The sequence below is a fragment of the Phragmites australis genome, chromosome 7 (genome assembly GCF_958298935.1).
Source record: "Phragmites australis chromosome 7, lpPhrAust1.1, whole genome shotgun sequence".
Classification (NCBI taxonomy): Eukaryota; Viridiplantae; Streptophyta; class Magnoliopsida; order Poales; family Poaceae; genus Phragmites; species Phragmites australis.
In genome coordinates this window covers 4,570,559-4,641,996 of record NC_084927.1, presented here as the reverse complement: position 1 = coordinate 4,641,996, position 71,438 = coordinate 4,570,559, and the positions used below count along the sequence as shown (strand labels likewise).

At 47.8% G+C, this 71,438-nt stretch overlaps 3 protein-coding genes across 6 annotated transcripts in view; 1 reads left to right on the top strand and 2 right to left on the bottom strand.

The window, feature by feature from the left end:
* Nucleotides 1-2,174: 2,174 nt before the first annotated feature.
* LOC133923903 (uncharacterized) lies at nt 2,175-3,376 on the bottom strand. Its single transcript, XM_062369205.1, has one exon. It carries the CDS (start codon nt 3,274-3,276, stop codon nt 2,335-2,337), a length of 942 nt encoding a protein of 313 aa, XP_062225189.1. The 5' UTR covers nt 3,277-3,376; the 3' UTR covers nt 2,175-2,334.
* A 43,742-nt stretch (nt 3,377-47,118) lies between these two features.
* LOC133923416 (protein IQ-DOMAIN 21-like) lies at nt 47,119-58,402 on the bottom strand. Its single transcript, XM_062368726.1, has 4 exons — nt 58,151-58,402; nt 57,742-58,038; nt 47,954-48,445; nt 47,119-47,845 (listed from the first exon to the last, which is right to left on the bottom strand). The coding sequence occupies exons 1-4, from the start codon at nt 58,244-58,246 to the stop codon at nt 47,345-47,347; spliced, it is 1,386 nt and encodes a 461-aa protein (XP_062224710.1). The 5' UTR covers nt 58,247-58,402; the 3' UTR covers nt 47,119-47,344.
* An 8,999-nt stretch (nt 58,403-67,401) lies between these two features.
* LOC133923902 (uncharacterized) overlaps nt 67,402-71,438 on the top strand; it is a 4,388-nt gene continuing 351 nt past the window's right edge. The window contains exons 1-11 of one of the 4 annotated variants that reach the window (XM_062369203.1): nt 67,402-67,572; nt 68,074-68,637; nt 68,811-68,995; nt 69,106-69,273; nt 69,395-69,553; nt 69,660-69,817; nt 69,957-70,074; nt 70,168-70,257; nt 70,353-70,424; nt 70,522-70,716; nt 71,172-71,438. The exon at nt 71,172-71,438 is cut by the window's right edge and continues 351 nt beyond it. In XM_062369203.1, the coding sequence (XP_062225187.1) occupies nt 68,148-68,637; nt 68,811-68,995; nt 69,106-69,273; nt 69,395-69,553; nt 69,660-69,817; nt 69,957-70,074; nt 70,168-70,257; nt 70,353-70,424; nt 70,522-70,716; nt 71,172-71,246 (1,710 nt within the window). In that variant the 5' untranslated portion in view covers nt 67,402-67,572; nt 68,074-68,147 and the 3' untranslated portion in view covers nt 71,247-71,438. Of the gene's footprint in view, nt 67,573-68,073; nt 68,638-68,810; nt 68,996-69,105; nt 69,274-69,394; nt 69,554-69,659; nt 69,818-69,956; nt 70,075-70,167; nt 70,258-70,352; nt 70,425-70,521; nt 70,717-71,165 lie in introns of all 4 variants that reach the window. The other 3 variants (XM_062369202.1, XM_062369201.1, XM_062369204.1) reach the window with 3 other exon arrangements.

Below are 71,438 nucleotides of genomic sequence, written 5' to 3'. Positions count from 1 at the left end.
GATAATGATTACTATATATTATCATGTTTTTAAGTGAAATCATAATAGATTTTCTCGTAACACCTACCATTCGGATATCGGATCAGATACAGATGGATAGTTTTAAACAGTATCGAACACGAATATCGGTCATACCATATTTGATTTTTCAGTGTCGGAATCGGAAAATATCCATCCCGCTTTCACCCCTAATTCTGGAACCTTCCGCGAACATGTCATTGGTTACACCTAGGGTAACGGGGTAGCATCGTTGTTGTAGAACACTACTAGAGAAAATATTTGTATAGGCGGTTCGGAAACCCTGTGCGGGACATTTTTTAACCATTTGTGAAAAAAAAAATTGTACAAATCAAATTTATACAGACATATTTTGAACCATCTGTACAAAAGATTTATACAGACGACTCGTTACTGGAGCCATCTGTACTAGGAGAATATTACAGACTGCTCAAAATTTTGCGCCATCTGTGAACTTAGAATAGTATAGACGGCTCCCATTTCGAGCCATCTGTGAAAATAGCATGCAGTCTCGCACGTAAGAATGGAGCAGTGGTTTTGCACTTGCAAAATTCTGACCATGTATCCAATCAAATCAACTCACCTAAGAAAAAATCAGAGAGCATCGCGAGTTCAAAATAGAATTGTAAAGGAGACGTCAAGATCATCAAAAGACATCAGAGGTAGCTTAAAGTTTCATCCTCTTCCACATTTCTCAACCATTAAACATCACCTGGCTTACATCCTGAGTTGAATAACCCAAAAACTTAGTCGTATTCACATCCATTCAATTCGAAGCACCTATCCAAGAAACCACTACCATCTTCTACTTCCCAACACATCGTTCTCTCCGGAAACCAAGATGACCAAATGCTACTCCTGTGAAGAAACCAATAACAAGACAACCGAATCCAGGCGGCGGTAAAGGCCGTCAGTTGTCATCATTATCATCGACACTGGTCGTCATTGTCAACGTCATTTGGTTCTCATGTTAATCTAAAGAACTAGCAGGCATGAACATTAGGAATCTACAGGTAACATTAGACCAAGATTTCTATGCAAGAATCAAATCTACAACTATTCCGTGCTCAAATTTCAGAACGGCACAAAACCTCTTGTGCTCGAGGAGGCGGTAGTGGAAAAAGGAGGCTATGGGAGGCGAGCCACGAGGGACGAAAGGGATTGAGGTGGGAGGCGAGCCGCGAGGGACGAAGGATATATAGGGGCCGCGGGGCGGAGGCTGCAGCCAATGGGAAGCGGTCACACGGATCGTGGGTTGGCCACCATCGAATGCGTTCGAGCAGACGGTGGATGCGTGGGGTGGTAGGGATTGCGAATCTTCGATCCGAAAGCGGCGAGAGGTAGGGGAGCGTGCGTGGATTTTCGTTTGGGCGTTTTCGCTCGGGAGCACGTGCCAACTGGAAGTCACCGAATCAGTGAATTGTTATAAGTGTGGGACTGCTTGTCAGTGTCCAGTGGTTTGAGGACTGTGCTCTCGTCCCGTTATAAGTGTGGAATCATTTTCTCAGACGACATATGGAATCGTTTTCTCAGACAACACATGGAATCATTTTCTTGAACGGCTCATATTTGGAGCCATCTATATTAATTTTATAGACGGTTCTTGTTTATAGTCATATATAATATTCGTTTTATTATAGACGGCTCCAAATACGAGCCATCTGTATTAATATTACAGATGGCTCCAAATACAAGCTGTGTACTAAAAGCGTCCTAACAACTCTGAACGTGTCTCGTCATCATTACAAACTAGAACCATGTGAACAGGAATATCTCACTAAGTCATTTCTGTAGTAATGTAAACAGGCTCACACTTATGGTTATAAATTAGCAAATAAATCATCGTCATGCTGTAAACAAACTATCTTAATATCCAGAGTGATTATTTGGCAACACTGGAAAATAAACTTGCCATCTGAAAAGAAAACCAATGCATATGACTGAAAATACAGTCGGAGTATGATAGTAATACCGTCTGCTCACGGTATCTGACTAACTGAAGGATGAACCTTCCATGCAAAATTTCCAGGACCTTATAAGTATGGAATTTTGAACTTTATTGGTATAAGTATTGAATTTCGAACTATATTGTTATAGCTTATAGTCTTATACACTCTCAATAGGAAACACATAAATTTTTTTATGGACCCTTATGCTAAACGAACCTGGAAGCAATATTTGTGCATAAATCATAGCATAAAACATACATGCATTTATATTATTCGTCGCTAATCACAAACAAAACTATATATAATGCCAGAGAAAAGTATACATCACCACGTAGAAATTTATTAACGCCAACCACTACTTGAACAATCACACATTTGCTTCCACGGTCGGGATCTTGACGTAGTCATGAGCCATCACCTCCTTGCTCTCCATGGCTTGGTTGTAGTACACCATGGCCGCGGTGAAGTAGAACAGCTCCACCGCGCCGAACATCAGCGCGTACACGGAGAGCAGAACCAGCCCCATCTCCATGCTCTTCTTCGTGTACCCAAGAGCAACCACGTACAGAGGGGACACAGCCAGCGACAGCAGGTTGATCACGACCACCAGCACGCAGCCCTCCTTCTTCTTCACCCGCGTCATGAGACGCCATGCCTGCCGGAGCGCGCTCATGCCGCGGCGCTCCGTGTCAGCCACTGACACAGCCACGGTGACCATGAAAACAACGTTGAGGTAGAGGAAGGTGACGAAGAACGGGAAGATAAAGAGGAGCGCCATGTAGAGCGCCGCGGAGTGGCGCATCACGAGCTGGATGAGAGCGGTAAGGAGCGCCATGCATGCGAACTCAAGAACGCCCACCAAGGCGATGGTTATGAGGGGCCCCTTGAGGCGATGCCCCTTCATGATCACCTTGGAGAGGAGCTCAGGGAGTGAGTAGCGGTCGCCAGAGTAGGTGGTGGAGGCGGCGAAAAAAGTGACGATCTGCTTTGCGATGCCGAGTACGAAGGCGGTGATCTGGAAGGCAATGCTGATGATGACGAGCTCCCTAGCTTCCTTTATGATCTCCTCCATCAGCTTGGCATACTCGGGTGTCGAGGGGTCGATGTTCTTGATCTTGTTGATGTGGACGAGGATGTCGGCGGTGAGGGGTTGGATGTACAAGACGTTGGTGATTTGGATAAGCAAGGTGGGGACTGCGACCAGGATGAAGACGGGGACGAAGAGCTTCGTGTTCCGGGTGGGGAGGAGCAAGGCATCCTTCAAGAAGGACAGGCATGAGGCGGAGCTTGCTTTGGCTTTGGTAGCCATGGCAAGTTACTTTCTGTCAAGATTTACAAACTCGACGAGTTTAGCTATTAGCTGAAGTAGATGGGAAAAGTATGGAGGATCGGTTAAATACAGGGGGTTGTAGGTGGTGAAATGAACGAATCTGTGGTCTAACGAAGACTTGGAACACGGGGGGCAAGTGCATACAAATCTATAGTCAACTTAGAAAAAATGTGCCCACATTTTGTAATTTAGATATGTGATGTGTACATGTTTGGACTGGAATGTCACTGCAGATGAGTACCAATAATATCTTGATAGCTTTTTGTTAGATATAACCACAAACAGGGCCTTCAGCATCGACCTATCAGAATCGGTTCTGAACAGGCTGATTCTAATTCACGCTACAATAAAATTGGTCATCCGCATCGGGTCATCAGTACCAGTTAGGTCAGAACCGGCATTAATATGATTATCACTGTTGATTCGTAAAGAAATCAATATCAGTACTGCTTTTAAAAAATAACCGGCACTAATAAGTTATTATGAGCACCGATTTTTAATTTGAATTGGCATTGATGAGAGGATCGAACCCGAAATTTTCATTGAATCGGTTTCTGGCTGACCTCACGTCTGCTCACGGCTCGACTCTCTCCACCTTATCTCCTCCTCGCGTTCTCTCCTTCACCTCCTCTCTTTCTCTCTCTCCACCTTATCTCTTCCCTCGCCGTTGTCCTCCTCCTCCCCCACTAGCCTCTCTCTCTCCCTCATCTCCTCATTAGCCTCCTCCTCCCAGCCTCCCCCACCGGCCAGCAACTCCGACCCTTGCGAGATCCACGGCAGGATCCGATGGATCCGGCGGATCTAGCTATGGATCTAGCTAGGGTCGGAGATCCATGCACCAACAGCGGCGGGGAGCAAGAAGAGGCAGGTAGCGGTGAGCGGATATATGAGGCAGGGGCCGACTCAACGCTGTCGCAATCATTGCTGTCAACCATTATGCAGCGGAGCGGCGGTCTCCACCATGTCCGCTCGCTGTGTCCCTATGAAGGGTGTCTCACCGTAGCCCTGCGTGTCGCACTCGTTGTGGCCCGCGATTCTGTTGCGGCGACGACCTTCGTGCCCCATTGTTCTATGGCGGCGACCTTTGTGACCCACGTTTCTGTGGTGGCGGTGGCTTTCATGCCCCGCGGTTTCTGTGGCAGCGACCTTCGTGCCCCGCGATTTTTGTGGTGGTGGTCTTCGCGCCCCGTGTTTTCTTTGTGCAAGACAGATCAATGGTCTACCGGTGAGCTGAGGTGCTAGATCCGCGGCAGCAGCAGCGAAGCGAAGGCCCAGGATTCGCGATGGCGGTGTCCTCAGCGAGCAAATGCACATGATCAGCAGCGGCATGGCCCAGTGGCAATGATGAGCTTCATCATGTGGGGTCGGCAGCGGGCTCGGCTCAATGCATCGAGCCAGCTCGTTTGCCTAACCTTTTTCTTCTTTTTTTGTTTTCTGGAAAACCTCATCAGTGCCGATTGTTAAGCTGGCACTGGTAGTCTCCGACTATGAGTGCCCCTTATGGAGTGCCAGTTGCAAAACCGGCACTAATGAGGTTTTGAGACCAGCACTGTTGACCTGTTTTGGTGTAGTGTCAGTATCGGAATCGAACAGAACCACGAATGGATCCGTAAGGTCGGGCAAGTTTTGAACCATTGTGATATGAAACTTTCATAATCGGTACGTAATACGAACTGATTCTAATACATTGGAATTGGTTCATACCACAGACTGATTCCAATATGATAGAGTATCAGAATTGGTTCGTGGCACGAACCGATTCTGATCCTTCACAATGGGCGAACTGATTTTGATACTTAGCTATCCTAATCAATTGTTGTTTCCAACCGATTCGAATAGGTTTTCCTCCATTATTTCAGCCCGAGATGCCTTCTTCCTCCCCGAGCCAACACTTTTCCCAACTCATTTTTCTTGGTGGCGACAGCCAATTCTGAGAATTCGGTGATTTGAACCATCAAAATTACAAAATATCAAGTGCAACAACTTCCTTTGGGTGTTGCAAGGTTAGTCAACTATTCTAATCTTTATTTCATTGTTTAATTTGGGAGGTAGTGAATGTACATGATGTCACCTAGAGGGGGTGAATAGGTGTTTTCTAAAATTTAAAATTTCACAGCAGATTACAGAGTCTGGATACTCCGGGTCAATCCGAAGACTCTGGGTTGTACAGGATCCGGATACTCCGGGTGAACCCGGATAGTTCGGAAATAACAAGAAATTAAAAACTATGAATATTTAAGCGAATCTAGTTGAGTCTATAAGTTACCACATGTTCTAATTGATGTATGAGCTTCTGTTCAACAACCACTTGCGGTCACAAACACACAAACAAGTAGATTGGGGCAAATCGCCCAAAAGATTAGCTAGAACAAGAAAGTATGAAAGAAGGTAAAGAAGACAAGTATTTGTTTCTCGAAGTTCGAATCTAATGATCCTACGTCTCCGTTGAGATGCTCACAAAGAGCCGAATTTCTCAAAACCCTTATCCTCACCAAGTGACCACAAAGATCAAGATCGAGGCTTACTCAACCTTCCTCTTCCCTTACGGAGGCGAGGATGACCTTCACAAACTTCTCAGGGCACTCCACAAGCTTGGGTGCTCTCTGGGTGACTTCTAACCGTCTAGGAGCTCGAAGCTCCAAGAGTAATGAATGCGAGTCGACGGCTTGACGAAGAACTCAAGTGCTCAAAAGATGGATTTAAGCTCACTAGAACTCAATCTCACTTTCCAACCCACACTCTCAAATCCTTACTAGAATTAATGTATTGGTCATTGGATCTTACTAGTAATTTGCCTCAAGTGGAGCTTAGTGTGGTACCTCGACTCATCAAGACCAGTAGGACCAAAAGGCAAACCTAGAGAGCGTGATTACAATGTTATAAAAGTACTCATCGATGCGTAAGTTTTGCCTGACTTAGTTTACATATTTAACTTTTATAACATTCAAATGTTCCATAATCGATCCTTCTTTATGCAGGGCTTTTGACAAGTATCTTCGAGCTGATCCTGACTAAAACACGACAAACGGCCACAGACTGACACACAAGATCAGGTTCACGGTAAGTGCTACCAAACAGATGTACCTTCGAGCTTTTTTCCTTTCGATCTAAACGTAAATTTTCTTTTCCATAATGCCACCAACAACCACCAGACAACGCCTGCGGATTCTATGTTACGTGGAACATGCTCCTTATGCTCCAATCAATGGATATCAAATCCCCCGATGTAAGTTCAATACAAGATTATTCAATACTAATATTAGTAATTAGTTTAATTCCCTGATAACATGACATTATTTACACGTCAAATTATGCGGGATTTTTTAGCTTGTTTTCTCGATGATGGTGCACTCCCAGGGATTTGACAACGGATCATTGAGTTCATGATGTCTACAGTCATTAACCCATACGGAGAGTTACTATAGAAACCCTATAGATCTTATGTAATATAAGTTGATTGGAACTTTGTAACATTTGTGATTCAGTAATGAATTGATGGAAACTTTGTAACCTTTGTGATTCTGTGAGCAGGGGCGGACCCACAGGGTAGTCCTGGTAGGCCCAGGACTACCCTGATCCAGCCTAGTTCGATTTGTAATTAGTTAGCCCGGTTGTAAAAAAAATCGAAAAAGCCCACGACTAGTTTCGGTGATCGTCGCGACGACTCGCCTCCTCGCGCCGCTGCCGAGTCTCCTTGCCTCCTCATCCTCGATTATAGCGCAATCGCCGAACCCAAAAAAAAAAGGCGAAATCGCCGGAAGCGCACCTGCGCAAGGTAGAAGAAATCAAGAAAAAGGGTCTATCCATTGACCATCGGTCCAATTGGTTGCTCCCCTGGTATGGTAGGCTCTAGGCTGGTACTTCATCAAGGCATCAATCCATTATCCATCGATTCGTCTGGCAAGGCATCCGCAGCAGGCAGCACCTTGCAGTTGTAGACCATCAAGCATCAAAGCATCAATCCATTATCCATCAATCCATCCGGTAGCACCTTGCAGGCTTGCACCTGGTACGTCAGTACGTGAGTACATCCATCGACCATCGGTCCATCCGCAGCCCCACTTCCATCGTTTTCTATTTTCTCGTTACCTCATATGATCGAATCGCATTGTTTGGTTTTTCTTGCAGTAGCAGACTAGCAGGAGCAGCCGAGCAGGACCGTGTCCGCGTGTCCCTGGCATCGTCTGACGGGCCTACCGTGGCAGCGGCGGAGGCCAATTCACAGCTATTGTCACTTTTTCTGAATAATTGGTTTCAATCATAGTTGCTTTACAGAGATGAAGAGGCAGGGAGATATTGCTTCGTTTTTCTGGAAATATGAAGTGTATATTGGTGTCATTGTTCAAATTCGGCAAGAGCTTGACAATTGGTTTGATGAGGTAAATATGGAGTTGCTTATTTGCATGTCGGCCTTGAATCCCTTCAATTCTTTTGACATATTTATATTACGGTTTTATAAATTTGGGATTTATTGTTGAATTTACGATATTATACCAAATTACCGAATTTGCATTGTCTTTTATCAAATTTTATACTCTTTTACCGAATTTGTAGTCTTAAAAATTTGAATGCCTACCTTATGAAAAAATCCTGGGTCCGCCACTGTCTGTGAGGAAGTGAGTTCTTGTATAAATGTATTTATCGATATGGATTTGGATGTGTAGCTGTTGTTTGCAGAGAGAAGATGGCTACCAAATTATGGCTATGCTCCAGGATGCAGCTAGGAAACAATACAATCATGCAGGGTAAGTGACGGGTAACTTATTAACCCGTCACTTATGTCTTCTCCCCAACACATGGGTGAAAGACATAAGTGACTGTTGGATTGTGATCCGAATTCTTGTTAAGCCATACAAGGGATGCTTTTGACCTATGTTCTGGAACAGTCTGTATTAGACTCGAGTCGTATGTGTCCACCTCTATAAATATATCTTGTAAGATGCAAGGAGAGTTAAGACGCTCATTGTAATCCTCTGCATTACTTTTCCGTAAGGGTTTTTCACGTAAAAATCATGTTTCATATTCGATCCTATCGTACTTGATTTTTTACAGGTGGTACCAGAGCCAGATTGGATCTACACGAGAAACATAGAAAAAAAATAGATCAGTTTCTTTTTTTTTTCCACCACCTCAGGATTCTTCGTCGTGTCGAGTCGGCGAGTCGGCATCTCATCTCAGCCAACACCCAACGACCGAAGCCGCCTACCCCTCACGTGAAAGAAAAAAAATCAAATTTTGCTATGTACACCCAAGGAAAGGTACCAGGAGATTGGTTTCTACTTTGATTGCTACACGTACACGAAGTGTACCAGGATTTCTGTAGTTTATTGCTTCGCGGACACAGGGTTGTACCAGAGGGTTACAACCTATTTTGTTGCTGATTATTCTTTGCCATGACTTATTTGAAGTATGATATTCCGCTGCAAGACCGAGATATAAGGTTTTCTCTATGGCAAGTCAAGATGTGAGCTGTTCTTGCGCATACTGATCTAGATGATGCGCTTGATAATTTTGGAAACAAAGATCAAAAGGCTTGGTCTGATGAAGAAAAGAGAAAGGATTATAAGGCTTTGTCACAAATTCATCTTCAATTATCAAATAATATTTTGCAGGAGGTTTTGCAGGAGAACACCGCTACTGCTCTATGGTTAAAGCTGGAATTAATCTGCATGTCAAAGGATCTAACCAGCAAAATGCATCTAAAGATGAAGCTGTTCATGCACAAATTACAAGAGGGTGGCTCTGTGTTGAATCATCTTTCGGTCTTTAAGGAGATCATTGCTGACCTACAGTCTATGAAGGTAAAATATGATGATGATGACTTGAGTCTTATTCTTTTGTGCTCATTACCTAGTTCTTTTGCAAACTTCAGAGATACCATATTATACAGTCATGATACACTGACTTTGAAAGAAATCTATGAGGCCTTGCATGCCAAGGAAAAGATGAAACATATGTTATCTACTGATAGCTCGACTTTCAATGGAGAAGGTTTAATTGTGCCTGATAGGACAAAGGAAAAGAATTCGCATAATAGCCAAAGAGGTAGAATTTCGAACGGTTATAGGGGTCGTTCGAAGTCCAGAGGCAAGGAAAAATTCTGCAAGTATTGCAAGAAAGATAATCATGATATATCTGAATGTTACAAGTTGAAGAATAAAGAAAAGAGGAAAGATAAATCTAATGAAGAAGGTAAATTTTCTATTGCTACTTTCGATAATAGTTCTGATGGAGAGATTCTCATTGCTTTTGCTGGATGTGCTAGTAGTGGTGATGAATGGATTATTGACTCTGCTGCGTCTTTTCATATATGCATACATAGAGATTAGTTCACCACTTATAATTCTATTTAAGATGCTGGTTCTGTTAGGATGGGTGATGACAACCCACGTCCAATTGTTGGAATTGGATCAATTATGATAAAGATGCATGATGGCATTGTTAGAACCTTGACAGATGTGAGGCACGTTCCAGGTATGAAAAGGAATCTTATATCTTTGAGTACTCTTTATAATAAAGGGTATGATTGGTCAGGTAAAGATGGTATTTTGAAGGTGAAAAAAGGTTCCTATATTGTAATGAAATGTGATTTAAAGTCTGCCAATTTATATCATCTCTGAGGCACTACAATCACAGGTGATGCCGCTGTAAGTTCACATTCATTATCAGATTCTGATGCTACTAATCTATAGCATATGCGTCTTGGGCATATAAGTGAACTTGGTTTGGCAGAATTGAGAAAGAGAGGTCTTCTTGATGTACATAGCATCGGCAAGCTAAAATTTTGTGAGCATTGTATTTTTGTCAAGCATAAGAGGGTGAAATTTAACACTTCGGTTCATACAACAGAAGGTATTCTTGATTATGTGCATTCTGATTTATGGGGACCATCTCGTAGGCCTTCGCTGAGTGGTTCTCGTTATATGTTAACTATTATTGATGATTACTCTAGGAGAGTTTGGCTTTATTTCTTGAAGCATAAATTAGAAGCATTTAAAACATTTAAAGAGTGGAAGGTTATGGTTGAAAGGTAAACTGAAAAGAAGGTAAAGAAACTTCGCACTGATAATGGGATGAAATTTTATTTTGATGAATTTAATTCATATTGTAAGTCTGAAGGCATTGTAAGGCACTACAGTATTCCTGGTACTCCACAACAAAATAGTGTAGCTGAGCATATGAATAGAAATATCATCTAAAGGGCCTGTTGCATATTGTCTAATGCAGGTATGCATAGGCGTTTTTGGGCTGAAGCAGTTTCCATTGCTTGCTATCTTATTAATCAATCACCAAATATTACCATTGATAAGAAAACTCCAATTGAGATATGGTCTGGTTCTCCAGTTGATTATTCAGAATTGAGAGTTTTCGGTTGTCCTGCTTATGATCACGTTGATAATGGTAAATTAGAGTCTAGAGCTATTAAGTGCATCTTTCTTGGTTATAAATCTGGTGTTAAAGGTTATAAATTGTGGAATTTTACAACATAAAAGGTGGTGATTAGCAGGAATATTGTCTTTAATAAATCTGCTATGTTGCCTAATGCTCCTTTTCAGAGTCAGCAGAGTTCTAGCATGCAGGTGGAGCATTTTATTAATACAGAAAGTACACTAGATGCTGCTGTCCAAGATGCACCTATTGCTAAAAAAATATTTATTGATAATGATTCGTCTAGTGTTCCACCTTCTTCTCTCGTTGTGCAGCCTACACAATATTCTATTGCAGTTGACAGGTCTAGAAGACAAATTAATCCACCCAAGAGGTTAATTAAGGAGTGTAATATTGTTGCCTATGCTTTGAGTTGTGCAGAAGAAGTTGAAGGTAATGCAGAACTTTCTAATTATAATGAGGCTATTACTTCTTCTGATTGCAATAATTGGATGACTGCAATGCAAGATGAAATGGAGTCACTTGAAAGGAATGGTACTTGAGGTTTAGTCAAATTGCCAAAAGAGAAGAAGCATGTTCGTTGCAAGTGGATTTTCAAAAAAAATGAGGGTATTTCTCCTAATGAAGTAGCAATGTATAAAGCAAGGTTGGTTGCTAAAGGCTATAGCCAGATTATAGGTATTGATTATAATGATGTCTTCTCCCCTGTTGTGAAGCAGTTCTTTTCGCACTTCACTCAGTATTGTTGCTATGCGTGATTATGAACTTGAGTAATTAGATGTTAAAACTGCATTTTTATATAGGGAGTTAGATGAAGATATTTATATAGATCAACACGAAGGTTTTGTTATTCTTAGAAAAGAAGACCTTGTCTGTAAATTAAAGAAATCTCTTTATAGTTTGAAGCAATCCCCTAGATAGTGGTACAAGGGGTTTGACTCCTTTATGCTCTCTAATTGCTTTAAGCGTTTTGATTATGATAGTTGTATCTATTTGAAGACTGTTAATGGTTCAGCTATTTATTTGCTTCTCTATGTCGATGATATATTGATTGCTGCAAAGGATAAATTAGAAATAGCCAAATTGAAATCACAATTGAGTAGTGAATTTGAGATGAAGGATTTAGATGCAGCAAAGAAAATTCTTGGCATGGAGATCATTAGAGATAGGAAAGTTGGCAAGTTATATCTTAGTCAACAAGGCTATATTGAGAAGGTCCTTCATCGTTTTAATATGCATTATGCAAAACCATTGAGTACTCCGTTAGCTGCACATTTTAAATTATCTTCAGCATTATGTCCTGAGTCAAATTATGATGTTGAGTAAATGTCTAGAGTTCCATATTCAAGTGCAGTTAGTTCACTTATGTATGCCATGGTCTGTTCTCGTCCTGATTTATCTCATGCACTAAGTGTTGTTAGTAGATTAATGGCTAATCTTGGCAAAGAGTATTGGAAAGCTGTTAAGTGGATTTTTAGATATCTGCGTGGTACTTCTAATGCTTGTTTGCAGTTTGGAAAATCTGGAGATGGACTTGTTGGTTATGTTGACTCAGATTATACTGGTGATTTGGACAAGAGGAGATCTCTCATAGGTTATGTTTTCACCATTGATGGTTGTGCTGTTAGTTGGAAAGTATGTTTGCAGGCTACTATTGCTTTATCAACTACTGAAGCTGAATATATGGCTATTTCTGAAGTATGCAAAGAAACTGTTTGGCTGAGAGGTTTGTACACTGAGCTTTGTGGAGATAATTCTTGTATTAATATTTTATGTGATAGTCAGAGTGCTATTTACCTTACAAAGGATTAGATGTTTCATGAAAGAACATAGCACATTGAGGATTCGGGGTGACAGATGTGGGACCCATCACCTATGTCCGTTATAACCCATCACCATTAGTCTTTTTCATGTAGTGTTAATGTAAATAAGGGTAAGATAGTAATTGTTCGCTATCCTTTCACCATGTGAGAAGTGAGATTTGCCAGTGCTGCCTGTTTCGATGAACATCAATTCCTTCTCACAACGGCCAGCCTGTTCGCGGCAATTCCTTCTGCTTGCCATTGCATGCACTTTTCAGCCACTCTTCTTCTCTCCCTCCACCATTCCCCTTTCTTTATTTCAAAACGGCGAAGAAAAGTGGCTATTTAAGTTATTTCATGAGGATGGGGTGTGACAACAAATACTCTGAAATAAATACTTAGGTACTAAAATCCTCACATAGGCCGAAGGTAAACCAGGAGATACTGCTATAGAATCGGCCATATATACCAGCCCATTACAGCTTGTACCTAATGGGCTGGCAATGATGGAGCATTATTGTCGGTTCATAAGCTGCACGAGAAGAATCAGCTAATTTGGCTTATGAACCTGCAGCGAAAAGGGGCTTCACTGCTGACCATTGGCTCAAGCCGGCAGTGATACCTTACTGTAGCTTCACTGCTGACTGAGGGCATCAGCCGATAGTGATAGCTAGATATCACTGCTGACTGGTAGTATGAGTCAGCAGTGATGTTTACAGTATAAAACAATGATCCACTCCTTTCGCAAGCCTGAGCACAACAGAGATGAGCTTTGTTCTTGCTTGGTGGTGACTATTTTTGATCAACTAGTTCTTGAGGGTTTCAAAATTTTGAGGAATCCTCATGCCCTAGGTGTTTCAAGGTATGCAACTTCATCTCCAATCTATTTCTAATTGAATTTTGTTTGCTAAATTACTCTAGATTTTAAAATAATGGAGATGAACCTATGGTCATGATGTTTTAACACATAATTTTTTTTATGCCACTTTGCCAAATCTTTACCTTAGGAATTAAAAACACAAGGAATATGACTCATACTACGTGAGGCTGGCTAAGTGATTTAGGGGAGTGCCAAAAGAAAAAGATCTTAGTTGGGGTGGCTGTCCTATTCTAGGTTATTTGTTTTGCTGTAATGATATGATTTTTAATAAAAAGTTTGTAACATCGTTTTTTAAGAAAGTTCGTAACATTTTTATGCAGGCAAATTTCAAGGCATATATTAGCTAAGATTTTGGAGACCGCTTCAAAAGAAAAATGAGAGGGAGGACATCCGCATGGTCTGTCAAACTTTGAAGGTGATGATCATAGAGTTTTTCACAAGAATGGGTGGCAGTTTAGTTATAGACTATGTGATGGATAATGCATGTAGTCTTTTACAATATGATACAACTTTATTCCCTCTCAACACAAACTATTAGCTATGATGATGTAATAATGAACAAAAGCTATAAGCATCGCACAATGCCTAAAGCTGGAACCTTTGTCCAGAAAAAATGACGTAATAGATCAATCTATCTCTTGTGAACACAAGAAAGGATAAAAGATGATTAACATCGGCTGGTACTAATTAAATTACCCTCCTCTAATTTTGACAGAAGTACATCTCCACCCTTCCACTTAATCTTCCAATTGGTATGGGTCCACCATTTTATGGTACCGGCTTACAATTTAAGTCATCTTTTAATAGGTACCTTTCATTCTCGATCATTAGATTTGAACAAATGACTCCCAAGCATATGAACATACTTCTAACTTCAATATTTCGTCCGTGCTGATACTATTTATTATCACAGTGGCTCAAGTTTTAGCATACTGAACACCTTCAGGATCTATTTCATCTTCCCTCTTTTTCGATCAGAGCACATAAAGAATTCTAGCATCTTGTTCCCAGACGTGCTTAACATATTGACTTAGTCCCGGAATTTGATGTTTAAAATTATACATGGGGCAGTAGCTAACAAATGTTCATATTTCTTATGTATAGTTGGCTATGAAAAAGCTCATATCAGCTTAACATAAATAATTGTTTTATAAAGATGGAAAAAATCTGTTTTACTCCCCCAATAATCACGTTTGTTCGACTGATCAGTCTAAACAAAAATTTGACTCAACTTACTACCTTCAACTATTGAATACCCGACAATCTACCCGTAGCCCAGTTTTACATAGTTTTGGTTTATGTGTACATTTTTGTCCTAATCACAAGCGGTTTTTGCCACGTGTGCAGTCCGCGTCGTCCTATCTTCTTCCTCCCAGCGAGCAGCGATCTCGTCCGGCACTGCTCTAGGAAGGAAATTTGATGAGATCCAGTCTCACAGAAAAACCCTGTCTTCTGTATGTCGTGTGTCCTATTTTTCCTCTTAGTTGCACATGACAATCATTGGATCATAAAATTTTCCGGTGTGTCTCGGGATAACATCGCCAGGATCAAGGCATTCCGCCTGCCGCCCTGCCATGGCAGAAGAACAAGACAGGGCGGGCACGCCGGGTAGCTCTGCGGCTGCCCGGTGGGCCCTCTCAACGGCGCCCGCTGCCAGGGCGTTTATGGTGACAAGTGACCGGGCGTGCGCCACGTTTTCCACCTCCCCGGTCATTTCGCCCAGAGAAAATGATGACGCCTTTTCCAGTTATGGCGTCTTGGAACTTGTGCCCCTTCCTTCCTGTTCGGGGCATGTCGCAGCCGACGAACGCATAAAAGAGTCGGCGCACAGAAGAGAAGGAGGACTTCGAAGAAGAAAAAATGAAGAAGAGACCGTAAGCATCGAGCACAGAAGCACCAAGAACAGGACCGTAGTCCCTGCCCAAGAACAAGGAGCCTCAAGCTCTCAGTTAGACACAATATACTTGTAACCAGTTACATCCTTGAGGGATCTCTCTCAGGACAGTTATTGCATCCATACAGGAGTAGGGTATTACGCCCCCGAGCGGCCCGAACCTGTCTAAACTCCGGTGCATTTACTTCCCTTTGCACTAGGTTGATCATCCCCCATCACCGGCTGTTGCATTTACATCCGCTCTCATTCATTTCTCCGACGAACTTATTCAGGATCATCCCCCCGCCCGAATCTCTAAAAAGGGGTCTCTCGGGATCCCTGCGACAGGAGTTAATCCTTCGATAGCTGGCACGCCGGGTAGGGGAGAACATCCCTGAATCTGTTTGTTTGTTTTCTTCCACAGGAAAAAATGGCCGGTGGACACCGCCTCCAGCGTTCCGGCTCCACTTCCAGTGAGGAAATGCAGCCCCTCGCACAGGAGATCCTAGCCGCTGCTGTGTCCCAGTAGCAGCCGCAATCTGCACGTACGGCTTTCCCCTCCTAAGGGGACCAAGGTGCTGGGCCCAGCAGGGCCGCCGGCGCCGCCGTCGGTGCACCTTCCGACCCCCATCAGGTGGTCGAAACTCCGGCCGCCAGGTCCGCCTCTGGACAGCGCCGGGTGCCACTTCGGCGTAGGCTCGCTATCAGCGAGGCCGGCCCGGGGAGCGCGCTGCTTGTGGCGCATGCTCTCCTCAGGCATCCGCCTGTCCAGGCGACGCCGAACACTCCGGAGGTTCGCTGGATCCAAGAAGTCGCTGCCCTGGTCGGCACTGCTCGCCGCCAGGTACTGGTCGGCAATTCTCGCGCCACCACCCAGCGTGGCCCCACCCGAACCGGCCCATCAACGGGCAACGTTCGCGTAGGCCGGGGGGCCTCCAGGCAGAGCACCACCCCCCTGGCCACGTCCGAAGCCCAGGACCTCCGCTTGCGTCTCAACGAGCGGAGGGGCCACGAAGATGCGCGCGTCACTCTCGAGCTCCAGCGGGAGACCCGGCAGGAGGCCGAGGCTGAGGACCAAGCTTCCTCTTTTCTGGCCCATGATCGCTAGGAATCCCCGGCTCGCCGGCATTCACCGCCAAGGAATGCCACCCGTGCCATGGGGTACGGCACCGGCTGCCGTGCCTTCTCTAGCGAACTCCGACGGGTCAAATGGCCCTCCAAGTTCCGCCCTGAGCTGCCGGAGAAGTACGACGGGTCCATCGACCCCGTCGAGTTCCTCCAAATATATACTACGGCCGTCCAAGTGGCCGGGGGCAATGAAAAGGTGATGGCAAATTATTTCCATGTTGCCTTGAGGGGCTCTGCCCGTTTTTGGCTCATGAACTTACCCCCAGGATCTATTAGCTCCTGGGATGACCTCTGCCACCAGTTTGTGGCTAACTTTTAGGGCACGTTCACGCACCCCGGCTTGGAGTGTGACCTCCACGCCGTCAAGCAACAAGAGCGGGAGACGCTGCGACGCTTCATCCAGCGTTTCAGCCAGGTCCGCAATACCATCCCGCGGATAGCCCCCCACGCTGTCATCGTCGCCTTCCAGCAGGGCGTCCGCGACGAGCGGATGCTCGAAAACCTAGGTACGCACGAAATTGAAACCACTGCGGAACTCTTCGCACTGGCCGACAAGTGCGCCAAGGCGACGGAGGCCCGGGCGTGGCATGCTCCGCGCCCCACCGCCGACCAGCCAAGTTCTTCCCGTTCCGACAGGCAGGAAAAGAAGAAGAGAAGAAAGCGCGAAGCCGCTCCTGTGCTCGGCAACCCCGAGCGAAGAGGCCGCCAGGCCCCTGAAGTGGTCGAACGCTCCGATCACATTCAGCATAGCCGACCACCCCACCAGTACTGCAGCCGGGGGGCGACTACCCCTGGTGGTGTCCCCCACCATCTGCAATGTCAAGGTCGGCAGAGTGCTGATTGATGGGGGTGCAGGCCTCAACCTCCTCTCCAAGGAGGCTTTTGAAAAGCTGCAGGTGTCCTCCAGGCGCCTAAAGCCGTTGCTTCCGTTCTGCGGAGTGACGCCCGGGCACTCCCTGCCCCTCAGGCAGGTCGAGCTGCCCGTAACCTTCGGGAGTCGGGACAACTTCCGCACGGAGAACGTCCTCTTCGACGTCGCGGAGCTCCCCCTCCCCTACAACGCCATCCTCGGGCGTCCGGCGCTCGCCAAATTCATGATGGCCGCGTATTATGCGTATCTCACGGTTAAGATGCCGGGCCCAGCAGGCCCCATCTCTGTGACTGCCGACTCCGGTGGCGCCGTCTCCTGCGCCGAGCAGTCGTACATGGCTTTGGTCTCAACTCAGGCCGAGGTCGAGGGCTGCACAGGGGGCCCGGGACCCTCTTCATCCAAACCCTGACTCGCCGCCGACGCCTCTGTTCCTACAAAGGAGGTCGTGGTGGGTGAAGACGCTTCCCAGGTCGTCCGAATCGGCGGTGACCTAGGCGGTAAATAGGAAAGCGCGCTCGTCACCTTCCTCCAGGCTAACGCTGACATGTTTGCATGGCAACCGTCCGACATACCCGGGATCCCTAGGGAGGTGATTGAGCACCACTTGGCTGTGCGCCCGGACGCACGCCCGGTGAAGCAGAAGGTCCGGCGGCAGGCGCCTGAGCGCCAGGAATTCATCCGGGAGCAGGTCAGCAAGCTCCTTGATGCCGGATTTATCCGAGAGGTCCTCCACCCCGACTGGCTGGCAAATCCAGTTATCGTCCCGAAGGCCAACGGCAAGCTCCGCATGTGTGTGGATTACACCGACCTAAATAAGGCTTGCCCTAAAGATCCTTTTTCCTTGCCCCGCATAGATCAAATTGTAGATGCAACTGCGGGATGTGATCTTTTATATTTTTTAGACGCAAACTCTGGGTATCACCAGATCCGCATGGCCATAGAGGACGAAGAAAAAACTGCTTTTTCCACCCCAGTGGGGACTTATTGTTATATGTCTATGCCTTTTGGTTTGCGCAATGCTGGGTTTTCTTTCCAACGCGCCATTCGCATTACCCTTGACTCGCAGGTTGGCCACAACGTTGAGGCCTACATCGACGATCTCGTGGTCAAGTCCCGGGACCGCGCCACCCTGCTCGACGACCTTACCGAGACTTTCAACAGTCTCCACACTACCCGCCTAAAGCTCAACCCCGAGAAGTGTGTCTTCGGAGTACCCGCGGGCAAGCTCCTTGGTTTCTTGGTTTCCAGCCGAGGAATCGAGGCCAACCCAGAGAAGATCCGGGCCATCGAGCAGATGCGACCCCCGGCTCGACTCAAGGAGGTCCAGCGTCTCGCCGGCTGCATGGCGGCCCTCGGGCGCTTCATCTCCAAACTTGGAGAGTGGGGGCTCCCCCTCTTCAAGCTCCTGAAGAAAATCGGTCGTTTCGACTGGACGTCGGAGGCCGAGCAGGCCTTCCGCGATCTGAAAAAATACCTCACCTCACCGCCCATGCTGGTGGCCCCATCCGAAGGCGAGCCATTGCTACTCTACGTGTCGGCCACTCCTCAGGTCGTAAGCATGGTGCTGGTGGTAGAGCGCGACGAGTGCGCAGGGCTAGGCGCTGGGTCCCAGCTCCCGGCCACCCCCGGGCACTCCCCCGCCCTCGCGGCTCCCCCCAAGCATAGGGTCAAGCCCGAGCACTTGGCTCCCCCCGAGCAGGGGGTCGAGTCCGAGCACGCTGCTCCTCCCGACCAGGGAATCGAGCCCGAGCACTCGGCCAGCCCCGACCACGCCGCCGAGCCTGGGGGCTGTGACAGCCCCTCGGGTGAGGCTGCGGTCCGGGTCCGCCGGATCCAGCAACTGGTGTACTTCGTCAGTGAAGTCCTCCGGGAGGCCAAAGCAAGGTATCCCCAGGCTCAGAAGCTGCTCTACGCCGTGCTCATCGTATCCCGGAAGCTGCGCCACTACTTTCAAGCGCATAAGGTCTCGGTGGTTACCACGTATCCACTAGGACCCATCCTCCGGAACTGAGAAGGCACCGAGCGAGTTGTCAAGTGGGCGGTGGAGCTGGCGGAATTCGACCTGCACTTTGTCAGTCGACAAGCGATCAAAAGCCAGGCGCACTCTGACTTCGTGGCAGAGTGGACGCCCGTCCCCGAGGTCGTCCCAGAAGAGATCTCTGCATATCCCGGGCACGATGTGCCCGGGTACTGGGTCGTGCACTTCGACGGTTCCCTCTCGCTGAAAGGTGCAGGGGCCGGAGTGGTTCTCACCTCCCTAACGGGTGAAGAACTCTGGTACGTCGTGCAGCTGCAGTTCCGCGCATCCAACAACATGGCGGAATATGAAGGTCTCGTCGCTGGCCTCCGAGCCACGGTGGGCCTCGGGATTTGTCGCCTACTAGTCAAAGGGGACTCCCAGCTGGTGATCAACCAGATGTCCAAAGAATACCAGTGCACGGATCCTCAAATGGCGGCGTACGTGGCAGCAGTCAGGAAGCTGGAGAGGCGCTTTGATGGCCTGGAGCTGCGGTATATCCCTCGCCGCAACAACGCTCTGGCCGACGAGCTCTCCCGCCTGGCCTCCTCCCGTGCACGCGTCCCTGCCAGAGTCTTTGAAGAAAGACTCACACGGCCTTCCGTCCTGCCTGCCGAACAGGACGAAGGGGAAACCTCGAACTCAATTCAGGGGACCCCGGCGGTGCCCTCAGTGGGAAGCCCCGTCAGGGCGCCGCCGTCCGGCGAGTGCGCTGCACTTGCTGAATGTTCTCAAGATGCCTCGTGGATGGACGACATCCGAGGGTACTTGAAGGAAAAGTTCCTTCCCGGGGATGAGGCGTCTGGCGAAAGAGTTGCTCGGCAGTCCAAGCGCTATTCCATAGTGGATGGGGATCTCTACCGGCGTAGCGCAAGAGGTGTCCTCCTGAAATGCATCTCCCGGGTAGAAGGCGGCGAGCTCCTCGCTGAGATCCATAAGGGCGAGTGCGGTGGCCATTCATCGTTCCGCACGCTGGTCGGGAAGGCCTTCCGGTAAGGTTTCTACTGGCCTACAGCCCTCCAGGATGCTTCCGAGCTGGTTCGGCGCTGCAGGGCGTGCCAGTTCCACGCAAAGAAGATTCACCAGCCAGCTCAGGCTCTTCACACCATCCCCCTGTCATGGCCTTTCACGGTCTGGGGCTGGACATTCTGGGTCCATTCCCCCGAGCAATCGGGGGTTATGAATATCTCTACGTCGCTATCGACAAGTTTACCAAGTGGCCGGAGGCGGTCCCAGTCATCAAGGTGACCAAGAACATGGCGCTCCAGTTTATCCGCAGCATCACCAGTCGCTTTGGTGTCCCGAATCGGATCATCACCGACAATGGCACCCAGTTCACGAGTGCCCTTTTCGGGGACTACTGCAAAGACCTCGGCATCAAGCTCTGCTTGGCCTCCGTCGCTCATCCTCAGAGTAACGGGCAAGTTGAGCACGCCAACGCGGAGATACTGAAGGGCCTCAAAACCCGGACCTATGACGTGCTCGCAAAGCACGGGAAGGGATGGGTCGACGAGCTGCCTGCCATGCTATGGGCCAATCGGACCACGCCAAGCCGCGCTACCGGGGAGACTCCATTCTTCCTCGTATACGGCGCTGAGGCGGTCCTCCCCTCCGAGCTCACTCTAGGCTCCCCTCGGGTGCATGCATACTCTGAGGGTGAGCAAGAGCAGCAGAGACGCGACGACGTCGACTACCTGGAAGAGCGCCGGCGGCGTGACGCCGTCCGCGCGGCTCGGTACTAGCAAAGCTTGCGGCGCTACCACCAGCGCCACGTCCGGGCACGGTCCTTTGAGGTGGGGGATCTAGTTCTCCGACGTGTCTAGTCGCGCGAAGGAAAGAATAAGCTGTCCCCTATGTGGGAGGGTCCCTTCACCGTGATCGGGGTCCCGCGAGAAGGTTCTTTCAGGTTGGCGGCAGAAGACGGGCAACCGCTTCCCAACCCATGGAACATTGAGCACCTGCGCAGGTTCTACCCGTAGATGGCTATGCTCGCGGCTCAGGTCAACCAGGCCGGGGGCTTCCCCCCCGCCCAAGTTGACCGGGGGCTACCACTAGCTGGGTAAGTCACCCAACCTTGTAAAATTTGTCAATTCAATGTAAATATTAATGTGCAATCGTATGTCAATTTCGCTTTTCTGGATTCCGTATGTTTAATTTGTCTGGTGAGATGCTCGATTGTGCGAGAAAATTTCGCTCTCTCTTTTTCCCCGTTGATAAAAGAATCCCAATCGGTATGTGCGCGGGCAGCTGCCACTGACTTACGTTCGATGTCGTGGCTGATCCCCGGGCACTACCGAGTCCCTAGGTGCTCTGGGTAATCCTATCGCTCGAGCCGCTCGAGTAGTCCGGAGCTCAGGCCCCAGGGGCGGGCTGTCGGTGCCCGGTCTGGTTTGTCATACCCGGGCGCCACCGAACCATAGGACCTCTGGGTTATGCCTCCGCCTGCTCTTGTCCGCCGGTCTGGGTATTCGAGAGGTCTCGAAAACGAGAGCTGTCTATAACAAGTACCGCACTAACAGAGCGCACCAAACAAGGATTTTCTCCTCTTAAGTCACAGATCAACAATCAAAGCAAAGGCAGCTCGACCGCGAGAGCCATGACGCCCAGGTCGCTGCTCGGCCCCAAGGGCCCTCGGGTGGTCCTACCGCTTAGGCATGAGCGGTCGAGATCACCCGACCCCGGGCTCCTAGCGTGCCCCTTGATGCTTGGGCGCCCCGGCTGCGGGAACCAAGTCCCCGGCCACCCCGAGCCCGGAACGCGCGCCCCTCCTGGATTGGTTGGCCGGAAGGCCGACAGCTGTCCGGTGAGTGGTTAAATTCAGACGAATTTACATTCAATAATATTTTGTTCCCGAGTCGTCCTCGGGGGCCCTCGCATTCTAATCTACCCGGTGAGATGGTCTCCTCACGCACAAAACCCTACCGTGTGTCTACTTTTTCCTAGAACGACAGAACGGTCCGTAGAAAGGTGTACCGTACGTGCGGTAATGTCCGATCGAAGTCTTTCATGGTGGCCGTAGTGTTCGGTCCGCTTTTAAGGGCCCCGAGCACTACCGAGTCCCTGGGTTCCTTGGGTAATCCTATCGCTCGAGCCGCTCGAGTAGTCCGGAGCCTAGACCTCAGGGACGGGCTGTTGGTGCTCGGTCCGGTCCGTCTTAAGCCCGGGCACCACCGAACCATGGGGACCTTTGGTCACATTTCCGCCTGCGCGTGTCTCCGGCCTACCGACTGAGTGGTCGCAAGGTGAAAAAGTGTTCACCGGTCATGGCGTGTTTCGTGCTGGATCGATCCATCTCACGAGCAAGGAAGTTCATGTCTTTGTCTCTTGACTTAGTCGATGCGGACTCGCGAGGGCTCGGGGGCTGAACGCGCCAAGAAAGACGGTCGGGACGACTTCGTTCTCGGGGATGGAAAGGTCGGGAACGGCCCGACTGAGTACTCCCTGGGGCTTCAAGGCAAAACATCAGAAGAAACGCTAAGTACTCAAGAACACCGGAGTTGCGAGCCCAAAGAAAAGCTTCCATTATATTCACAAGGGGAATACAAGCATTTCTAAGGGATCACTCCCATATTTACATCCAGCCAAGACAAAAATAAAAAGGAAACTACTACAAAAGCCTAATCGGAGGCAGAGTCGGCGTCGGAGTCGTCTTGGCCATCCCCGGGGGCTGGCAGCGGTGGCACTTCCCGCCTGAAGCCGGCTGCCACCTCGGCAGTGGTGCTCCGAACCGCTTCCCAGGCGGCCTCTCCCTTGGCTTCGGCTACTCCTTCCCGCGCTGGCTCCAGCGGGAAGTTCGAGTCTCTGCTCTGGTAACAGGCCAGGACGTGCTCGGCCACCGTGTGGGCCAATCCGCGCCCTTCCCGGGCGGCAAGCTCCTGGACGGCCCAAGGCAGCGCCTCAAGGCGCTCGCAGACTTGTTGAAGCCCCAGGACGTGTCGTCCGGGGGCATCGCTCTTCTCGTCCGCGATGAGTCGCCCAAGGCCGGCCCTCTCCATGGCCCGCTGCATCCGCCGGAGTACGTCCTCCAGCATCTGCTGCAGGTTGACCCGCGAGACAAAGGCAGCCTCGAGCTTCTCCTTCGCGGCACGCAGCTGCTCCTCGAGTCCCTGGCCCCCGGCCGCGCCAGAAGAGCCGGCATCGGTGACGGGGCCGGCGGCTTGCTTCGTCTGTGCCACCAGTTCGGACAAAGCCCACTCACGGGCGGTCAGCTCCGCCTCGTGTTTAGCATTCTCCTCCTCCCTGGTGGCAACGGCCACCGCCGCCGCGGCAGCCACCCTCTCCCGGTGGGTCAGCGAGTCTTCCCGGGCGCCCAGATCCGTCGCCGTGATCTCGTTGTCGACCTCCCGGATGGAGACATCCTCCTCCCACCGTCGGATATCTCCTTCAATTTTCTGGAGCTCATCTTTCCAACATTGGAGGCTGGCGCGCGTCCGATCGGCCTCGCCCTCTCGACAGGTCAGCTCAGCCCGGAGGTCCTCCGCCGCCTTCTCGTGGCCCGCGACCGCCTCCTCCCGTTCCTACACCTGCCCCTCCCTGGCAAGGGCCTCGGCAGCCTACCGCCGTGACGCCTCAACCAAGCGGGCGGCGTCTTCTTGCTCCCGCGCGGCTTCGGCGCAGGCGGTCTTCAAAATCTCCCACTCCCGCGCGACCTCCGCGCGGGTATCCTCCAAAAGCTTTTGCTCTCGTGCAGCCGCCGTGCGGGCCTCTTGCCTGGCGTTTGCAAGCTGCGCCCTCTCCGAGTCCAGCCTGGCGCGCTCTACTTCAAGCAGCCCCTCCTTCGCGTCCACTGCCGCGCCCAACCACTCGACCGCCACCTGGACGCCCTCGATCGCGGCCAGGAAGGGGTCGGCAGGCCGGCCGGGCGCCGGTGGAGCGCTGGCTTCCCCGCGATCCGCCTCCGGGGGGTTCGGGGTCCCCGAGGGTTGCATCACCATCATCCGCCCCGGGCTCGGCACACCCGGGGTAGGTTCGACCGGCGTCGGGCGCTCAGGCGACGGCTGCGTCCCCGCCTCGGTCGCCGCGTCCGCTGGCCCTGTCAAGGCCACTGCTTCCGCCATCATCTGCCCCGGGCTCTGCACGCCCGGGGTAGGTTCCACCGGCGCTGAAGGTTTGGGCGACGGCTGCGTCCCCACCTCGTCCGCCGCTTCCATCGTCCTCGCCTCGGTCGTCGTGTCTGCCTGCCTCGGCTCCACCGGCCGGCTTGGCTCGGGCGCTAGCGCCAGCGCCGGCGCTCCTTCGACCTCGGCGGCGCCCGTGGGTAGCCTGCGGGAGACAGACGAAGGTCAAAACCGAAGCTCAGTTTGGGCGGAGAGCGCCCAAGAAAGAGCGAAGAATGGAACTTACGAGGTCGTAGTCCCCCGGTACTGCCATTTGGACGCCGGGAGCCTGAACTCCGGGCCCGGCAGCGCCGGCCCGGAATTCTCCCGTCTCCTCTTCCACCAGGGGCTCGGCGGGGCCGCCGCGCGGTCTCCAGGCGCCGAGTCAGGCCCCATCCTCACGAGGCGCGGCTCCAAGACCGGGAACGCCGCCGCTGCCGATGGCAACAGCGGGGACTCCGGCGCGGGGATGTAGACTCGGGGGCGCTTCCCCCGGTCTCCCGGCGCCGCCGCCACTGCACTGTCGGTGGTGCCCTCTTCTCCGGTGCGGCGGCTGCTGCCCGCAACGGCTCCACCACTGGTCTGCGGCTCGCTGCACGCGGCGCCCGGGCCACCGGCCCGCACCGGGCTGCTCGCGGTCTCCTTGCTGGCCACCTCGTCCAACCCAGGGAGCTCGGGGGCCTCGGGGCTTCGGCTCCTCGGCCAGTCAACGAGTCCCTGGGCGTCGAACTCCGGCAGCTTCGCCAAGATCGCCGCGCGCTCAGGGTTAGCGCAGAGCGCCATTTCCGGCCACGGGAGCTCCGCCCGGCTCGTGTCCTCCACGCAGGTCACCACTCGGGTCATGCCCCTCAGCTCCGCTGGGCCCAGATCCCAGCTTGCGCCGATTTGGGTCCGGGTGATATCTTCGGGCCCGGTGTAGAGCCAGCACGGCCGAGCCCGCTCCCGCAGGGGCACCAGGCGGCGGCGCAAGAAGTCCGCCACCACCATTACCGAGGTCAGCCCGGAGTCGCGCAGGAATCTGATGCGCTTGAACACCGGCTCCAACCTCGCGTCCTCCGGCGGCGGCACCTCCCACGTCGACTTCTGGAGCTCCGCCGCCACTTCCGGTAGGGCAAGACGATCATGGGAGTCGACGTCGATGAAGAACCAGTCCCGCCGCCACTCCTCCCATTTGCTGCGCAACACCTGGGGGATGTACTGCTCCCCCAGGCCGTCTCGCAGCCGAAGATTGTAGCACCCCGCGACGTCCACCGTGGAGTACCCCCTCTTCTTTTCGGCCGACCGCAGGACAAAGAAATGTCGAAGAAGCGTCACTGAAGGCGCCACTCCCACGAACATCTCGCACAGATGCGCGAACACCGCTAGCACTACGACGGAGTTGGGGCTCAGGTGCACCAACTGGATGCCGTAGGTGTCGAGGACTTGGAGGAAGAACGTTGAGAACGGCGGCACCAGTCCCGCCGCCACGAAAGACGTGAACAAGACGATGCGCCCGGGAATGGTCGTCGCCGGCGGGAAGTTCACCGGCGTCACCACCGTGGCCCCCTGCTGGCCCTCGGGGACCAGCAGCTTCCTGATTTTCTCCACCGCCTCCTCATTCTTCAGGTGAGACTCCAGCAGCACGCTGTCCGGGGTCCTGTTGCAGCAGCTTCCTCCGGCTCTCGGCATCTCGACGGGAGGGGAGGTTGTCTGGTGGCGGAGAGGGAGGAGGAGAAGCACTCTGATCGCCTAAATGGGTTCTAAGGGCTCCGAAGCGCGAAGGAAACGAGAGCAAGATCGCAAGATGGCGTAAAGAGGGGGGCGGATCGATCCCCTCCCCCTTTTATATCTCTCAGAATTCAAACGTCTCCTGCCAACGGTGCGCTCGGCGAGACGGTTTCCTCGGTCGACGCAACTGCCAGGCGAATCTCCCGCTGGTCGTGCGGCGTCAGCGGCTGCCAGGCGTATTTTCCTCGATCTGCGCGGCAGCCGCGCGTGTCGCCCGTCCCGTTGTCATGCCCTTCGGGAGTTCTGTGGACGCGCGTCCGCTCGTCTCCCCGTTGGGCCGTACCAGGGGCCCGGGTCTAAAGGGCCACCTCTTGAAAGCTTGCCATGTGGCGTTCGCACCAGCCTCGGCCTCGTTCGCGACGAAGGGCCCATCCGCAGTCTCCGTGCCCTCGCCTGCCAATGGACCCGGGGGCTACTGTCGGTGTATCAGGAACCGGGGGTCCCTGAGTCCCGAGGCCAGGCTAGCCGTTCGCCACGTGTCGCCATCCCGCGAGGTTCCTCCCGTGAGGTGAGGAAAGTCCAAGTTTCGGGAGAAGGTGCTCGGGGCCACGGTCCCTGGTCCCCGAGCGCCCCAGTTCCCCGATGACCCGCAGAGTCTAAGTACCGGGAAGAAAGTGCTCGGGGAGGTGCCCGGTCACCCCCGAGCACCCTAGTCCCCCGACGATCAGAAGAGCTAAGTTCCGGGAGAGAGTGCTCGGGGGCTGCGCGCAGCAGTCCCCGAGCGCACGGTTCCCCGAGGGCCAGTGTGAAAGTGCTCGGGAGAGAGTGCTCGGGGTTGCGCGTGGCAGCCCCCGGGCTCTCGGTTCCCCGAAAGATCTGTACAAAAAGTGCTCGAGAGAGAGTGCTCGGGGTTGCGCGTGGCAGCCCCCGGGCTCTCGGTTCCCCGAAAGTTCGTACAAGAGTGCTCGGGAGAAAGTGCTTCGGGAGGTAAATGGTACCCCCGAGCACCCGGTGCCCCGAGGACAAGGATAAGCATTCTCGGGAGAGAGTGCTCGGGGAGGTGAACAGTACCCCCGAGCGCTCGGTGCCTCGACGACCCAGAAAGGCCCCCGAGGGGCCTGCCGATGAGGTGTCAATCAGTCAGAGGTCTGAGGCCGCATTTAATGAGCATGCGCGGCCTGACAATCCCAACTGCTCCCGCCGCAGTGTCAGTTCCTGCCACGTTTTGGCAGAGAGGCGTGGGGCTATTAATTGCACGGGTCCCGTCCCGTGTCATCCGGTGTGTCTCGGGATAACATCGCCAGGATCAAGGCATTTCGCCTGCCGCCCTGCCGTGGCAGAAGAACAAGATAGGGCGGGCACGCCGGGTAGCTCTGTGGCTGCCCGGTGGGCCCTCTCAACGGCGCCCGCTGCCAGGACGTTTATGGTGACAAGTGACCGGGCGTGCACCACGTTTTCCACCTCCCCGGTCATTTCGCCCAGAGAAAATGATGACGCCTTTCCCAGTCATGGCGTCTTGTAACTTGTGCCCCTTCCTTCCCGTTCGGGGCATGTCGCAGCCGGCGAACGCATAAAATAGTCGGCGCACAGAAGAGAAGGGGGACTTCGAAGAAGAAAAAACGAAGAAGAGACCGTAAGCATCGAGCACAGAAGCACCAAGAACAGGACCGTAGTCCCTGCCCAAGAACAAGGAGCCTCAAGCTCTCAGTTAGACACAATATACTTGTAACCAGTTACATCCTTGAGGGATCTCTCTCAGGACAGTTATTGCATCCATACAGGAGTAGGGTATTACGCCCCCGAGCGGCCCGAACCTGTCTAAACCCCGGTGCATTTACTTTCCTTTGCACTAGGTCGATCATCCCCCATCACCGGCCGTTGCATTTACATCCGCTCTCATTCATTTCTCCGACGAACTTATTCAGGATCATCCCCCGGCCGAATCTCTAAAAAGGGGTCTCTCGGGATCCCTGCGACAGGAGTTAATCCTCCGACAGTTACCGAGCGGTTTTCTCGCATTTTTGAATTGGTCGGTTACCGAACGGTTTGAGTCGGTAACCGCTCGGTTTTCTCGACTTATCGAGCGGTTTTATCGAATTTCAGCGCAGTTCAACAAAAAACCCAAAAAATGGCTCAACCTTGTAAAATCAATAACTAATTCATCTGAGCTTCAAATCAAGTGAAACAAATTTTGTTGGTTTTCTTGTAACATGTACATGATAAAAGTATTTATACTCATAAAAAAGTTCAAAATTTTCTGTGAGAAATTGTATTTGTTAAACCAAGTTAAATGCATAGTTTACTCTTTGCTAATCCAAAAATCATGAAACTAATTTTGTTAGTCTTCTTACATGATCCTATGTCTTTTAAAAATACATGAACTCATGAATTAGTTATTGTAACATGTATGATTGTGTAAATGTGTTGCGACTAGATTAATTCATAACTGACCCATCACACCTCAAAAATTAGTGAAACCACTTTCATTAGCTTATTTATACTATGATTTACGTAGAAAAAATAATAGTAGACATGAAAAAGTTAATTACAGTGTTGTTTCTTAATATATTCACTTTATGCTTATGAACTTTGTAAAAATCATAGAGAATTTAATAAAACTCTAAATAAAGTGAAATCAATTTTAAAGATTCTCTTAAAATACGTTTTACACAAGAAAAATATGTGTTTACATGTTTACACGCTTCAATTTTTTTCAAACTTTCTCCCTATAGAATATGATGCAAACGACATTATTTTTGAAAAAACAATTTCACAGAAGGTCTTAGAATTGTGTCTAGTTTTTTTTAAGATTTTTTTTGAATTTTTTTATTTTTTTAAATTTTTTAAATTCAAATTTCGGTTACCATTCGGTTTCTGAAACCGGACCGGAACGAGAAGGTTGGTAACCGCGATTTTTGGGCGGTTACCGACGCATTTGTGAACCGTGGCTGAGAGGCAATGTCGTGTGAATGGAAAGGAAGATGACACGTGGAGAGAGAGTGGAAGAAGACAGGATGACGTGGACTGTATAGGTGGACTGCCCACGTGGCAAAACCACTACACATTGGAAAATAAAAATCCATATCGGCAAAACCACTGTGTAAAACTGGTTCGGGGGGTGAATTGTCTGGTATTCGATACTAAGAGGTAGTAAATCGAGCTATGTTTTTGTTTAAGGGTTAGACGGATAAACGTGATTGTTGGATAGTAAAATGGACCTTTTCTTATAAAGATAGATGGTGAACTAAAAAAGAGTACTAAAAACTATCTATTTATAACGTTATAAGATGAATCAATTGGATCGATTAGTTCTCAACTGTGTTATTATCAAACTTTTCCCTAGTCATGTGCCCATTACACTACACAAGAGCAGGTGACCTGTAAATCCAACATGTAGAGATCAAGCTGTTATAAGCTCCTCACAATACATTGCTAAACATTTAACAAGAAAAGATTTTCCACACTTAGGATAATACCAAGCATTTTGTACGCGATCATATTCGTGTCAAGCTAAAGCAAAGGCGTGCATGCTCCGCGCGCCTAATGTTGGCGGCGTCCGGTCGCAGCTGCCGCTAGATTCTGGGCTGTGCCCTGCTCTCTGCTGCGGCGCACGGGCGCCGCTCACGCTCCAGCCCAAGTTCGCTGTCGACGTCGAGCCTCCACTGGGCGCCGCCGATCCGGACCGGCTCCGGGCGTGCGCCTTCGGAGCAGCCGGCGGGGTAATGCGGGCCTTGGCGCGCGCCGACTGTGTTGCCGCCATGTACCCTGGGATCGCCGGAGGACGGACGGGGTAGAGGTCCCTCGTGGGGCTCTTCCTCGGGCCCTCCATCTCGACTGTGTTCTCTGAGACACCGTCGGTGGCGGCATCGGTCACGTAGGACGTCTCGGCTGCGCCGTGCTGGTTGGCCTGCTCCTGCGCGTGCTGCTGCGGCTGAACGCGGGAGTTGCAGAGCTCCAGCCAGTGCCAGCCGGCGTTGCGCTCATCCTTCTGTTCCAACTCGTCAAGCTGCATAATCTACGGGTTATCACAGCGGTCGAAGCTACTACGAAATCAATCTGTTGAACATTTTCAATCTCAAAAGGCGAATTTTCGAACAAAACGATGCTGTCGAATCTGCTGCTGATGCTGGAATCCGTATGCATAGGAAGGGGCATGCGCACTCTCGCCCCAGGCCGCCTCGGTGATGTCTTGCCGATGCAACATGCCATCGGTCCGGACGGCGTCCCTCGTTTCCTTGACGAAAGGGCTCACGTTTCTGCGCCGTTGAGAAGCCTCCACCTGTGTCGGCGTCTCGTGGTCGTGCAAGTGCAACGTCTCGGCTCCGTCCAAGCCGATGCGGTCGTGTCCGAAAGAGCGCCTGCCGCCGTGCTGCAGCGGGAGGCCGTGCCTGGGGACGAGAAGTCTGGGATGGCGCTGGGAGTCGGGCCGGCCGCCGCGCCTGCCGACGTGGGAGGAGGTGAGTCGTCGGGCGCGGATGCGGGCCTGCGCACGGACGAGGGCCTGCAGAGTGAGGTGGACCTGGCGCCGCACCTGGTGTTCAAGCACCAGCGCCTGCAACCGCACCAACCCACGCAGAGCGCGCAGGGCTCGCCTCGCCTGCGGGCAAGAACCATAGTATCTGGTAATAATACGTTTTTTGACCAATGCCCGTTCTAGCGCATTGTCCAAGTGTTCTTCATGATACAGAGTTTACCATTATTAGAATAGAAAACAGTATCATATGAGTGCACGACAGAAGAACAGTACGCAGAGATAACTAGGAATGAATGGGCGACACCGTAGCCGAAGAACACTCAGTAAAATGACCAGAACCACATTGCTTTCTTTGGACGACATAATCACGAATTCGTAGGCAACTGGGATGGCACTGCATTTTACTTAGGGACTATCTTTCCCTGTTACCTGGAAGTTTTCCACTACGTGAAAAACAAATATATGTGACGGGTGATGACATTTACGGCTAACGGGTATCGTACCCATCACTCCGAACGTGTTACTAATGACTAGTCATTAGTAACGGATAGTGACCATCACCAATGATAAACAAAGGTGATAGTTAAATGTTACCCGTCACTTATATCGTATAATAAGTGACGGGTAACTAGGTTAATCGTCACTTATGGTTTTCATGAATGTACTGGAAAAAATACATAAGTGACGTCATTTATAAATAACATAAGTGACGGGTAGACAGTTTACTCGTCACTTATGTTTCTCTTGCTCCGTAGGAATGAGCTGTTTCCTGGCTGCATCCTGGAATGTAGCCAGGATTTGGCAGCCGTTTTCTCCCTGCAAACAATAGCAACGCATCTAAATACATATCGACAAACACACTTGTATAAGAACTCGCTTCATCACAGAATTGCAAATATTACAAAGTTCAAATGAATTCATTACAGAATCACAAATGTTACAAAGTTTCAATCAACTCATAATTACATAAGACTTCACAACCTACGGCTTTTATAGTGGAACTCGCCCTGTGGGCTGATGACTTCAGACACCATGAACTCCGCGATCCGTCGTCAAATATCCGGGAGTGCACTCGCGTCGAGAAACATACACTTGTATTTCTGTATAATTTAACTCGTAACTAACATCGTGTTATCATGGAATTAAACTAATTACCGAAATTAGTTTCGAACAATCTTGTATTGAACTTACATCAAGGGATTTGATATTCTTTGCTCGGAGCGTGAGAAGCATGTTCCACGCAGCATAGAATCCGCAGGTGTTGCCCAGTGGTTGTTGGTGGCATTGCTGAAAAGAAACTTTATTGTTAGATGAAAAGGAAAAAAACAACAATAGAGAATATTTGGTAATTTGTTTGTTAGCACTTACCGCGTACCCGGTCTTGTGTGTCAGCCTGCGGCCGACTTTCGCATCGTAGTCAGGTTGAGCTCGAAGGTACTTGTCAAAAGTCCTGCATAAAGAGGGATAGATTATGGAGCCTTTGAATGTTAGAAAAGTTTAATATGTGAACTAAGATAGACAAAACTTACGTGTTGAGGAGTTGTTTTACAATGCTGTAATCACGCGATCTAAGTTTGCCTTTTGCAGATATTGGTCTTGACGAGTCGACATAGAACACCAAGTCTCACTCGAGGTAAATGTTAAGTAAGATCCAATAGCCACCGGTGTTGTGGGCGCCCATTAGGTACTATACTTTTGAGTATTGTTGCATTGCCCTAGCCGCATGATCACAACATAGTCGGGATGAAGTTGGATGACCGATATTGTAATGGCCATAGGGTCAAGAGATGTGATGGGATCCTTGTTCTTCATTGTTTCTTTCATCAAGTGTCTACAGATAAGAACACAGTTAGATTCAAGACTTAATGATATTAATTAATGAATATCTAGTATCAAGGGACTTACAATGTGAAGACCCGTAATAATGATACGTCTAGGCCACCAAGGTTGAAGAGGTCATATAAGTCATTGAAACCCATAATGAAGTAGCCGTAAGAACTGTCGTTGTTTGTACTGTACCACTATGGATTGATCATTGATGTCTCTACAAGACTGTACGTAGTAATTATGCAGGTTGATACATGATTTTCCTGCCCTTGCTAGCTCATCTACCGTCATCAAGGGTTCCCATATTTGAATTTCATGTCGGCCTGAGTCCACACTGGTGCAATGTCCGTGGACTTCTTTACCGGTACAATGGACTTCGACTTCGCCGGTACAATGGCCTTCGACATTTCCGAGAGGGGCTTCTTAGAGCCTTTCTTCTCGACCTCCTTTTCCTTCTTCTTTTTTGGGCTCTCTAGGGGAGATGGTACTAGGTTTGGAAGCGAGGTTGCCGAGTGCGGAGGAGAATGCGGTGAAGCTAGCTTCTCTAGAGGAGAAGCTGCCTTCTCAGGAATTGAGTGGCGCGACAGCGGTGCACTTGGAGCTCGTCCAGACTAGGATACACTGGAGACCACGATGTCACCCCTCTTCCACTGGATCCTTTGATGAAGAGCTTCACCGAGAGTTATGACTTCCTCATTGGGGGGGGGGATCTCCAACACGTGATCAGTGGCATTGCTATGTACCATATCCACCGTAACCACGGCATATCCTGCATGTATCGGGACCGTATGTAAGATACGGATGCTTGGAAGCACCTGGCCCCTTTCAACCTCGATGTGATACGCGCCAGGCTTGATTACAAGGCTGCTGGGCGTGGGCCCTTCTAGCAGGTCAATTGTATCCGGCTCAGTCTTGGCAGCAACTACTTGCTACTCGACCTCCCTGGAGGCGCAGCTACTCTTCCCTGCAGCTCCGGGGCTAAAATCCTGTGGCATGGAAATCTCTATTCCCTTTGCTGCAAGCTTCCCCATAATGTTTGAGTAAACTTTCTGAGTGATGTCCCGTGTCAATGCATCCACACCCACTGCACCCGACCTCTTCCTCTTCTTGTACATCCCGATGTCTTCGAAAAAGCCGTATTTTCAGCCCTAGGAACTTGATACACCTCGCACTCGACTTGGGTGCTTTGGGTTTCCCAGTGCCGCTGTGAGAAAATCATGTTCCCTGACCCCGGTGAAAGAACATTGGCTGGCTTCGGCTGGCTTTTCTTTGACTTTTTCTGTGACTGCCTGGGTTCTGCTGTTTCTGAATGTGATTTCCCCGCTATCGGACAGCTCACTCCTTGCACGCAAATATAACCATGATCATCCCGGGAATTGATTCCAACGATTCTCGCGGCCTTCTCTAACTAATTTCTCGTCCTCTACCTACCATTTTGCCATTTTCCCAGCGTGCCCGGTTGCGCCGGTCCTATGGTCATGCTTGTTCTTAGCCCGAAGCTGCTTCTTCTTCTCACTCTCCTTCTTGAACTGCTCTGAGCTCTTCATCTGCACAAAAGCATCACAATCTTTCGGTTTCAAGTGCTTGTAGCTCTCGAAGGGTGCCACCCCTTTTGCTAAGTACCAATTCACAAGCTTGCTCTTAAAGTTTCGATGAAGTTTCGCGATCGCTTTCATTGCTGCATTGACCGCGGCATTCTTTTGACACTCGCTCATGTTTCCAGGGTACTCCAGATACTCCATGATGACATTGTGGAACAAGTCCCTCTTCGCTTCATCACTGAGGTCATCGAACTTAGTCGTTATTGGCACCCTCTCCCGATCAATGAGCCATGCAACCCTCCGGAATCTATTCAGAGCCTTTTCATTCGTAGGCAACCCATCATCATCGATTCCCATGACGGTAACCTTGTCCATCAGCCACTGTGTTTGTGTCCTTGGCTTTCGGGCTCGTGCAACACTACCAGCTGTTTGGCTTGGAGACTGCGCTGCCGCCATCTAGAGAGAAAAAAGTGGAGTTGACATAAACAAAGAATATTCCTCCATTCAACAAGTATAAAATGTATTGACTCGCTCGCATCAATACCTCTTCGGTGGGATTTTATTCTTCGTCACTTGCCCGACGTCGGCTCTCCCGATTCGGTGATGGGTCAGGGCTCGGGATGTGATACTGGCTTTCACTGCTGCCAGAGGAGGATGCCGGGTGCGGGCTTGGGCTCCTATCCGCCCTATATTGTGCCGAGGGGCCCTCTAGTGCTAGCGTCCTCTGTGCTTTTGGTTTCTCAAGGGTGACAGTCTTCTTCTGCCCCATGAAAATCAAGTGTAGTATATTCTGTTCTCAATAGAGGAAAGAAAAGGAATCAAGGCTAATGTCTAAAATAATGATTGAGCAGTAAGTTGACATTGCAAATGAATTGCTCTCAGAACACTACAACTGGCCCCAAGACTCAGAGTTCCTGCTCCCTAGCTGTTACATAGACATATCATCAACTAGGCATGCATCTAAGTTCTCAACTAGTTTCCAAAACCTGAACATAGCTCTCAAGAGATAAAACATCATGGAAGCTCATGGGAGAATGAACTCAACAGGATTTCCAGATGCATAGACACAAAACAAGTGAACACTACCGGTTCATCTCCAGGAGCTGCCAAAGCCAACTAAAACCTAGAGAGTAATCAGACCAAAACTATTGTACTTAGCATGACATGCCCAATCTCAGATCAACAATTCATCATCGAGTAATATAGTGCTCGCAACCATACTACTCAGATCAAAAATCTAGTTTAGTATATTCTGTTCTCAATTCATCATTGAGTAATATAGTGGATTGTTGTAAAAATGCGATAATAAGTGCATATATATCCATATTCCATAAAAACAACAATGACAGGAGCATACCATATGGATATCTTTACACATAACATGGAAACAGCATATGAAATATATATGAAATTGCTCAAAGATCTGACAGTAGGCATGAAACATATACAAAATTACTCTCAGACTATGTATAACAATTTGCCCCAAGACATTAAATGTCCTGCCCCCTAATTGTTCTGTTGAACTCATCATCAATTGAGCTATTACCTAAGGTCTCAACTAGCAAATAGAGCCTGGACAAAAATCAAAAGAGTGTCTGGACAGTGCTGTTGTGATCAAACAGAGGGCCCAGAACTGAACATACTTAGCCAAGACAAAACTGTCAGTAGCATATATCAAAAACAAAACTAATAGTAGCATCATCACAAGCCTATATATGAGCCCAATTTCAGTTCAACTACATCATCACAGAGCAACGCTCCAAAAACAACTCAAAATGTATCACCAACACACATGTCCAGAGCAACCACTTAGGCCTAAATGCTATTGTACTTAGATAATGAGCTCAATTTTAGTTCAACTACATCATCACAGAGCAATACTCCAAAAACAATTCACAGAAGAGAGCATCATCACAGAAGAGAGCAATACTCTAGAGCATCATCACAGAGCATCACTGTAAAGAGCATCATCACAGAAGAGGAAAACTCACTGAGCGGGGAGGAGGAGGCCGGTGCGGAGGAGAGCTCGGAGTTGGGGAGGTGCGGGGAGGAGAAGACCTGGGACGGCGATGGTCACGGCGGCGGCGAACCCTAGCGTGTGAAACCAAAAAATTTAGCCAAAATGAGAGTGCGCATGCGCGGGGAAGAGCTAGGGTATATATACATATAAGTCATAGATGATGGGGTGATAAATGTCACCTGTCACCTATGAGTATTACCTGTCACTTATTTGAAGTAAAAAGGTGACGGGTGATAAATGTCACCCGTCACCTTTTACTAGGTCATAGATGGGTGACAAATGTCACGCGTCACCTTTTACTTCGACTCGGCCACATGCGCATAAGTCATAGGTGACGGGTGATGAATCTCACCGTCACCTAACCCATCACATTTTGACATTAATATTACAAATTCAAATTTAACATTAATATTACAAATTCAAATAACTTGAGACTTAAAATTCAAATTTGACATTAACATTAACAATTCAAATAACTTAAAAGTCAAATTTGACATTAATATTACAAATGTGACATTAATATTACAAATTTGACACTGAAATTCAAATTTGTCGTTTTTATGCTTTCTTTACGTGGATCCCTTCATTATGGTCAGGGTGGATGTATGGAGTTTCCTCGATCGGCAAAAGGCGTGGCACGACTGCAGTAGAAGAAGGGGGAATTTCATCGAATTGATTGAACTCCTCCTCATCAACGACGTTTGCAACTTCGATGATGCGTCTTTTCCCAGTGAGAACCACATGGGGTTTCTTCTTTGTTGTGTTAGTCACATAAAAGACTTGGCAAACATCTTTAGCGAGTACGAAGGGTTCAAACTTGTATCCGACATGTTTGAGATCAACCCTAGTGAACCCATACTTATCATTAATGATGCCAATTTGCCCCATGTACCCAACGGCACCGAAACAGGGCTACCTTGAATCCCAAGTAGTTCAGCTCCCAGATCTCCTCTATTTGACCGTAATATGTGCCCCTCTGCATGTCGTTGTCATAAGCATCTATACGGACACCACTGTTCTAATATATGCTCTTCTCATCTTGGGCAACCGTGTAAAATGTGTATCCGTTTATATCGTACCCTTGATATGTCATAATTGTGTATATAGGGCCCGATGCCAGTTTTGTTATCAGAGCACTTGTAGGAGTACTCGATTGTCTGATTCGATCTCGGAACCAAGTCGTGATCCTTTGCATATGTTGCCTCGCAACCCAAGCTTTGGTCTACCCTGGATTCTCTTCAAGCAGCATCTTGTGCTCATCGACATATGGGTACACTTTGCTCATTTATTGCAGCACGAGGAAATGAGCTTTGTCGTAAGCCTTTAGATCAGGAGTTATTGCCATCTTCCTCAGAACTCCCACACCTGCGAGCCTCCCCTCATGGCGAGACTTAGGCACGCCAATTGGGTTATTTGGGTCAATGTAATTAACAGACCACTCCAATGCCTCCTCCATCGCGTAACCCTGCACGATGCATCCCTCAGGAAAGGCTCGATTCCGTACGTACAACTTGAGAACGCCCATATATCTCTCGTATGGAAACATGTGATGCAGGAACATGGGGTCAAGGTAGTGTATCTCCTTCACAAGGTGAGCAGTGAGATGTACCATGATATCAAAAAAGGATGGTGGGAAATACACCTCAAGAATACATAGTCTCAACGTGTCTTCTTTCTAGCTCCTCCAGTGAGTTTGGATCGAGCACCTTTTGTTCAATTGTATTGAAGAAAAAGCACAAGCTCAGGATAGCCTCGCGAACCTTTATTGGGAGGATGTTCCTAATAGATATCGCAAGCAGTGATGTCATCATCACAAGGCAATCATGGGACTTCATCATGGCAAAATTCATTTTCAGCTCTTTCACCGAGACAAATCTTGCGATGTTGGACGAGTAACCAAAGGGAACTTTCACATTGTGCAAGAACTCGCAGAATTCTTTTTTTCCTTCCTGGAGAGAGTGATAGCTACTGGGGGTAGGTGTTTTCCTTTGTCCGTATCTTCTGCATGGAGCTCTGGCCTTAAGCCCATTTCTTCAAGGTCAGCTCGTGCGTTCTCATGATCCTTTCCTTTTCCCTTCATTTGGAGCAATGTACCGATCAGACTCTCGCAGATATTCTTCTTTACATGCATGTTATCGATAGAGTGGCGAACATCTAATTTTCCCAATACTCTAGATCTAATAGTATTGATTTCTTGTTCCACATTCCTAACTGTTCATCATCCTTAGAGGATTGATTTCGCTTACCAAGGACAACATTGATATTCTTAACCTAATTGTGGACATCTTCCCTGCTAAAATGCCTCAGAAGTAACGCTTTCTCCCTTGTGCCATCGAACTGCTTGTCCATGTTTCGGTACGGATGCTTCCTGGGAAGGAAACGTCGATGCCTCATGTACACTATTTTCTTTGAGTTGTTCAACCTCAAATTGCATATGTCATCTAAGAAATAGGGGCAAGCTTCACCTTTGTTTTGTTCTGATCTGACAAGTTATGAAGTGCTGACAAATCATTGATGGTGACGAACAACATGACGTGCAAGGTAAAGTACTCTTGCTTGTACTGATCCCAAACCTCGACGCCTTTTGACCAGAGTTTCTTAAGATAATCGACTAAAGGCCTAAGGTACACATCTATATTGTTGCCAGGTTGTTTCGGTCCTGATATCAAGATCGACAACATAATGTATTTTCGCTTTGTACAAAGCTAGGGTGGAAGATTGTAGATCGACAATACAATAGGCTAGGTGCTATGTGAGGTACTCATGTTACCGATTGGATTCATGCCATCTGTGCTCATAGCAAACCTAATATTTCTCAATTCTTCGGTGAACCAACCAAATATGGAATCAACAATTCGCCACTGAGCGGAATCTGCCGGGTGCCGTATCATTGCGTCGTTCTTACAACCCTCCTTATGCCAACGCACCAATTGTGCCTCCTTTCTATTGGCAAACAGATGCTTCAGACGGTGAATTATAGGAAAATACCGCACCACCTTCCTAGGAGCACCTGCCTTCGTCCTCGTCACCACCGTCATATCTACGCTTATATCAATGGGTTTCACACACGGAGCATTGATCCAGCTCTGCATACTCTCCATGAAACAAGATACAATCCTGCTTACATGCATGTATTTTTTCTATTTCCAGTCCTAAAGGACAAATTATCTTCTTCATGTCGTAGACGCCCTCGGGCACCAAGTTTTCCTCCGGTAGCATGTCCCTTAGCAGATCCAGCAATGCTTCAAAACTCTTGTCAGTCCAACCATGGGTTGCCTTCAACTTTAGAAGCTTTAGGTTCCCAAATATCTGCGTGTACTTCTCCTTACAGTTGGGATAAAGGGGCATCTTGGAATCCCGCACAAATTCCTGGAATTTAGCAAACTCACCATTGTTATACTCGTCATGCCGCTCGACATCCCGCACCATCTGGTCCACATTCTCCACAAAATCCTCAAGATCATTATCATTCAAACCTAATATATCCTCATCCCTGAGATCATGATCCATTTCACTGGGTGTAAGTCCTTGATCCACACTATCAGCATGGAGGGCCCGATCCATCTCTCCCTCGTTAAGGCCTTCTACGCCATGTTTGTTCCAACATGTATAATTCTCTTTAAATCCACGTATGACCAAGTGTGCATGGATATTGTTTGGTTTCAGGAACTTCTTTTCATTCCTGGAGTCGCGACACAGACAATACATTATCGTTTTACCACGATCTTTCAAATCCGCCAAGGCAGAACTCATGAAATGCTTCACCCCACTTAGGTACCGAACAAGTCCGGGTCTTGAGGTACATCCAACTTCTGTCCATCATCTACAATTAATATAAAAACATTCATTCTTCATTAACAATGACCTTAATTTCATGGTTAAGCACAGGATTAAAAATTCCCTACAAATACACTAGATCTGTGATATCTCGCGGTACATCGGGCAAATCTAATATCAAATCTAACATAAATACAACTCACTTGTTCTAAGATTTTGGATAAACATGCAAACCAGTCGATTACAACTCAAAGCACAACAAATCTACCAATTAGGGTTTAGAGGAGGAGGGGAAAGGAGGAGGAAAGGGGGAGATGCGAACCTTCAAAGGCCTAGCACCAATTCAAACTTCAAATCAATAAGATATTGGAGAATACTAGAGGAGCCGATGAAAATCGCCAGCTACTGTGCGGGTGGCACTATGCAGTAACTATTCGCCCGCACACTAGCTGGCCAGCTCTTAAAACAGAGTTGAGTAATAGGTGATGGGTGATAAGGTTACCAGTCACCTATTAAGAGTCATAAGTGACAGGTTGAATTATAAAGCGTCACTTATAATTGGCCCAGGGAGACCCGTCACCTTTACCAAGTTATAAGTGACAGGTCATAACATGACCCGTCACTTATTACTGTTGCAGGGTTATCCGTCACATATGATCAAGTCATAAGTGACGGGTTTAGCTATTACCCGTCACTAATGTTATTGGTGATGAGTAATATTATGACCCGTCACCTATTATCTGGTATCAGTGATGGGTCTATAAATGGGTGCGATCTGAGGTGATATAAGTGACGGGTCGCGTAATGACCCGTCACTAAACTGTGTCTCCTATGTCCGTTTTTCACGTATATTCCATGAATATTTGGAATATGGAAGTTGGTAAAGACTTAGTAAATAAATCAGTGAGATTATCACATGATTTAGTTTGCAAGATTTCTATCTTTCCATTATGATGATAGAACAATTTAGGAGCAATATGTTTGGTTATATTGCTCTTTATGTAACCTGTTTGCATTTAAGCAATGCATGCAGAATTATCTTTATAGATAATAGTTGATGATTCAATGGAACCAATACCATGTGATTGTTGTATGTGGTTTATCATTCTACGAAGTCACACACATGTATGTAATGTTTCAAAATGATAGGTGGAAGTAGTTATTAGAATCTGTTTGATGACTCCTATGATATGGCTATATCACCATGAAATCAGTCTTGATATGGTATTATGGGGATCAAATATAGCCAGAATCTAGATATCCCACTATGGTTATATTTTGATTTTTCTGATAAACTAGATCTTTGGTGCCATAAAGATATATGTGGATATCCTCTTTGACTCCCGCCTAATGGCATTATTAGAGCTGCGTTGTTTAAGCTAGCAAGTTATCTGCAAATACAATATTAGGTATGTTGCAATTTGCAAGATACATGAGCGTTTTTATGGAACTAAGATATAGAACTGTATGTTCAATATCTTTTCATCGTCAACCCAATGTATGAATTGATCTTGATTCATATTTAGGGATTGAATGACCATAAGTGTTTTGATGGATATGTTTGTTCAGTATCTTTGGATATTGGTGGACTGATAAATAAATATTCCTGAAGGAATATGCTCAAGTTGTAGACTTAAGCGGAATTTGGTTTAACCAAATCATTCATCTCAAATTCCATCTTTAAGATGATTACATACTTTTTTGTGCATGTTTTGGAGATGATACAAAATCCAATTGGGATTTCATTATGAACACACATATGTAATCGTCATGGTTGGAGTAACCCTTATGTGGAAGAAACTCATTTAATCAGTTGTACTACAATCAACTTAACTGCTTGAAGTCATGGAGTGACTTTAAGCTATACACAATATTTATATATATATATATATATATTGCAATTTGTATTTAGATTCAGAATACGAAGTCCATTAGGGACTTATATGTCCGAATCTATCCAATTCATTTGGTCTGCCAATGATACTGAATATGAGAACATAATTTCCACACATACCATAGGGTATGTAGCATCGTAATTAATGTTGGATCTCTGCGTGAACCCTTGTGCTATATGCATCGCTATTTCATCACCTTATGGAATGATAATCCATTTTACCTCCATAGGGAAGACATTGTGTTGTTGAGTGAATGCAATTCTCCTTAATTACCACCTTTGGTATGACTAAGTTAAGTGATGAAGCACTCTGCCTAGGACTTTTGGTTAGGATTCAATTGAAGGTGTATGGCAATTTTGAGGAGAAAATATATGTCGACAATTTGTAGTCTTTGCTATTGATTGATTCTATGGAATCAATATAGTTTGTGGAAATATTATCCTATTTAACTCCGTGTATTTCCCAAAACAATAGAGTTAGAGTGTTCCCATGACCCAGCGTCTGAATTTGTGTACACATTTGTGCTGAGCATTTGGATGCTGAACATCCATAGGCGTTTGGATAGTGAATATCCATAAGGTGTCTATCAACTTGGTGTTGATTTTCATTTACTGTCGTGGAGGAGGGATTCCTCTATTTCCTCGGTAGCTTGCAAGAAGCTTTATCCTTTGTGATCGTACTTCTCCCCCTCTTATTTTGATTTGGGAGTTGAGTAGTTTTGTTTGGTACGTCCACTCTTTCCAGCACATTCCTATTAGGAATATAGGATTTGGTGACACCTTTATAATGAGTAAAACGTATCTGGTAGATTATTTGTAATATATTGCAAATATAAGATGCTATGAATAATGGTTCAGATCTCTAGTACATGGATATGAGGACGAAATGTGAATGTGTATGACGTTCTCTTTTGATTCATGGCATTCTTTGTGGTATTACTTTCCCCCTAATACCGGGAATTGTCCTCAAAATGTTATGCGTCCAAGATAATTTTCTCTAATATTAATTATGCGAGCAATGAGTTTGGCATAATTTTGGTGCCTGATGTATAAGGACACATGTGGGACTATTTTGTAGATACATCAATCAGCATTGTAGAGTACCTAGATGGTCCATAATATTGCTGAATAGAGCCACATATATATTCTTGAAGGTGTTCAAGAAATTGGGTGGCACATTTTGAATTTTAAGGTAAGAGGGCCTTAAAATTAAATTCTCCGTGATAGATGTGGTGCATATAAATCTGAAGATTTTAGGAATACTATGACCAATAAAATTGTTAATAATTTTTCTCATCATTTATAAGGTAGAGTAAGTAAGGCAATCATGCCAAATCTTGATTTGATCAAGATAGAAAAATTATTTTGTACGCAATATGTGGTATGGGTTTGATGTATGTATAGTACAATCCAGATGGTATATACGGAAGTTTGCCATATCCGTTGATTAAGAGGAGAAATTCCTCTTTGTTGTCATCATGGGTTTCGATATGGGAACCATTCTGACGGATAATAACTTATAAGGTACGGGTTGAATCGAGAAACTATCGAGCATCATCAATTATGACTTGTGTACCCAAAGGGAGAGTAATCATGGCATGACCAAATTCAACAATCACTGCATCGTGTCTAGCGATTGTCAAAATATTTCCTTATCTCTTAGTAAGAGTTTGGAAATATTTTGGTTTCCCTAAGTATGGAATTTGTGCTATAGCTGTTCACAAGGCATATTTCCTCCATTGGATTGACTCCCGTAGAAATCTATATATATAATTGAAGAATTTGATATGAAATTCTTTATCAGATATATAGAATACATACATACTTTATGATAGTATCATAGTGTTGATACAATATTGTATTACAACATTTAATAGGATGTAGATAATATGTTATATAAGGAATTAGGAGACTAGTTAAGATCTCCAAACATGTCGCGCAAAGCAAATTTGACAAACATGTTTTCCATGTTCATGGGATCTTCTGGTTGTAGAAGAGTCTGGTTATTACTTGGCTCTTGTAGAACTTGTTGTGAACAACTATCCTTCTTGATGGAGTCAAGTTGAAGATTAAAGTATGCTTCAAATCTTTACCCTTGAGCAAGTCAGTTACATCCCACGGATTGTAAATATCGATCAACTAAATGTCTCAGGTTGCGGCATTTCTTAGTGGGGTGCTTGTAGTATCAACACTTGCGACAAATAATAGATTTGTCAAGTTTGGGTCTAGAAATACCTTTTTCCTGATCCGGTGCATATGGCTTCTGTTTTTTGTTGTGTTTGCATTTACCTCTAAAGTTCTTTGGATGGCGTCTAAAAGTGCCATTGAACTTGTTGTTATTCTGGATATTAGTATGTACTTCAGGTAAAGGAGCAGTGTCAATTGGACGCTACTGATGATTCCTTAGAAGGAATTCATCATGCTTTTTGGTCTGAAGTAATACATGGATAAATCAGAATAAACTTGGTATGAACAACATAAACATAATCTCTGACGGACTTAAAGTCCTGGAGTTGAAGATGTGTCAATTCATGATTTGTATCGGGCAGAATGACTGCCTACTACTGCTCATATCTGGTTTTGAGAGCTAGCTATAAAGTGGTCGAATTTTCTTCCATCAGGTACTCATATTTGAGATTCAGATGAATATGGTGCCTTATTATGTATAAAGCTCCATATTTTATTTGATCTGGTAGCGGTAGATCTTCCGCTTGGGGAGGTTTTGAGTGCCGCTACTATTCCACGGGACGCAAGACTGACCTTAACATCCATGTTCATGTTGGATAATTGTGACCGTCAAACGCGAGTTTATCGAACTCTTTGTCGGTCATTGTATCCTATATGGATTTGACCATAGATTTGATTAATTTACTGTATGTAAATTAAAAATTATCATGGTAATATTGTAATAATGATGCAAAATTTATAGAGTCATGTTGAGACTTGAATTACATAGTATAGAACTCAAATTATATAGCTAACACGTTGAACATAATCACCAAATATAGTGTAGATCTCTTAGTAGTAGGAGGCATAATCTGACAATTGTCAGTAGATACCTATGTTCCTATTACCTTGTATTACGCTCATTTAGAATAGAAGGTAATCACATAGAAGGTGATCATCAAAATGATGTAGACCTCTAATGTAGTGATTTAACACATTGACGGTAGTTACCAAAAATGGTGTAGACTGCACAGTAGTGGTGGATAATCTGCCAAAATGCAGTAGATGCCATAGTTCCACTACCTTGTGTTATGCGAAATTGAATATTTGGAGGGATACTTTGAAGGTAGTCATAATGTCAAAATAATATTATGTAGACCTCACAGTGATGGAGCATAATCTGCAAAGGTGCAGTAGATGCTTGATTCTATCACCTTGTGTTTCACAAATATTAAATTGAGGTAATCACTTAATTTGATTTTGCATTTGAATTCTGCTTGAATTAAGCATATTTGGGCGTAGGATCTCCTTGAGCTTAATTAAGGTGGATTAATATGTAATTTTGCAAGAAAATTCTCAATTACAAAATTAACACGATCGTTAATTTAACTGTATGTTATAGAGAATGCTTAATACCAAACACATCAAACATTACAAATTTTCCAGAAAATAGGGTCTAGAATGTTAAATTTTACATTAATAAATAACACAATGTACAATTACTGAAAATGCCGAGGTCTAAACATGAAAAGTATTGGACACATAGTACTATTTTGTTGGACTATTTTGCCATTTACTAGAAGTCCAGGGGTTTGTTGCAAAATAGCCAAGGCTTCGGTGAGGGGCTAAGACAACCTGGGCTACAACCCATGAAGTCTTTTAGCCCATGAGGCCCATTCGGGCTCCCCCCTCCCCGCTCTGTGTAAAGGAGGCAGTTGGCGGTTAGGGCACGCCGCCCCCCCCCCCCCCCCCCCCCTCTCAGTACGCAGCCGCCGCTGCCAGGGCGGGTCTTTCCGCCGCCATGGCTGTGCGCCACCGCTGGTCAGGTTCCGCGCCAACACTCAGGGAGAGCCGTCGCCGCGATGGGGAAGGGGCCGGCGCCAGGCTGTGCTATGGAGGCCGCCGGGTTGGCGGCTCTATGCGCTACCATGAGGGGAGGCCGTCACCGCCATCGTGGAGGCGAGGAAGGAGACCGCCTGAGAGCGGTTGCGCAGGAGTGCGGATGGTGAGGTGGCCGCCGGAGGGTGGAGGGGCGTGTCTGGCATTGTCAATTGGTAGATATAAGCTGCCGGAGGGCGGACCGCATCGCCGAATAGTCACCGATCGAGAAGGAGCAGGTAGTCCGGTGCCGTCGGCAATCCGTTGGATCCGGCGCCGCCGGATCTGGGCAGTGTGGCAAGCAGTCGTTGCCATGAGGGCAAGGTGTCACCAGCTCGGGTTGTGCCGGTCGCTGCCGGGATGGGAGAGCATCGGGCAGCCACCTGTTGAGTGAGCGCTGTCAGGAAGATGCGTGGCCGGGTGCCAACACTGCAACTGGAGGGAGGCGGCCGGTGTATGTGCCTCCATGGGGGCGGTAGTGCTGGCACTAGATGTGGTGCAGCAGCCACCTTTTCCATGAGGATGTGCCGCCAGCCTATGGCTGGGCTTACGGCTCGAAGCGCCGCTATGAAGTGGCAACCGGCCTTCAAGTAGTTCCATCACCGCCGGCCTTGCACCCCAAAGGAACACCGTCCCTGGAGGGGGTCACTGGAGTGCAGGGCAGCGGGCCGCCTCGGGAAGAGGCAACCATCGGAGGGCGGTACAGCCAACCGCCACCATATCCGTTGGCTGCGGGTGGTGTGGAAGTCGCTAGAGTGCAAACAATCACCTACTGACTGGATCCACGCCTACCATTGTTGCTGCAGAGAAGAGAAGGCGACGGTGTCCGAGTTGATGGCGTGACCGTGTACCGGTAGGTCGTGAAGTCGCCGTTAACCAAGGAGAAGGCGGCGAGGATGCATGGTGCGTTTACCATCTTGTGTTCAATGCCATGGTGATGTTGTCCATCGATGATTGTACTCGTGGCTGTGTGCTTCCTCTGCTCTTCTCCCCTATGTTATTTGGATGTGGCCGAGGCACAATCTCTTTTGTTCTTCCTTTGCGTCCTCTATTCCTCGCTGTTTTGCCTCGGTTGGCCGATCATCTGTGGATGAGCGTGCTGATGACATATTGCAGTAGAAAGTAGAACATAGTAGAGTAGATAGAAATGAAATTTTGTATTGATTCAGTGAAATGTTTACATATATATACATGATGAAGGAATGCCATTAGAGACATGTCTTTCTCCAATGAACACAATGAAAACGTATGAAGTCTCTTAACCAAGGGACATATCCCTTTGATAAAGACACCTTGTTGCTAATTGATCACTAACTGCAATCAAATTCTAATAGTATTCAATACTTGGAGGTAGTAAATCGAGCTATGTTTTTATTTGGGGGTTGGACGGACAAACGTCATTGTTGGGTAGTAAAATGAATTTTTTCTTATAAAGATAGATGATGAACTAAAAAACAATACTAAAAACTATCTATTTATAAAGCTATAATATGAATCAAGTGGATCGATTAGTTCTCAACTATGTTATTCTCAAACTTTTCCTGAGTCATGTGCCCATTGCACTACACAAGAGCTGGTGACCTATAAATCCAACATGTAGAGATCAAGCAGTTATAAGCTCCTCACAATACATTGCTAAACATTTAACAAGAAAAGATTTTCCACACTTAGGATAATACCAAGCATTTGTACGCGATCATATTCGTGTCAAGCTAAAGCAAAGGCGTGCATGCTCCGCGCGCCTAATGCTGGCGGCGTCCGGTTGCCGCTGCCGCTAGATTCTGGGCTGTGCCCTGCTCTCTGCTGCGGCGCACGGGCGCCGCTCATGCTCCAGCCCAAGTTCGCTGTCGACGTCGAGCCTCCACTGGGCGCCGCCGATCCGGACCGGCTCCGGGCGTGCGCCTTCGGAGCAGCCGGCGGGGTAATGCGGGCCTTGGCGCGCGCCGACTGTGTTGCCGCCATGTACCCTGGGATCGCCGGAGGACGGACAGGGTAGAGGTCCCTCGTGGGGCTCTTCCTCGGGCCCTCCATCTCGACTGTGTTCTCTGAGACACCGTCGGTGGCGGCATCGGTCACGTAGGACGTCTCGGCTGCGCCGTGCTGGTTGGCCTGCTCCTGAGCGTGCTGCTGCGGCTGAACGCGGGCGTTGCAGAGCTCCAGCCAGTGCCAGCCGGCGTTGCGCTCATCCTTCTGTTCCAACTCGTCAAGCTGCATAATCTACGGGTTATCACAGCGGTCGAAGCTACTAGGAAATGAATGCGTTGAACATTTTCAATCTCAAAAGGCGATTTTTCGAACAAAACGATGCTGTCGAACCTGCTGCTGATGCTGGAATCCGTATGCATAGGAAGGGGCATGCGCACCCTCGCCCCAGGCCGCCTCGGTGTTGTCGTGCCGACGCAACATGCCATCGGTCCGGACGGCGTCCCTCGTTTCCTTCACGAAAGATCTCACGTTGCTGCGCCGTTGAGAAGCCTCCACCTGTGTCGGCGTCTCATGGTCGTGCAAGTGCAACGTCTTGGCTTCGTCCAAGCCGATGCGGTCGTGTCCGAAAGAGCGCCTGCCGCCGTGCTGTAGCGGGAGGCCGTGCCTGGGGACGAGAAGTCTGGGATGGCGCTGGGCGTCGGGCCGGCCGCCGCGCCTGCCGACGTGGGGGGAGGTGAGTCGTCGGGCGCGGATGCGGGCCTGCGCACGGACGAGGGCCTGCATGCAGCGCATGGTAAGGTGGACCTGGCGCCGCACCTGGTGGCCGCGCACCAGCGCCTGCAACCGCACCAACCCACGCAGAGCGCGCAGGGCTCGCCTCGCCTGCGGGCAAGAATTGTAGTTAGCAACCATAGTATCTGGAGTATCGGGTAATAATACGTTTTTTTTTACAAATGCCCGTTCTAATGCATCATTGAGGGAAATATTCTAGCCCACTGATAATACTAAGAGGACGTCGTCAAGAACTTCTTCAGAGCTCTCAAACTCTGAACTCCCTACAGAAGCTAAGACTTTCGGAGGTTATGAAACCCTCAGGCCACTGCCTCTCAAGATAGGGGAAGAAGCTAGCATTCGGAGAGAATATTAGTAAAAGAAGAACAACAAAGGCAATTGGCCTGACACGAGGTGACCGGCAGTTAATATTGGTGCAAGTGGTGGCCATCCTGACCTCCCAATGCAAGTGGAGGTCACTCTGACACCCAGGACAGTGCGGCGCCGCAATTAATAACCGGTTGGGTACCGCGTCCCTAGGGCCACTTACACTACTGTATTTACCATAGTAGATAATATCTTCTAAGCAGGGTAAAAGTATTCTACCTAGATCCGGGCTGTGCGATTTGGCTCGTGCTAGGTCTCGGTGGTGTAGTGATAGCTTGTATCACTATCTCTATAAGGATATACCTATATATTTACATCTTAAATGGCACTATAAATACAGACACTTGGCCACTAGATCAGGAGACTTAATCTTTTTTACTATCAACACGTTTTTCATTATCCCTCATCTGTACTTCTTCTCCAAGATTGAATCTCCTCTCTAGAAGAGACTCTCACCGCACTTTATTTGTGGAAGATATTTTCTGTTCCGCCAACAGTGCGTCGTCCGTGGGAACCTGAATATAGAAGTACAAGGGGAGGTAGGACACCACGAAAAACCACCAAGGCGCTAGCCCAAGCAGTCGTTTCCATCACCACACCCATGCAAATGTATGCATGGCAACCGTGACCGGGCACACTGTGTGCACCCACCGGCTTTGCAGCTAGGTAGAATGGCGACCATCTGGCCACCGCCGACCCAATAGCTTGGGTTGGCACGGAGGCCCAAGCCGACGCAGAGACGTTCCAACAGTGGTGCAGCAAGGACCCCGTCGCACCCTAGGGGGTTATGGCTGAGGCCAGAGCCAGATAGGCTGCCTTGCAATGGTTCTGGGTGCTCGAGCCCAGGGGCACTCTTGCGTGGGCCCCGCCCCTAGATGCCTCCTTTGACGACGCCCAGAGCACCTTTGTCGAGCTAGTGTCCTCTGATAGACTAGTCTCTCGACGACCCCGACAGCCTCCCCGCGTGGAAGCAGGCTCTGGGGAGATCACCGGCACGGGGGGCACAGATCCTGTCGACATTCTTGGCGCTGACCACAAGCTCCGGAACCACCAAAAGGGTACTGATGCATCCTGTACAAACCCAGACGTTGCCACAATATAGATAGTTGCAGAACCCTCATAGATTTTCGGGAAGATTACATCAAGAGGCAGACGGGACGCTCGACAAGGGAAAAAAGCTGGTGACAGGTGACCCAGGGGTCGTAAGCCTGCAGCGGGTCGCCAGATGGGCGGTCGGGCCTTACCGAGCCTCCCTCGTCCCTCTATGCTGCCCTGGCTCCGCCGCCAATTGTGCAATACCCCAGCAATGAGGACTGAGTCATGAAAAATCCCTAGCCATAAACAGAGTCTAGCAAGCCTCCAACGTAGGGCCCCCCGCCTGAGCCTCCTAAGTGGTTGGGCCCCCGACTTGCCACCCCCGTTGGGTTCGACACTAATGGTATTGGCCGTGGTGAAGAGGTGCAAGGCTCTGGCAATAGGGCTCTGAGTGCTCCAGGTGCCCACACAACCCAGACCCTTCAGCAGGCAGCCCAGGCCAAAGAAGCCGACCCTTCCACCGCCTTCGACCTTACTGTGTAGGCCTCATTTCGGCAAAGGTACGCCCGCTTATGGCCACCTAGCAATAGCTTACCTAGCTAGTTAGTAATTATACAACAAAGTCAATGTACTCTGAAAGTAGCTAGCTTATCTGATTGAAAGTCTCTACGACAGATAGCTGCTAGGTATTAACAGGATACCTAAGACTTAAGTTATATCTCTGTTCAACAATAAATAGTAAAACCTAAGTTATATCTACAATCAAAACTTAATTTATACCTTCGCTGAAAATAATTCATAGCGATTAAAAACCTCCCCACTGATGTCTTAGCCTCGGTGGCGGAGACATTTTAAAAACCTCCCCACCGATGGCTTAGCCTCAGTGGCGGAGACGTCTTCAAAACCTCCCACCGAAGGCCTAGCCTCAGTGACAAAGATATCTTAAAAACCTCCCCACCGATGGCTTAGCCTCGGTGACAGAGACATCTTAAAAACCTCCTCACTGATGTCATAGCCTTGGTGGTGAGTACATCTTAAAAACCTCCTCACCAATGGCATAGCCTCAGTGGCGGTGACATCTTAAAAGCCTCCCCACCAATGGCTTAGCCTCGATGGCGGTGACATCTTAAAAACCTCCTCATCGATGGGCTAGCCTCAGTGATGGAAACATCTTATAAAACCTCCCCACCGATGGCTTAGCCTCGATGGCGGGGAAATCTTAAAAACCTCCCCCACCAATGGCATGGCCTCAGTAGCGGAGATACCTTAAAAACCCTCCAACAAGTCGTAGGCAAAAGCCCCGATGCTGTAAAGGTACAGAAAACCCTCTGACATATCGTAGGCATAAACCGCGATGCTGTAGAGGTACTGAAAACCCTCCGACAGGTCGTAGGCGTAAGCCCCGATGTCGTAGACGTACAAAGGAACCCTCCGGTAGGTTGTAGGCGTAAACCCCAATATCGTAGAGGTACAAAGAAACCCTCCGGCAGGTCATAGGCGAAAGTCCCGATGCTGTAGAGGTACTAAAAACCCTCTAACAGGTCATAGATGTAAGCCCCTATGTCGTAGAGGTATAAAGAAACCCTCCGGCAGGTCATAAATGAAAGCTCCAATGCTGTAGAGGTACTGAAAACCCTCCGACATATCATAGGTGAAAACTCTGATGTTGTAGAGGTATAAAAAAACCCTCCGGCAGGTCGTAGGCGGAAGCCCCGATGCCCTAGAGGTACCAAAAACCCTCTAACAGGTCGTACACGTAAGCCCTAGTGTCGTAGAGGTACAAAGAAACCATCCGGCAGGTCGTAGGCGAAAGCCCCGATGCCGTAGAGGTACTGGAAACCCTCCGACAGGTCGTAAGCCTAAGTCCCGATGTTGTAGAGGTACTAAAAACCCTCGTACAGGTCATAAGCAAAAGCCCCGATACCGAAGAGGTACTGCAAACCCTTCGACAGGTCGTTGGTGTAAGCCACGATGTCGTAGAGGTAGAAAACCCTCGGACAGGTCGTAGGCGTAAACCTCGATGTTGTAGAGGTACAAAGAAACCCTTCGGCAGGTCGAAGGCATAAGACCCGATGATGTAGAGGTACGGAAAACCCTCTGGCAAGTTGAAGGCATAGCATTGATGTCATAAAGGCAGGAAACCCTCTAGTAACTTAAAGGCACTGGCCGAGTACCAAAGAGGTCACCTCAGCCATACCATCAGCTTCAGCTCTGACAAAACTTCCACCAGGCTCCGGATGGCCCCCCTCCAGTGCCTTGCTACGGCTAAGGATCGAGGGGCCGCGGATTGCCTCCCTCAGCCTAGCCATCGGCTTCACCTCCGGTAATCACCACTGGGCTCCGGATGGCCCTGCCTCCGGAGCATCGCCACGGCTAAGGGCCGAGGGGGTAGTGAACTACTGCCCTCGGCATAGCCATCGGCTTCACCTCCAGTGACCACCGGTGGGCTCCGAATAGCCCTGCCTCCAGAGCCTCGTCACGGCTAAGGGCCGAGGGGGTTACGGACTACCTCCCTCAGCCTAGCCTCAGCTTCACCTCCAGCAACAGCTATTGGGCTCCGGATGGCCCTGCCTCCGGAGCCTCGCCACGGCTAAGGGCCGAGGGGGTCGCAGATTGCTTTCCTCGACCTAGCTATCGGCTTCACCTCTGGCAACTTCCGCTAGGCTCTAGATGGCCCTGCCTTCGAAGCCTCGCCACGGCTAAGCGTCAAGGGGGTTGCAGACTGCCTCCCTTCGCCTAGCCATCGGCTAAGGACCGAGGAATCGTGGACTGCCTCTCTCGACCTAGCCATCGGCTTCACCTTTGGCAACCCCCGCTGGGCTCTGGATGGCCTTGCCTCCAGAGCCTCGCCACAGCTTAGGGCCGAGGGGGTCACAGACTGTCTCCCTTGGTCTAGCCATCGGCTTCACCTCCTCCAACTATCGTTGGGCTCCGAATAGATTGCTTTGAGTTGGAAATATGGAACAAATTTGGAGAGGAGCATGTACTGGTATCGGATAGAAGAATGTTTGTATCATGCTGGAACCTAGTGGCGGCTAGGGCTGAGGGGGTCACAAACTGCCTCTCTTAGCCTTAATTGTCGGCTTCGCCTCCACTGCCACTAGGCTCTGAAACTACCTCACCTTCGTCAAAGAACTCATCTCATGGCCCCACTATCGGCTACACCTCCTCCGCCAGGAACGACAAGGTCATTATCCCCTGCCAAAGGCGTCGGGGTCTAAACCCTCCACACGTCGATGACACTTATCTCGGTTGCGTTGAGGTCTAAACCTGTGTAAGACTTCGTCGCTCCAGTCGCCCCTAAAGAACTAAAAAAAAATACCTACAATCGTACTCTCCGGCCGCTAATAACCACTACGTGTGAGGGTGCCTGGGAAGGTGAGGCACTAGAGCTTAGGTGCAAACACAAAAAAAACATGTCTAGCTGCATGCCCGGAGGAGCGCCATACACTTTGATAAAAGAAAACTGACCCAAGGACTTAGTTATATTAATAAATTTCACATCCAAAAATGCTTACATGCCTTCCTGAGTTCCTAGTATTTGGACTACTCAGGACCAAAAGCACTGACAAAAGATGGGGAAGAAAACTACAAGCCCTAACAACAACGCATGAAGCGGCGTATACGCCTCATCTGCATCCTACCGCTGCGGAAGCTGATGCAGTAACCAGCTTATGCGCTATCAGAGGACGAGGATGAGGACGAAGAGGACTCCTCCACGGCCTTCTCTCCCTCCAATTTGGCCTCCTTCTTCTCCGCCTAAGCTACTTCCTTCTTTGCTTCTGCCTTCTCTTCCTCATCGATCTCCTTCTCCAAAGATATCAGTCGACCTCCTCTCCATCGACCGAGATATAGATAATCTCGACTGGAGCGACCAATCGAACTAGAGATCGAGACAGAGTGGCAGGGGGTAGCTCTCTCTGCAAGGATGGAAGCACGATGGTTGCTAGCTCCAACCTTGCAAGCATGCCCATGGCGTCGCTCGCCCCCGGAGGCACCACGACAAGCGGAACTAGCGCCGGCACCAGAGGTGACCCCGCCCTAGTCAAGCCAGTCAAAATCATCGACATCTTCGACGATGAGGAGGAGGAGGATGCCATGATCAAGCTAAAGAAGAATCGCTCCCTTAAGTAATGAAGGATCAATTGGGCAGACCCCAGCTTTTAGAGCCAGGTCAATCGTTTGCGTACGCCTAGGGAAGGAAATGGAACCACCACGGGTGTCATCCGGCAGCCTTCCCAATTATTATTCTGAGGGGCCGTGGACACATCTCGATCAAATCCGCGTGCACGCATCAACTCCCTGCACCAGCATCCTAGTTTTTTGCATACACATCCCGTCGCATTTATTATTTGAATCCCTTTCGGTGCATGCAAGGGCAACCGGCACAAGATCCCAGGAGAACTAGCACATAAAAAACCCTGTCAGATGCACTGATGTTACAACGAGTCATTAAGTACTTGTGTCACAAAACGGGGAGATTATCTTGCGTCTGCATACAATCTCCATTATGACGGTTCAAATGGCGAAAAGGCTAGCCATCAGAGAAGCTAAAGATAGCTTCTCTGACCACCGCAGGGCTTCAAACAGCCTTCAACTCCAACGCCTCTACGCCTTCGGCTTCAACATGGGCTCTGTAGTGCATTGCCTCCGTTTGAACCTCGACGGCCTTCGGTTCCAACGCCTCTATGCCTCCAGCCTCAGTATGGGTTCCGGAGCGCATTGCCTCTGTTAGAACCTCGACGGCCTTCGGCTCCAATGCCTCTACGCATCCAGCCTCAGCATGAGCTCTGGAATGCATTGCCTCCATTCAAACCTCAACAGCCTTTGGCTCCAACACCTCTACGCCTTCGGCCTTAGCATGGGCTCCGGAGCGTATTGCCTCCATTCGAACCTCGACAGCCTTTGGCTCCAACACCTCTATGCCTCCGGCCTCTGCATGGGCTCTAGAGCGCATTGCCTCCATTCGAACCTCGACGGCCTTCGGTTCCAATGCCTCTACTCCTCCGGCCTTAGCACGAGCTTCAGAGTGCATTGCCTCCATACGAACCTCAACGGACTTCGGCTACGATGCCTTTGCACCTTCGGCCTCAGCATGGGCCCCGGAGTTTGTTGCCTCCATTCAAACCCAAATAGCCTTTGACTCCAACGCCTCTGCGTCTTTGGCCTCAGCATGGGCTCCGGAGCGCATTGCCACTGTTCGAACCTCTATGGCCTTCGGCACCAACATCTATGGCCTCAGCATGGGCTCTGGAGTGCATTGCTTCTGTTCGAACCCCGACGGCTTTCGTCTCCAACATCTACTATGCCTTCGACCTCAACATAGGCTCTGGTGCACGTAGATCCCAGCAAACCCTCATGGCCCTTCACTCCGACATCGGCTCAACCTCAGGCGACCCCCGTTGGGCTCCGGACTGCATCATCCCCGCCGAGCTTCAGATAAACCAAGTCAATATCTTCGACTCTCGTCATTGGGCTTTGGACCATATAGTTTCCTCTTGGTTACATCATCTCCATCTGGCTTCGTCATCATTGCTTACGGTCATCACCGAGAGGCTCTTCAATGGCTAGAAGTTATATTAGGATATCCTGACTATTAGGCTGGGCTGAAGCTAGTTCCTTCTACATCTGCTCGCCCCTCCACACCTTGGGGCCAGCAGATGAGGGGGTATAGTTGGGGGAAATATCACAGCCCACAGATAATACTAAGGGGACGCCGTCAAGAGCTTCTCCGGAGCTCTCGGGCTCCGGACTCCCTGCAGAAGCTAAGGTTTTCGGAGGCCGTGAACTCCTCAGGCCACCGCCTCTCGAGACAGGGGAAGAAGCTGGCCTGCGGAGAGAATATCAGCAAAAGGAGAACACCAAAGGCAATTGGCATGACACGAAGTGATCGACAGTTAATGCTGATGCAAGTGGTGACCACACTGACCTTCCGATGCAAGTGGAGGCCACTCTGATACCCAGGACAGTGCGGCGCCATAATTAACGACCGGTTGGGTACCGTGTCCCTAGGGCCACTTACACTATTGTATTTGTCATAGTAGATAATATCTTCTGAGCCGGATAAAAGTATTCTACCTAGACCCGAACTGTGCAATTCGGCCAGCCCTAGGTCCCGGTGGTATAGTGATAGCTTGTATCACTATCTTTGTAAGGGTATATCTGTGTATTTATACCCTAAATGACACTATAAATACAGACCCTTGGTCACCAGACCAGGGGATCCAATCTTTTTTACTATCAACACGTTTTTTATTTTCCCTCATCCCCACTTGTTCTCCAAGCTTGAATCTCCTCTCTAGAAGAGACTCTCGCCACACTTTGTTCGTGGAAAACATCTTCTCTACCACCAACACGTATTGTTCAAGTGCACTTCGTGATACAGAATTTACCATTATTAGAATAGAAAACAGTATCATATATTGAGTGCACGACAGAAGAACAATACGCAGAGATAACTAGGAACCAATGGGCGACACCGTAGACCAAGAACACTCAGCAAAATGACCAGAACCATATTGCTTTCTTTGGACGACATAATCACGAATTCAGTAGGCAACTGGGATGGCACTGCATTTTACTTAGGGACTATCTTTCTCTGTTGCCTGGAAGTTTTCCCTCGGCAGCCGTAGAAAAAGAACCCAGATTAATGGCGCCAAGGGCATCCTCAGTGCTAAGCGAGATAGGGTGAGGACGCACTGAATATTTTGAGTGATGTGCGACTGTACTGGGAAAAATACATTATGCATCTAAGGCATCAGATCGTGATCCAACATCATGGGCTTGCATTCCTCATGCTCCTTCCTCCAGATGCTTTCTTCCTCCCCAACTCCCTCTTCTTTCTATCGCATGTCCTTGTGTCGTCCTCCTCACTACTTTGTCTCCAACGTCGGCTTCTACCACCGGATCCGTCACCATCATCCTCTGTCGTGCAAACCTAGGGTTGCAAGGCCGTTTCTTTACCTACCCCGCCTCAGCATCATCCTCTCGCCGCCTGTGGTGCCGGTGGCATCATTGCCGTCACGCCGCACCACCAGGTAGCTGCCCACCACCTGTTCGGCCTCCGCCATAGGCTCACCTCTAAACCTGGTAGTATCAAAGCCCTAAAACCCCAAAAACTCGCAACGCTAACCATAGTGCCTGCCAACGACTATAATAATATTAAAAAAATTCAGTCGCATGTTGGTGCGGGGAATATGATATTTTAATAAGTCAAAAGAACATCAATCACCTTCCCTTCCATACTGTCTCGTGTTCGCATGCCTCTGAATATAGTATCGAATCTAGAGTTTTTGAGTTCGAAACCACACTGACGCAACTCAAATAAAAATTATTGCCCACTACTATTCCAGTTTGAGGCCTCGATCTGTGAACCTACTCGTAAGGGGCAAGTGAATTTTCCTTCTTTCTTCACGGCTTAACTTTTCGGTTCAACTTGTACTTTCACGCACGGTGTAGGTGCCCCAAGATTTCTAAATGTTTCTTGTGGTATATTCAATGAATGTGTCGTTGAAGGTCACGGGGCTCATATCAGTGACACTAACAAATCACGGGGCACTGCAAACTTAAGAGTGTTAAGGTTCTTGGTGCCTGTGGTAGCTGTAAAGGTGATGTCATCATTCAAAAAAATACTCTAGCAGCAAGTACAATTTACTCATCGCGAAAACGCAAATGTGACGAAGGAAAGGGTTAATTGTTATATCCTTAAAACCATGACCCGTAAGCAATTAATGGGGATGTTCGGTAGAAAATGTCTCTGGACGTGGTATCTTAACACACTGGCCTGATCTGTTTAATACCTCTAAAATGATGCATTACTTTAATCTCTTCTACTCCCTCTGTTAGTAAATTATTGACGTTTGGACATCGACATGGTCTCCAAAACGTTTGAAATGTCAGCCTAAATCGGAATCAAAGCTCTCGTTTCAATTTTCAAACTTTTCTTCGAAACAATTGCATTTTTGTAAAAAAAAAAAATTACGTACCAAGTATCCCCGGTAGAACGCCTGGATGCGCACGGCGGCTCGCTCCTCCCTGCTGCTTGCCCTCCCGCGCGCGGTGGCCATCCTCACCACCTTCGACGCCGCCGTCGCTGCTGCCATGCCACGGCGCACCCTCCTGGCGCCCGCCACCTCCCCGTGGTCCTCCCGCTCCGTCCACGCCGCTGCACCGCTGCCCTCATTCGTCACCTCCGGCGAAGTCTCAGCTGCCGGGAAGTGCTCCACAGAGACTATCTCTGCCGCCTCGCCACCGCCCGCGGCGGTCTCAGCTTCGCCTCCCCTCTGCAGATCCACGTATATCAACAGTGTTAATTACTGGAAACCACATGCATACCAACGACTACCATCAAACAGTGTCAAAAACCGCCATGCATGTCCGGACTACTGTGCGTACCTTCTTGGCGTGGCGCAGGAGGTCCTTGGAGGGCTTGAAGACCTTCCGGACGGTAGCCAGCCACCCGGCGCCGGCGCCGGTGGGCTTCTTGGCCATGTACGGACGACTAGTAGGTATGTGCGTATTTGTGCGTGCTTCTGTGGTAGCTAGTTGCCTAGCTCGAATGGTCGATCAATGGAGTACGGGTGTGAGTTGCTTTACGGGGGAGGGAGAGGTGAGAGGGTGGCGGCAATAACTGCAGCGGCGCCAGAGTGCCGTGAGGGAGCCGGTGCCACTACTCCATACGGGCCCTTTCCCCTTTAACATGTGTGTCACGGGGGCCGCGCAGCATGCGACTATGCGAGTGCTGCGTGCAACAGCGCCGCTTTGGAAACAAAAGGAATGAATATTAATCTGAAAATTCAGAGAAAATCGCACCGTGTGTTGCTGTATTTGTTACGCATAACGTAAGTTTTCAGAGATGTTTCCCTTATTCTCGCTTTTCCATTAGCAAATGATACTCGAATCCAGATATATAGAGAAATTTTAAGGTGGTCTAAAATTAATACGAGCCCATGGAGAGGAAGCCAGAGCTGTACCGCGATGCCTTGGAGAGCCTAGCCCAGAAGATTGACTCCTCCCTGAGCACATCAAGTCCCAGCTGAGTGCCACGTTCCGGCGGTACAAACAAGGGCACGGCAGTGACATCGACGAGGTATCAATGTACCATGAGATCATGAACAGTTGATCACACCAACCAAACACAATAGATTTGTCAAAGCTGTAAGCGATCTGCGAAAGTTCTCGTTAAAAGAACCGATGCTGAACTGGATTGGTTTGTTGCTTGATTCAGGATATCACCATGCACAGCAGCAGCCAGTTTGCAAAGATGCCCAGGAGCGCCATCTGGTGCTTGGCATCGCCTGAGAAGCACTTTGCAGAGATAAATAATTTCAACCTTGCGTTTAATAGCCACATCAAAGTGCCCAATGTTATTCAACAGGGTTTCTTTTTTCTTTTTTTAACCATAAAAAACACAACTGATCTAGAAGGAACTAAGTAGCGCTACAAATAAGAAATAGGTACACAAATTTAAACCAAACAGGGCTTGAACTTTGATGGTCTGGACATACATCTATACCCTTAACCTACTGAGCTAGGCTAAAGTCCTTCAACATGGTTTATTTTGGTCTCATGATACTTGATAGCATATTCTTTGTTCGTCAGGTTATTAGATACTCGAATCTAGGACTTGAACAGATGAGTACACAATTACCAGGCCGATTGTATCCCAGGCTGAGATTGACATGAAGATCAAAGAAGAATAAATGAGGGAGGACCGAAAGAAACCTCTCTCTTGCGCCCCCCCCCCCCTCTCCTATCCCTCTGCAACACACACGCTTTGTTGGTGCTCTCTGAGTTAGCAGCAGCTCACTACCTAGGACATCAATGAGAGTTCACGGGGGCTCTGACGATGAATAGGCAATTTTCGAGACTTGGGCTCTGGCAATGAATAGGCAATTCACTTGGGCTCTGGCGATCCGGGCGGCCCGCCGGCACCATGCTCAGGTGGCGGCTGAGATCGTTGCAGGAAGGGATGCTGCTGAGGAGGGGAAGCTTAGAAGGGCGCGGGAGGAGTTGGCTCGCATGCATTCGGTGATCCCTTTGATGCCGTGCAAGCCGTGTGAGGCGAAGAATTGCCTGGTGGGAACCTCATCATTGCCTTCGCAATAGGTCGATGTTGCTTCCTTGACATGTCCTATCGCGGGTTCTATGGCGTCTACGGCAGCAAACACGATCCAGGCTGTTCGTGTGACGACGAGTGCGAGTGCCTCGATGTGGCCATGGTCAGGTCCACTTCCACGGGTGAGGGTCTTTCCGGTGCGAACCTTGGATGATGTGATGCCGTCAATGCCTCTGCAGGGAGGTCGCCAGAGCAAAGTTCCTATCTCCGGTCAGATTTCTGGGCTTGCAGATCCACAATTTTCGCGTGTTCGAATTTCAAATCACGAAACTAAATTACCGTATGGGCTTCAAGACTCTGGTGGGCTGGCATGGCCTCCAATTGGGCCAACCAAAATCTAGGTTTATCCTTGCTATGGTCTCAGCTGTTCCTTCGCCCTAAACCTAATTGGATAGGAACTACCTCTGGCGATCAATGATCTTTCGCTAGGGCTCTCAGTGAAGGTGCAATGGCTGGCAATGGACGATCCAGTGGAGGCTACGGTGGAGCAGGAGGCGGTGGTTACAGACATCGATCTTGTGGTGGTGCAGGTGGCGGAGGTTCTGGTGCAGGTATTGGCAATGGATCAGGTGAAGGTGCAGGCGGTGCAAGGGGCTACGGCGGCTGAGGATCAGGTCCTGTATGGGGTGGCAAATTGAGGCCTCCCCGTTTCTCCTTCCCTCGAGCGCTGGGACGCCAAAATGCTGCTGGTCGATCGAAGAACAGAAGTGGTGGTGGCGGATGTGGCTGGGGCACTGGCCGGGGCAATCAGGTCCCCCCTCCAAATGCTACGCTGAACCTACTGCCCAATCGTGCTAATGATACTGCAAATCAAATTTAGGCTGCTGAGAACCAAAGCAAAATACATATCATGGAGAAGGGTGAAGGCTCGAGAGCAGACAAGGGCAAGAAGAAGATGGTGATATGCTGCACAATTTGTGAGGAGGAACATTTTACTCCTTAGTGTCCTTTGCTTCAAACTTAGAAACCAACTGCAACCTTCTGTGGTTTTGCTAATGATGGTCTTGGTTTTTTCAAATCCCCTATGATGGGATTATTAAAACACAAAAGAAAGAAGCAGCAACTGCTTTCAATCAAATCAAGCAAGGCAATGTTCCAGCTGAACTTGTCAAGACAGAGATGGCCCGTCTCATTCCGGTGAAATGGCTGTGGATGGTACAAGAGTATGGGAAGGGTGCTTATATCGTTCCTTTTTCATGCCAAGTTGAGTTACAGCGATTGGTAGCAATAAAGGAGATCAAGACCCGGAATGAAGAGGGGGTGATGATAGTTGAAGAATGGAACCAGAAGATCGAGCCACGGCAATATCTACAGCATGTATGGGTCAATGTGTATGGTGTTCCATATGAAATAAGATCTTTTCTGCCGCTGTGAGCTATGGGCACTATTCTTGGTGCTACTCGAAAGGTGGACATGGGTTACCTAAGAAAGACTGGGGTCGTTAGAATGTGTGTGGCAGTGGCTGATGCTAATCAAATCCCGAATGCTACGGACATTGTTGTAGATGATGGGATATACGAGATCTTCTTTAAGGTGGAAGAGGTAATACCGCTTAATAAGCCGGGTACTGAGGATGACAACGAAGAGGGAGATGTCGATGCCCATGACAATGATAACAGGACTGACAATATGCAAGAAGGAGAGGAGAAAGAACCGGAAGATCGTGACAATAAACGACCAAAAGGGAATGGAGATAAGGGGGGCTCCTCCAACTCTTATGAGGCAACCAATGAAGGGGCTATGCAGGAAGAAATGGAGGGAGACAATGAGAGGCACCCTGTTCAAATGCCTCAAGCTTTGGACACATCATCACACACATGTGATTTTTTGGGTTTACAGGAGATGCAAGGATACAAGGGTCTTATCGAAGTTGAGACACCTATTTTGGGCGTGTCTTTGGAGGCAGCAGCTGAAAGTGGTGAGCGGTAGGGCGCTGGACTGCCGGCTGATCACCCGATGCAGGTGACGCATTCAAGAGCTGATGAGCCAGTTCTGTCGGGTGCTTGGCTCCCGGAGGTGTTGGCTGCCATTCGGGGATGCGTTGACTCGTGGGAGGGGTAGAACGCCCCTTCTCTGGTCTTGGCAGTTGGTGATAGTGGTGGGAGTGATGACGCTAGTCTACTAGCTACCCACAAGTCACCTCTGCTATTGCAAGGGATGACGACGACCACTGAAACAAGGATAAATACTCGATGGCCAGCTGAGGTGCTGATGGAGCTGCAGTAACACATGAATTTGTAGCAAAACAAAATCATGAGGCATGTGAACATTACTACCGGTCTGTTACTAGTTGGATCACATTCTAATTCTTTCCTGACAGAATCATATGAGCATGGGTTATGCACAGGCAATGGTGGCAAGAGGAGCCATGCATCTCTGAACGAACCGGCCATTGTTGACGCCGGATTGGCTGCTCGGCCGAATGTTGGGCAAAAGCTAAAAAGCTCCTACTTGCAGCCTCAGCCATGACGGATATCAATGAAGCCACTTTTGATATGGTAATGACTCTTCTGCATGAGGTTGCAAGCTCTGGTGTTGTGCTTGAACAGGACGACAGTGGTAAGCATGCAGTTTTCTCTGTACCAGTGAGGTTTACCAGTGAAAAGCCCCATTTTATTATAGTCATCTAAAGAAGCAAGTCCAGGAAATTCAACTACAGAATTGAAACTGGCAGAGAGAGAGTTACCAGTAAGGAAACTATTATTGATGGCTTTCCTAGATTTGGATCTGCTCCTTATAATCCTCCTCTAACTGTTCTCAGTCTGGCATGACTTGTATCCATCCATCTTGTTCTGAATTCTTTTGCTTCTTCTCACACTCTTGTCAGAAATTGGGGTTGCAATTCTCTTTCTAGCCCGAGATAGCCTAGCTCTCTTTGATGTTGTTTATGCCTGAATATACTCTTCTATTGGATCTGAGAAGATGACTTTTTAATTTATATTATTCTGATTTCTATTTTTCCTGCTTTTATATCTCTTCCTACAGTACACCCTAGTGATTGCAGGCTTATCTGAGTAATTATCACTAGAAGTATCCCCTGTCAGTGGGGATTTGGGAGAATCAATCCAAGTCAAAAGCAAAGGAGAACTAGTGACTGCTCTAGGGCAAGAGGACTAGTCCAGGAAGTATTCTTGGCCAAGAGACAAACTCTGTATTTCGGTGAAGGAACCAGAAAGAAAATCTGCTAGTTTGAGGAAGGCAAAAGAACACTTTCTATGGAATTATCTTTACCAATAATGATATGAATAAGACATGCTGGGGTTGGCAAGGTAAAAAGGTATTTGGCTCTACTTTGAAGCTGTTGCATGTGCCTCTCCATAGCAGATAAACTCTCTATCATGAAGTTGGAGATTGCTTACAAGTTAGCACTCAGCTGGATAAAAGAGTTCTGATGCTCTGTCAAACTATTTGAAAATTGTTGCAGAACAGGTCCTTGAAGTCTGATGTGCTTGTCAGCAACCAAAGTACCTGCTACACTTTCCAGGGTATTCAGAGCTTCCCCACTTCTAACAATACCAGCAGCTTGAACAAAAGAGGAAGCAGCACAAGATGATTCCTAAATAACACAACCTGATTCAGAAATTTCATCCCCATGCAATTGCTCACCTAAATTCTGATTTCCCTCAAGACCAACCATCTAATCAGCTATATTAGCAGCCATTTCTGGTTCCCCTGGTAGAATGGGCCCCTCATAGGGATGAGGGTTGCCATTATTGGCAGGAGGGTCATCTTCATCAGAAGGCAAAATATTAGCTAGCTCAGAGTTAAGAATGTAAATAGGGAAAGTCCAATACCTTCCATCCCCATCCAATTCTCTACCAAGCTTGATCACCATGCTTCTTGGAATCTTTAAAGGGTCATCAAACAGCACTTTCACCAGCATTCGAGCTAAGCTACTGTCAGTTAGATGCCAGTACAACAACTTGCCAAAAGTAGCACAGACTTGCTGGATGAAATAGAGTTCTTTAAAATATAAAGGGTAGCCTAGGAACATAATCCAACCCTTCCTAGTAAAAGGAGATCTCTTATAATTCTTGCCATTATCATGTTTGACAAATCTGAACTCATGAGGGCCAATCCAATGTGGGTTACCAGCAAAAAGAACATCTCTTTCATAGAAATCATGGAGCCTATAAACCCCAATCCCATGCGGATGAGGGATATAGAAAAGGACATGTTTCTGTACCTCTTCTTCGATGTAGTGCCTAATATCATGCATCAGTCCCAGTTCTTGTGCCGGAGTAAGCTCTTCCTCAGTGACCGCAATCGCCAAATCTTCATTTCTCTTCACTGGATTGCTCGCAATACTAGCAAAGGTTCTGATTTTTTGGTGTGGCCCGCCATCCTCTACCAGAAGCCTAGGAGGGAGAAAGCGCACCGGATTGACCACGAAGTTCGCCATGTCAATGTTGCTAGGAGCAAGATCAGAGAGAGGAATAGATGAGGAGCATGGCTTTGTGTTTCCAGGCGAGGGAGCCAGAAGGTGAAGCAAGGAAGATGAGGAGTTTCCCCTCCCCTTGCTCAGATATAAACTAGAACCTGGAAGATGAGCCGCCGAGTTGGGCTGGGAAGTGGGGCAATATTTGTCTACTCGAGCACTATCTTTAGGGGCCCATTTGAAATAAGGCCCAGAGCGACGTTTGAAACAAGATTTGGCCCGATGACCATAATTAAAGCAGAATAAGCATGGTATTCATTAAAACAATCTTTGCTACGATGGCCCAATCCCAGACATCTACAACATTGAATGAGAGAGTTGGGAATTGAACACTTACCATCAAACTTCATAGGAGCCGAAGCATCTGCCGCTCGCCTACTATCACGCCTGACCAAAGAATAAATGTCCATGTCACTTTTTAGTCTCTCAAAAACGCCATTAATAGAAATTTGAATAGAGCTTTGACTGACTTGAACAGCATGAACACCAGGACTGAGGTTGGAAGGAGGAACATCAACTCGAGAAGAAGAAAATGATGAGTCCGATAAACATTCACCCATTCTTTGAGAAAAAACCAGACTTAACAAAGATTTGCCAGAGAATCATCTTGACAAAATATTCTACTGATGACCAATGAAAGGATAGAAGAATTCGCCAATCTTTATCATAGAATTCAACTCAGGTGGAGATGATTTCTTCACCGGAGAATCAAGAATCAGCTTTTCCTTAAAAGAACCCGCTACATAGGATATTTTTTTGATCTTACGACGAGAAACCACTGCCAACTTTCCCTCTCTTCATGTTCCCATCTTCTTTTTTCAGAGAATCAAATTTTCCCACCATCTCTCCAAAGATGAAAGTAAACATCAAAGTGATTTGAAATGAATCTTTTGAGAGAATAAACCAAGAAACCAACTTGTTTAGAGGCCATCGAGAAGCGAAAATGACGATCACATTGATAATTCACATGAAAACCAGCCGGTGAACCACCCAAGCAAGCATGCAGAGCAAGGCTAACTGATTTCTCAGTGAGCCTAAACGTGTAACGACGGAAGACCGTGGGCAAGAAGAAAGAGCCATTTGGAGAGGAAATGGGGTGATGCACCGAAGATTGAAACTTACTCAAAACCTCTGCTTGGAAGTGTTGTCCATGAGTGAAGTCCCTGTCTCGAACAAGCCAAGCAAGAGCTTAATCCTGCTCGAGTTTAATGAGACTAGATTGAGGAGGACCCGCCATCATCAACACTGGAAGCAAGGGAGCTAGAGGGAGCCATGGCGAGGAGAGGTGGAGCAGGGCGAAGAGGGGGGCGGAGCGGGGAGCTAGAGAGAGCCATCTTGCTTGCATCTGAATACCTATTCATCCCGTGCCGATCAAATGGCAAATGACTTCACAAGGCTGGGTTTTCTTGCTAGTGGAACAGATGTATCCCCAATCATTCCAGCTCTGGAAGCCATTTAGCAAAACTCAGCAGGTACTATTCAAAGATGGGTCATTCCAGTGGAAACGACTAGAAAATCTTATAGTTCTTGCCATAGAAAATGTGTCCATGGTGAGCAACAATCCTGCACTAGAAAAGAATAGCTCGTGAGTATTGGAACCACCGTCTTGCCATCCTGTATATCTTCTTCCTAGAAGTTTTCCGACCCTGTGAACTGTCAGGAAAACTATGAGAAGTCGACAATTGGAGAGCAAACTAGATCTCACTGAAACAATAAAAGATGGAGCACGTACGCATGTTCCTTATTGATGCTGGGATCAGGAGCAACTTATCCTGGCTTTCACTGAAGACTCTTAAGTTGCACGTCGAAGAGGCACGTACTCTACATATATTGCTCGATGTTCATGCAAATTGGGGATGTAGCTCTAGAGGATAATAAGATATATTGCTTGATGGATTACAGTTACTCATTTATCTCTTTTTGCAGCTTTTTGATGTTTACAGGTTGAAGATCAAATAGATATGCCTTCAGTTGCCCTTGAGGTTCTCCAAGTTCAATTAAACTATGTTCACTTGTTCATGTCATCATGAGAGACATTCTCCGTGTTTAAAATGTCATGAATTTATTTGCACCTATCATATGCAGATTTACCATCTGTTGCACGAGATTTTATGCTTTCTTGGAGCGATTCCATCCTTACAGCTAGCTACAACAGAAAGCTGAGTGAAGTTAAGACCTTGCAAGATCATGGTACCTCAAGACAATCTGAACCAAAATAGCTAGACAAGCGCATTCCACGTCGATGTATACAATTCATTTTTCTTTTAATTTTTGTATAGCAAAATCTGCGATCTGCAGGTTGTTTTAGAACTTCTCATCTGCTATGCATCTGCCATTTGTATGGAGCAAAGGAACTTGTATATAACATGAGCTTGTAATCTCGAACACTGTAGGTGTACAAAGATAGCATACAGGTATATACAGCAAGCATGTAGGTGTACAAAGGAATCTGTCTTGCTGTGGACTTCTTTGGTGTTTCTGAAGTGTGTTGTTGATCGAATGCTTGCTGTATGTGGGGAGGACAATTGCATGTAGGTTTGAATTTGCTACTTTACATGGTTTTTATTACGAAAATTCGTATTTCTCACCTTACTACAAGTTCAAAATGCTGTAGTTAAAAATACATACACACCGCACAGCTCAATTATCATATAATTAAAATAAAAATGGAATACATAGCTAAAACAAACATGCAACACATCCCAAACTCTAGAATACCAAATAACCCCAAAATCTAGAATTTCCTGGACTACCACGGAGCGAACATGCGAGAAGGCCCACAGCAGCGAAAATGGACCGTTCTTGTGGCACAGGCATGAAAAAAATAACAATGATTGAGCCAAGACGTCTGTGGCTGCTAAAAATATCGAACGCGCGTCCACGTGTCCATATCTTCTCGGTTCCAGCGAGTTCTATCTTCTACATCCTTGGCCCCTTTCCCGTCACATGCACGCCCTCGCCCACCAGTCCCCATTTGTTTCTTTCTTCTCTAGCACACCAGCCGAGCTCGGCTTGCTCAGTCTGCTCCTGCCCCCCCTCTCTCACTGCAAGGCCTCAAGGGAGGCTACGGAGCAGTAGGACATGGGGGTGATGGTCCCATGCGTAGAGAGGCCAAAGCTCCCTCGATATGATGTCACTATGGTTAGAGCTCGTCAGATTTTATGAGATCCAGACCTCCAACGAGGCGATGCTCGCGGAGTGATACTCCCTGTTGCGTGAAGATGTCGGAGCTCCCTCCATTTGACTCCGCAGTGGCCAAAGGTACAAGCTCATCGGTTGGAGCACAACAGATCTTTCACTGCCATAAGTAGAGTTCATTGTCTGAACAGGAAATGGATGGTGAAAGCTGCAACATGCGATTTTGGGGATGTTGTATTTTTCAATGTTGCATCAGCCTATTTAAGATGTTATGATTAAGGTTTTTTTGATGTTGCAAATGTGATTTGCGATTTTTTTTTGGGCGGGGATCGATTTGGGATGATGCAACTGATGATTTCAGATGTTGCAATATGTGATTAAGGATACTGTAACGGATAATTGGAGATGTTGCTACATGTGATTTTATCGGACTGATATTGCATTAAGTGCTTTAGGATGTTGCAATAGAAATTTTTAGATATTGCAGTTATTTAGGGTGGTTGATGTTGTATTTAGGGGTGAGAAACTTGATTTTATAGATTACGATCTTTTTCATGCTAGGCATATAAAACTATTTTGGTACATATTTTTTAATATTATAAACATTAACTTTTAATATTACAGATATTATTTTTTAACGTTGCAACAAGTGTCCCATAGATCGGACGTCCGATGCATAGTAACGTCCAAAAAAATAGATGTCTCGAGCCGCCGCCGCTATATGCAACTCGAGCGTGCTCCCTTGCGCTTCTCGCATCGAAAATTCGAAAGAATGGGGATTAAATCAACTCATCAACGTAATGCGGATTCCCTCTCCTCCAATCCCGCCCGGCGGTCGTGTCCATTCCCAATCTACGAAACCCCAACCCTACCCTACCCTAAAATCGCCCACCCACCCAAAAACCTTAGATCAGAGTAGCGCAATGGGCTCAAGTCCCCATTACCGGCTGCAGTACGATTGGTGGGTGGGAGAGGAAGAGGAGGAGGAGGAGGTGGTGGTGGATGAGGAGGAGGAGGAGGAGATGGACGACGCCGAACGGAAGGAGATTGAGGCAATCTTAAACGACCATTGGGCCACCATGCAAAGAACTGCTAGAGAGAGGATGACCATGTGGGCGAAAAGATGTGAATATGCCAAGAAGCGTGGTTCCCCGAATCCACCGCCGCTGGAGATGTTCGACTACCCAGGTAGTTCTGTTTGGTTAGATTGCTAGTTACCATGTGACGATGCAATTCCATTTTTCCTTGTAGTTTTGTTAATTGTTACTAAGGAGAAGAGGAGATGAGGGTTTGCTTCCCCCTTTATTTCGTTTTCATCGATATATGTTTATACTTAATTCATCGCTCGTTGTCTTGTGTAGATCTTTTCGAGAGAGCATGGGGTTGGGATATGATACTGCCGCACGATTCGGTAAATCCTTGGTCCCGATACAAGGAATACCTCCGGGAATATTACATCCACAACCAAAAGGAAGCCAATGCTGCTGGTGACCTCAATTTCAATGCAGATGATAATGGCAATGGCCTGGCAGCTCTGGCCCACTCGGTAGCTTCCTGCCTGCCACCTTGTTGTCCTTTTTGGTTTCTAGTATTTCTAGCTTGATCTTCTAATTAGTTTATATATGCACTACAATTTGTGAAACGGCGGTTTTAAAGTGTATCAAGATGGAGGAGCATCTTTTGTTTCTGTGGGACCAATGTGCTGGAGAATTCCCTACTGATGGTGACAGGATCAGGCGGATGAGTGACAAGATCACCAAGCATGCACGTGAAATGATTAATGTGCTGGAATTCGAATTTCCTGCTGCTGCTGTCGCATTAAAGGTATGTCTCCGTCCCTTCCTCTAAAAAACCAATCCAAGTCATTTATTTGGAGATATGTTCATCGATGATTCTTATTTATCAACACTATTGTGCCCATTGCGAACCATGGTTTGATTTCAAGTGTATCGCCAAGGAGGCTGAGCTGATGTGCGACTGGCTGATTTTTGGGACTTGTACGTCCATCGTCTTCATCCGTATGAGCAATGAAATCCGACGGTTTGCCTTAAGCTTTATGATCTACAAAGGGCCTGAATATGTTGTTGCTGCTGCCGCTATGATGGTACATGCCTTGCCTCTGCCAAAACAAGCTGTGGCCTGCTTAATGTTTAGTATTAACTCTTTGATGTTCATGGACATCTTGGTGTTGCTTGCAAAATAACTTTTAGGGCATCACGAAAGAGGCCAAGGTGATGTGCCAGTTTCTGAGGAAAGAACTGAAGGACAAGAATGGTGATAATCTCAGGAGCTTCTTTATCCGGAATTGTACCTTGGGAGCTATGTACGTCATACATGATGAATGTTCTGCTGCGGAAGATTCTACAGGGTATGATCTGCATAATAACATATTACTTTTATTGTGCAGATATTTTTGGATTATCATTATATGCAAGACAAGTATTCTATACAGATTCTGTTTTCTTTGGTGAAAAGCATAGTAATGTATTGTTGTGCTCTACTACCAGGGGCAGCACTGCTGGAGAATTTATTTGTGATGAATCTGACGACAAGAACTGTTCTGAGAAGAAACTGGTAAAAAAGGACAACCTGGAAGAAAGAAACAACATCAATCAAAATACCAAGGTAAAGACTTGACAGAATATTGGTCCGTTGGCTCAAAATTTAGAACTTTTATATTTCACTCGTGGAACTCCTTACTAATGTGCAATGAATTAGGATGAATCCAATTACAAGAATTGCTCTATGAAGGATCTAGTGAAAGAAGACAGCCTTGTGGAAACGAATGAGACCAAGCAAAATACCAAGGTACAGACTTCAAAGAAATTGTGTTTACTCTTTTATGTTTCTCTTGTGGATGTTGTTACTAACACACATTCAATCACGATGAATCTGATCACAAGATTGGTTCAGAGCTGGAAGGAGTAAAAAAAGACAACCCAAGGGAAAGGAGCGAGACGAGGCAAAAGGCCACGGTAGAAACTTCAAAGAAAATTGCGCTGCTAGCTCAAATGTGTTAACTATTTTGTGTTCTTCTCATGAATCTGCTCACTAACACTCATTTTATGTTAGCTGCAAGAGTGGTTGAAAATTTCCGATGATGAAGACGACGAAGAGTTTGACGGGGAAAAGAATTTGGCTGATGAAGACGATGAAGGGTTTGATTGGAAAAATAATTTGTCTGAGGAAAACAACGATGATAAAAAGAATTCATCTAACAAAGACGATGATGAGAAAAAGAATTCGAGCCGCTCGGAGCACAAAAAGGTTAGTGGAAAAGCAGATGAGAATGCAGCAAAGTCAACAGGAATTTTGGTTACTTGTGTACTGTAGAATAGTGTTTATCGCTGGGGGGCGGGGGTATAAGCTATAAATGCTTGTCTTTGCGAGCTTAAGCATCGTGTAACTCCTGTCCTTGTCTGGTTGAATTTTATTAGCATTTTACCAACTCTTAGTTGATATTGGTTTGGTAGCAAACATGTGTCAACCCTTTTGATTACCTTTTAATGACTTAATATAAGTGCATGATAAAATGATTTTCTGATTTACAGAATACTGTAGTGTTTGAATGGTATACACACTGTTTCTTTCCTTTTTCTTTAGTTGATCCTTCTGTTGTATGTATGGTTGCCCTGGCCCTTTTGTATCTGGTTTTCACACAACTTGTCACCTGATGACATGGTTAAATGTTTTCATTCCAATTTATTTTGCTGCAGCAGCAGATCCGGAATACTGGATGCTTTGGTTGCCTGAAACCAAGAGGAAGGGTCAATGAAGCAGCAAGTAGTGATGTCTAAGTCTTTATCTACTACAGCCAAACAAGCTCTTGGTACCTTTTGTTTATTTGGTGAAAACTCAAACTATGTTATAATGCTGGCTCTGCTGAACTATACCTGCTATATTTCCTTGTCATACACGTTCTGGTCGTGCAAAGCATAGCCTATGGGCCCTGAAAATGACTGGAGAGTTGAATTGTGAAGAGAGGTCGG

What these genes read in the sequence shown, in the direction of transcription:
- LOC133923903 (XM_062369205.1), bottom strand. Translation starts at nt 3,276, where the DNA reads ATGGCTACCAAAGCCAAAGCAAGCTCCGCCTCATGCCTGTCCTTCTTG.
- LOC133923416 (XM_062368726.1), bottom strand. Translation starts at nt 58,246, where the DNA reads ATGGCCAAGAAGCCCACCGGCGCCGGCGCCGGGTGGCTGGCTACCGTC. An exon ending in TCCTGCGCCACGCCAAGAAG is followed by an intron (nt 58,039 to 58,150) that starts GTACGCACAGTA and finishes GTGGATCTGCAG; the next exon opens with AGGGGAGGCGAAGCTGAGAC. An exon ending in CGTTCTACCGGGGATACTTG is followed by an intron (nt 48,446 to 57,741) that starts GTACGTAATTTT and finishes TCTTGCCCGCAG; the next exon opens with GCGAGGCGAGCCCTGCGCGC.